Source organism: Melopsittacus undulatus (assembly GCF_012275295.1).
Source record: "Melopsittacus undulatus isolate bMelUnd1 chromosome W unlocalized genomic scaffold, bMelUnd1.mat.Z SUPER_W_unloc_1, whole genome shotgun sequence".
In the NCBI taxonomy this organism is placed as follows: domain Eukaryota; kingdom Metazoa; phylum Chordata; class Aves; order Psittaciformes; family Psittaculidae; genus Melopsittacus; species Melopsittacus undulatus.
The window spans coordinates 2,648,755-2,720,230 of record NW_022993942.1 but is presented as its reverse complement, the minus strand read 5'-3'; the positions used below and the strand labels follow the sequence as shown (position 1 = coordinate 2,720,230).

Below are 71,476 nucleotides of genomic sequence, written 5' to 3'. Positions count from 1 at the left end.
TGGGCTGTGAGTGCACACTGCTGGCTCATGGTCATTTTCTCATCGTCCAACACCCCCAAGTCCTTCTCCACAGGGCTGCTCTGAATCTCTTTGCCCAGACTGTAGCTTTATAGCAGCCTTTAACTTGCTTCAGTAAAGTTAGAAATCTCAAAAATTAAAAGTTTTAGATTATACACGTCAGACCGTATCTTGCCACCTGATTCATAGCAAAAGATGCCCCTTGAAAAAGAAAAATTTTTTCAAGTCTATCAGAAGTCAAGCAGTAAATAGAATCCTTCAAGGCACATATAAAGTTATTCTTCACTCACACCCCAACTTTTTATCTGGATCACGACTGCTCACTACACTGTTCCAAAATAACTTACCGTGGCTACTGCTCTCACTCCAGGACAGAACAAATAACTGGCCCCACAACAGTCGCAATTACATTGCATTAGCAACCGCCCCTCCCGTACCAATTACACCCTCATTAACGGCAACCTGTTTGTCACACATCGTGACTCAAACACGTGCCTCTTCTTTTTTTTTCCATCGCGTCGAGCAAACAACTTTGGGCGATAAAAACGTAAAATCAACCTCAGCCAAAGGAAAAAAAAAAAAAAAAGAAAAAGAGAAAGAGAAAAGGTTACCCCGAGTCCCGATGCGATTCACTTACCGGGCGAGATGGTGAAACCGGGGGGCAGCTGGATGGTGGTCTGCTGTGACGGCCTCACGATCAGCTGCGGGGCCATGATCCTGGAGGCAGCGCCCAGCGCCAGACGGGGTGATAGGGCCTGGGGGGCGGCTGAAGGGACAGCGCCCGCCTTGGCAGCGCTAACCGCTAGCTTGGGCGCGGCGGGGCCCGGCGGAGTGCAGTTGGCAGTCGAGCCCTGCCCCGGTGGGGTGACAGGCGCGGGGCTAAGGGAAGTACCGAGTGCGTTTACTGCGGGGAGCGGGCCGTGCGCGGACTTGGTCTGTGCCGTAGCGGCATCGGTTCTGCCGTGGCTGCTGGCTAATAGGACTGCCGCCTGCTGGCCCCAGGCGCCCTCCCCGTTGGGCGCCGCCTTGCCAGGGAGTGACGTGGTGGTGGCGGCGGTAGAAACACTCTCCGCCGCTCCCTCCGAGGTCCCGCTACCCTCTGCGGCCTTATTGCGCTGCAGCACCGCGCTGTCGGCGGCGGGCAGACTGCCGCTGGGGCTCCTCGCGCCCCGGGCAGCAGCGCTGGCAGTTACGTGGTTGTTCAAAGACTGGGCAGGGACGCCGGCAGGCGGGGGAGCAACGGGCTGGGGCGGTGCAAGGGCGGCGAGCGCGCCGGGGTTGTCGCCGCCGCTGAGAGCCGCTCCATGTGATTGCTGCACACTACTACTGTTTACACTCACTCCCCTCCCTGCCACCGCCACTGCCGGGGGGAACGGGAGCTGCCCCTGAACAGGAGCTCGGCTCTCCGCGACTCCAGGGCACCTCACCGCCGCCTCCTGTGCCCGGGGAGTAGAAGGAGACACGGGATGCCCTTGCTGCTGCCGAACGGGGCTGCTGCCCTCTACTAGGCTCCCCTGGTGCTGCTGCTGTTGGGACGGGGCAAAAGTCCTGAGCTGGAGCACCTCGACAGAATTTTTTCCGCCGGTCAGCTGCGATTCTAAAGAGCCCACCAGATCACTGACCACCTTCTCATCCACCTCCTCAGTGAAGAGCAGCATCTCTTCCAGGGGATCCGAGGAACCCGTCGCCATCTTGCGTAGAGCTGAAAACCAGCCACATAGCACGCAAGCGCACCAACTTCTACCACACGCGAAGCATACTGGGAAAAGCCAGCTTCCTCTTCTTCCTACTTTTCCTCTCCCCCTTCTTCGCAGCACGATTAGATCCGTAGCTTTTCTAAGGAGTGACTATGGCAGGAAAAGAGCTGATGGACGTCAGCGACAGTACAGTCGGCTGCGCCTTGGTCGCTGTGGGAAGTGACTGTGTCTGGGCAAATGCCCCAGCGACGCGGATGGGTGGTGTGTGTGAGAGTGACGTTATTGGCGTTTGTAGGAACTTCTGGCAGGGCGGTTTGAGGCTTGGAAGAGACCTGCCGCCCTGGAGGAGAGAGAGGGGTGTGAGTTTGCACGTTAGAGATTGAAATGTCACGCAGTCATATAATCTTTTGGTAGAGAAACTGCCATAATTATGCTCTTTGCCTTCACTTCATGCCTTGTGAGGATGGTTGCAGCAAGGATAATTTTCTTCACGCTTAGGAAGAACTGAAAGCATGCATGTAGTCAACTGTAGGGGCTCAAGTGCCTGAAACAAGCTCCTTCAAAGGAGGTAACTGCATGGGCTGTTGGAGCTGTTTGAAATCCTTAAAAGCACACAGAGTATGTTCAGTGCTAATTTCACCTAGACAATGTGATTAAACACATAAATGTATTGGCTTTCGCAATTATCATAGATGCGGTTATGTGGATATAACTATACAAGGTTATAGTAACAAAAACAAAGCTTGATAAAGACACAAGATGAGCAAAACGGAGTAGAAGAATCTGTAAAGGTAAAAAGAAGAAAGGGGGGGTGCATGCTTGATAGAAGAAAAGCTGATGCCTGTAAAATATAGAGTTAAAGTACTTTTTAGCTTAAATTAGGTTGTAGACAGAACAATGTTTATGTTGTTAGCCTGTGGAATTTAGTGGCCCCACTAAAGGTGAGTTAATTGTTTCACACTGGTCCTCTAAAGTGTCTTTAGTTTTAAAGAACAATGTTTGTGTTGTCTGTGGTGAGATAACAAGATTTAGTGACCCCACTAAACATGAAGGAGTTGTTTTACACCATCCTTGTACTTATCAGTTAGTTTAGAGACAGAGCCTCCCAACCATCTGCTAGCTTGGGATACTCCTTGTCTGCCCGTCCTGCTATAAATTTTGCAGGAAGGTCATTAAATCTTTGTTAGTTATTAGAATAATTACAGATATGGCTGGTTTTAGCAAGTTGTGTGATTACTGGAGCATCCAACTGTGCCAAAGGTGGAAAGTACACTGTGAGGAAGACTGCTTACTTCATCTTGAAGACCCCTACTCACATGAGGAAAACTGCTTACTTCATCCTCAAGACCCCTGCCCACAATTATTGAAGAGCAGTGTGCAGACACCGAGAGGAGGAGACTTATGATACTAAATTACTGGACTTAATGATAATGTTCCCTGCCTACATGCAGGGATTATGAATATGTCTGTGACTAATGGAATTGTGAAAGTATATAAACCTGTAACAAGCACTAATCATGTGCGCCTCTGGCTACGGTCACGCGCCCAGCGCTGTTTGCTTTTGCTTTATTCACTTTGTCTCTTAATAAAACGTTGTTATCTTGTTTAGAGAAGTGAATTCGTATTTCACAACAAGAACAGTTGCAATAATACAATTTCTAATGTGGATGCTCTTATCAGATGACTTGTAAACCAAAAATAAGATTCTTTACATCATCACAGCAGTTGTTCTGGTCTATTGTATTGCCTCAGCATCCCCACAAGAAATTTGAGATAGTTAATTTTGATACTAATGCTTTTGCCATTGTACTCCTATATACCATTTTCCCATCAGTTTGCCTCATGCATTCAGAAATACCATTTGAGAGAAAGATGGTGGTTCTAAATCATAATTACTTTGACTAATGACGAATCAATTTCTTTGTTAGGACAAAATGGTTGAGACAAATATCCATTTTACGTATCAATCCTGCTACAATAATATAAAACTATTACTGTCCTGGGTTCAGCAGTAGCAGTCACTTTTTCTTAGTACCTGATGCAGTGCTGTGTTTTTAACTTTAGTCTGATAACACACCAATGTTTTTAGTTGTTGCTAAGTAATGTTTACTCTGATCAAGGACTTTTTCAGTCTCATGCTCTGCCAGTGAGGAGGGGCACAGGAAGCTGGGAGGAAGCAGAGATGACACCTGACTTAAATTAGCCAAAGGGGTATTCCATACCACAGCATTTCATGCCCAGTATATAAACTGGGGGGAGTTACCCAGAAGGTGGAGAATGCTGCTTGGGTCAGGCTGGATATCAGTTGGTGGGTGGTGAAAAATTGTATTCTCTTCCCTTTATCATTATTCTTATTGGTGGTAGCAGTAGTGGTTTTGTATTATAACTTAGGTTCTTTTTTCAACCCATGGGAGTTACATTCCTTCAATTTTCCTCCCCATCCCTCTGGGAGTGGGGGGAGAAAGAAGGGGGTAGTGAGCAAGAGGCTGCATGGTTCCAAGTTACTGGCTGGGCTTAAACCATGACAAGTGCTGCTAAGGGAAATAACAAGGAAAGATAATATAAAACTAAAAAGGAAAGGGGATAAAACCCCAATAAACACAGGTGATTGTACTGGGTGAGAACCTAGCTAAGAGTTGATTCCCTCTCATGAGTGAGAGGCATAACAAAGTATCCTTTTTGTCACAGTGTATTCAGTATATATATATAGTTCTTGTGGAGACAGTGTTCTCACAGGAGAATGGATATTTGGTACATGATCTCTGAATAACTCCGAGGGATACAGCAAGGCCGTGGGAGGCCTGAGGAAGCTTAAGCAAGCAAGATAAGAAGAAGCTGTAATTCACTGAGTGATGAGAACTGTGGACTGTTGGCAAGCTTTCGAGGTCAAGTTCTCACACCTGTGCTTAACCAATTATATGTTAGTCACTAAGGGTCTTCAAGACAAGTATCCAATCATGATATGCCAAATTGCTGTAGGTGTGTGTAAGCAATAGTATATAAGGAGTTAATGCTTTCTAATAAATGGCTTTTTGTCTGATCACATTGATCTCTGACTGAGTCTGTTCCGCGGCAAATGGCGCCCGAACAGGGACCCTCTATAAGTTCACATTGAAACGGAAGAGGGTGTGAATCGCTGGGCCGTGAAGAAATCGGCTGGAATCGATCTGGCCGGACCAAGATCGGGAGGCAGAAGCCTCGGAGGAGGGAATCCTCGGATCGGAGCCTTGTGAGCCCGGAAGACACTGTGCAGTGCAAATAAGGTAAGCAGTCTGACGGTTGGAAGGGAGCTTAAGGATGGGAAACCAGTTAAGTAAAGAAGATGAAGTAATGCTGAAGCCCTTCCAACATATCCTTTCTGAGAGAGGGATAAAGTATGATGATGAAACTCTGAAGAGGCTTTTACTCTGGTGTAAAAAGAAAAAGCTAATTGTGGAGGTTGGTGAAGCTTTTAAGATGGAGACTTGGGAGAAAGTTGTTTTTGTGTTTGTTTGTGTTTGTTGTATTTGGGTTTTTTTGTTTGTTTTTGTTTGTTTTTTGTTGGTTTGTGTTTGTGTGTGTTGTGTTTGTTGTGTTTGTGGGACTATAATTCCCAAGGGTCAAAGGAGGCAAGGCCCCTTGCCACACTGTGGTGACTGTTAAAAGAGACATTAACTGCTATGAAAGTTGAGAAGGAAGTAGCCATGTCTGCCTTTCCGATGTTTTCAGACTCGCCTGAGCAACAGTCGGCTGCTGCTGGTGCACCGGTAGCAGCCGGAGTGTTGGTTTCGGGCGAGGCGGCTCCAGCTCGAAAGCCCGTGCGTCAGAAAGTATGGATGTTTGAGGACCCAGTGCCCCCCTCCTACCCCGCAACACGCGATGAGGGGGCTTGGGAGAGGGAGGGTACGCGACCACGACCACCTATGGTTAATCCTTTTCGTGATGCTACTGCCCCAGAGGCAGACAATATCTCTCCCCCGGCCCACCACCCCCTACGGACGGGGAGAGAGAACCTTTTGAGGAGGATAATAAAATTCCCACTTTACAACACCCCCCTTTGCCTTTGACACCAGCACTTGCATCGCTCCCGTCGGAGCCGCAAAATAGCCAGGAATGGCATCGCTGGTCAAAGCTGTTAGATCAAAAGCTACAAGATTTACGAGACCGCCTGGAGGAGCTGGGGCCTAAAGATAAGGAGCAAGGTCTCAAGCAATCCACAGAAGTTAACCCTTTTCAGGTGCCGCTACCACCAACTCCGGCACTCTCTCAGCAAGCTGCTCCCAGTGCCCTGAGATGGCGTGGTCTTATTCAAGATGCAATTATAGATGGCACTATTTTACCGATTGATGTCCCTTCTGCATTTCCAGTTATTGTGAATGCCCAAGGGCAACCTCTCTGGACTCCTATGGATTGGAAGGCTATGAAAGAACTAAAAGGAGCAATTGCTCAATATGGGTTGTCTTCCTCATATACTCAACAGATGCTAACTGCCTTATTTTCTAGTATGCTGTTAACTCCTAGTGATTGTTATCGAATAGCTGCAATTTTATTAACCCCCTCTCAGGTCTTACACTTTAAGAGTGGGTTTGAAGAGTTAGCTGCAAGAGCTGCTGATGACAACTTAGCTCGCAATCCCACTGACCCTTTACATGGTATCACATCTGACATGTTACTAGGGAGGGGCCAATTTCATCCTGATGCAGTACAGACTCATATGAGGGTTGAGGTTTTATGGCAAGCACAGCAATTGACATTAGCTGCCTTAAAAGCTGTGCCAGAGGCAGGAAAACCTAATCCCTCTTATACATCAGTAAAACAGGGAGCTACTGAGCCTTACATGCAATTTATCGATAGATTAACAGATGCTATTGGAAAGAATATTGATTTGGCATCTAATGCTAAAGAGTCTGTGCTTATGTCCTTAGCTATGGAAAATGCTAACCCGATTTGTAAGCGTATTTTACAGGCTTTGCCAAAATCTGCTGGATTACAAGAAATGATGGATGCATGCTCTAAGGTGGGCACAACAGAGGAAAAGGCGGAATATATGGCACATGCCTTTGCCGCTGCTGTCAGACCTCTTCTACAACAAGGTCAGGATGATCGAGGGGGCATGAAGGGTGTAAAATGTCATAATTGTGGACAGCTGGGACATGTTAAAAAACAATGCACTGCAAAGAAATGTCGCCCGCCCCAGGGCAGCAGCTCAAGCGTTTGTGCTAGATGTGACAGACATGGTCACACAGCAGCAGCATGTCATTCTAGTTTTAAGAAAGATGGAACCCTGTTGGGAAACTTGGTGGTGAGCGCAACACCACCCCGTGCGATGACACAAAATCAGGGTGTCTGGACTGCGTCCCCTCCGCCACAGCAGGGAGTGCCGGAGTGGACGTGGCAACAGCAATAGATTTTACCATTACTGATACTTCTGTCCATTGCATTCCATCTACATTAAGTGGGCCCCTTGGTCATGGGTTATGTGCTTTGCTATTAGGATGCTCATCAACATCCAGGACAGGAGTCTTTGTATTACCAGGCGTAGTTGATGCTGATTATACTGGAAACATTGGGATCATGGTGCAGACACATGCACCCCCAGTACACATCCCCAAGGATTCTAAAATAGCTCAATTAGTTCCATTTGAAGCAAAAGTTCCCCAGATGGGGCAAAAAATCAGAGGAAATCAGGCATGGGGTTCCACAGGAATCCCACACATTTTGTTTGCATTGGATATTGCAAAGCACAAACCCGAGGACCAGGTCTCTATACGGGGCCATAATAATCAAATAATTAAACTGCCTATGCTAATCGACACAGGGGCTGATGTTACTATCATACCATATCGTCAGCTTGGCCCCTACAAGCCGTTGCCACAGGAGTTATTGGAATCGGAGGAATGCAATCGACAAAAAATAGTACAGAATTGGTGGATGTCTTTCTATCTGATGGCAGTCATATGTTGAAGGGAAGGACAGCGGAGGGAAAAACTGCATCCCCATGTAAGGTCGGCAGAGTTCCGTTTATTCATAAGCATACACATGTTTTTATAATATAATTAATTAGCTCATGCATATTGCAAAAGCTGAGCTCACGATTGGTTAAGCACAGGTGTGAGAACTTGACCTTGTACGCTTGCCAACAATTCACAGTTCCCAGCACTCCGTGAATCCCCAAATTCTTTTTGTCCTGTTTACTGAACATTTCTCTCTCTGCTGATCTTGCTAGTAGCATTCTTCCAAGGTCACCATGTCCTTAATTCCGCGTTCTGCAAGCCACTGCTGAATATGTGGCTCCACATTTCCCCCGTTTTCTTGTGGTACAGCAACCCCTGCCATTTTCGTGATTTGCTTGGTAATACATGTCATAACAATTTTAAAGCCAACAATCATAACAATGATAACAAATAACAAACGTAACCCTTCTTTAAGCAGTCCTTGTAACCACCCTGAGATCCCCAAACCTCGTAAAAGAGCAGATAGATCCCATCCATTTTGCTCCTTCAAATCATTTAGATGGTTTCTCAATTCATTAATGCGAGCATATATAGATTGAGAGTGATTGCTTAATTCCATACAGCACATACCTTCAAATTCTTCACACCCATGGCCCTGTGCTAAAAGCAAAAAATCTATGGCAGCTCTATTCTGCAGTACAGCATGTTGTGTGCTAACTGAATCTTGAGATAATAAATCTAAAACTTTTGAAGTTCGATTGATTTCATTTTTTGTCCAACAAGCCATCTGTTTTGCTAAATACAATGCTTTTCGAGCTGCGGCTCCCAGAAGAAGTGCTGCAGTTGCAACACTTCGAAATTCTGACCAAAAGACAGGATCGCCTATGCCTTCACATTTCAGATCATGTAAATCACGTTTGTTTCTTTTGCGAGCCCAATTTTGTAGCATACTTATATTGGGGTGAAATAATACCAATTTCCCTAGACAACATGGTCCTCCCTGTAAATTGCTGGGCACTCCGTTCCAAGCTCTGTCTCCACAAATCAAAAATATTCCTGGTGGCAGAGCATGTGGTCGGGTAATGTTGGTGGCATTACAATTTGAGTATAAAGCTTGATTTACATCGTTCAAGGTTAGAAAAGAATTTAAGGTATGGGGTGTTTTCCATTGATTGTTATTTCTTGATATAAAACTGAACCATCCACCTCCTTGTGTACTATTGGTGGTGTTTAAGCTGCCAAAAAGCTCTAATTCCTGTGGTTCCTCATACAATGTTTTGTTCAGATTTAACACTATTTGACATTGCCAGCCACCATCTTGTTTTGCAGCCGTGTTAGCAGCTGGAGGTAAAAAGGCCTTCACTGTGGTGAAATCGAGGACAGATACATTACTTACAAACGCTTTAAACTCATTGGGCTCCCATGTAGGGGTCCCTATCAGACAAGTGCGGAATGGAGAGGTCACAGACCCTAAGGCTAAACAAATAGATGATTGTCTGGTTATTTTAGCTATCGTTACCCAGATGTTTTCCCTGGGGGGCTTCAGAAACAACGGATTTGACATCATTCCCGTCATGAGTGTCATCATCATTCCGATTTTGAACACTGTCACTTTTAGGCGTTGCGGCATGGCTAATCTTGACCCACTTGGCCGGAATCCACCTTGGTCCTGTGGGGATAGAGATAACAACATAACCTCGGCCCCAATATAATACTGGAACTGGTCCCTCCCACAGTCCTGTTTTGGGATTCTTATATTGAACTACAGGTTGTTCAACCTGCTTCTCTTTAGGTTCCTGATGAAAACGTGTAGCAGCTGGGCCTACCCTTTTCTCCTGGATAGCTCTCTGATAACAGTGGAGTTCTCCCACCCTCTTAATTTGTTCCATTACCTGCTTTATAACACTACCATTATTTTAGAATCTTTCTAGCTTTTACCTCAGCATTTTCTAGCAGCTACTGCAAATCTGTATACTCTAACATCTCTTTCACAAGTGACAATTCCATACAATACAAAGTATAGTTTCTTGTTAGCAAGTGGCTAGTAAATACAGGTGGTGTTATATGCAAAATCACAACCTCTAATAATAGCTACTTTACAAGCATGCATATTCAAGCTGTTAATTTTCAGGTTTTTTTTTTTTTTTGTTTGTTTTTTTTGTTTGATTACATATGCATGTTGTCTAGAAAAACAAACTTGAAGCAATATACATCAAAACTACAGTAATTAATAACAGCTAGAATGTTTGCACTTTTGCATTAACCTTTTCTTGCCCAAAAGGTTAAACTGCTACCTGTTAAAACTTTTACATGAACCTGACAACAAAAATTACACAGGACACTTTCTGCGTTCATTACAAACACACACAGACACACATATATGCACATGGGATCCCACATACACTCCAGACAACTACAATATTTAAAACACAAAATCCATACAACCATTATTCCCTTTATACAGTCCCACATAGAGAGCATAGCACAAGGACCTTGTGAAAAGTATCAGGAAAGTAGCTCCAAAAAGCATCATTGCAGTGCGAGGTGGCAGGCTCAACCTTAGCAGGCGTCCCCGCAGAGGCTCTGCCTCCCTCACATCGCATGAGGCTTGGGCTTTTATACTGACTAAAATGCACACTTGTTCCGACACAGGTGGCCAGCCTATGTTGGAAGAAGTTGCCAGCAATATCTATAAAAGTTTGCAAGGGTCAATAGAAACATGGACATACTTATATTTACCAACTTCTAGTACATGAGTATCACAGAGAGACTGTATCAACACACACACCATAGGAAACTGTAATACATCCACATCCCCCACCCATCTCACTTCTCCCTTTACAGCTACCCATTTATCATGAGGATATGGGGGATATAAATCAGGCTTCTTTTCCGGATGAATAGGCTCCAGGTCAAGAGCACCATCCAGGTCAGTATCGGAATTATCAGGCATCAGAATCTCAGGATCAGCAACAGCAAACTGATGAACGTGCACAGGCTCCTTCTCGGGGTCAATAGGGCTCAGGTCGAAAGGATCGTCTTCATCCTCATCTTCAGTCTTCACAGCCATGGCAGCAACCATTAGGGTGTTTTGTTTTGTTTTTTTTTTTTTTTTTTTTTTTTTTTTTTTTTTAATTTTTAACATCTCTAAAACAGTTCTCCAGCTGACTAACAAACTTTTCACAGCTTCATTGCCTTTCGTGGCTGCATTCCACAGCTTAACTCCTGCCCCATTCCACAAGGATATCTCAAATCCGGCAGACTCATAAATCTCTGGGTAACGTGTCTTCGACCATTTCAACATTAACTTTAGGTCTGTCTCTTTCGATTGTAAGATGGAATTAATAGCACGTAAATCCATTGACAGACGAGATTTTCCAGATTTCTTTTTAATTACAAAAATTGGTGAATTCCAGGGACTCACTGATAGCTTTAGATGACCCTGTTCAAACCGTTCAGTCACTAAGGCATGAGCTGCTTCCAGACTTTCCCGCTTGAGCGGCCACTGCTTAACCCAAATGGGTGTTGTCTGTGTCCATGTCATTTGGATCGGGAAAATCCATGCAATGGCCGCTGTTAAAAATGCTGTTCATCTGTCAGTTGAAGTCCTAATTGAGATAATACATCTCGTCCGACAAGCATGGAGATAGTCGATGGCAAATCCACAATGGCCAAAACTGTATGTATGATTGCCTTGCGAGTCTGCGGAAGTTGTATCTGAACCACGGGGCTTTTATGTGCCAGTGTTAGACCTCCAACCCCTGTAACTGTCGATGTTGATGGTTTGGAGGGCCAATGGGAGGGCCACACCTTTGTAGAGACGATACTTGCATCAGCACCTGTATCCAGCAAGCCATTGAAAGTAACATCTTCTCCGTTCCAAGTGATGACAACTTGACTTTGTGGTCGTTTAGACAAGTCCAGTGTTAAACACGCTAATGTATCTCCTGTAGAGCCAAAACCTCCAGTACGCTGATTTGCAACTGCAGGTTCATGTCCATTAGTTAACGCCGGAAATGGCAATAATTGTGCAATTCGTTGATGTTTTTTAATTTGAATAGGTGGTACGATGGCTGTAACCATTATTTGAATTTCCCCTTGATAATCAGCATCAATAACTCCCGGTAACACAAATAGTCCTTTCATGGTGGAGGAGGAGTGTCCTAAAAGCAATGCTCCCACTGGATTACCATTAATTTTGATCGGTCCATATACATTTGTCGGAATACGTTGTGGTAGATTTGTATGCAAAACACAGTCTACTGAGGCTGCCAGGTCCAACCCGAGGCTCCCACTGGTTGCTGGTCATAGGCAACTGGGTTGAACAACGGTGGGAATTGCTGTTGTACTGGGGCAGCTATTTTTGTCTCGGCGCAGCTCCCCTGTTTCGCGCTGTGTATTCCGTTTCCCTGCATCTTCTGTTCCATCTTTCTGCAGACACTGGTATTGTGGGTATTATTGTTGCAGTGGGTACACCAGAGATCTTTCATTCGGCAAAATTGTCGAGTATGTCCAATATTGCCACAGCGAAAACAGGCTAAATTAGGGTTTTTGATTTGTGCTTGATTCCTTTCTCGTGATCGCAAAGGAGTAAGTGCTGCTAATACAGTTTGATTATTTGTCTGAGTGGTTTTTATAACTTCACTAATCTGGCTACCCAGTTCCTTTCCTAATTGTGTTCCTAACTGGTTTATGGCTTGTACCACAAATGCAGTCGAGCCAGTGGGCATGCTATTTGCTCTTTCTAACAGTTCTTCAATCTCCCAGTCTCCTCCCAGACTAGCAATAATATTTCTGGTTCTTGCATTACCATTCTGCAAGATGCATTGCTTTAACATACCACCATGCATATACTCTTTAACTCCTGCATTCTTAATAGCCGTCAGGACTTTATCAACAAATGTTCCCAGTGGTTCATCAGAACCTTGTTTAATACTCATATAAAGTGGCATGCCTGCCTGATCTCTGATTCTTCTCAAAGCCTGACGAAACACTCTCATAGCTTCCTTTAATTTATCCGGTCCTAGCCCTGCCTGGGCTTCCCAGTTAAAATACATTCCAACACCTAAGAGCCCCTCAAGAGTAATACCAAAGAGAGGGTCTCCTGGTTGTCTCTGAACTGACGCAGATGCATACGCTGCACTTTGCCAATGTGCACCACAGAGTAATTGCTGTGATGGTGTACATATCAACTTCATAATACTCCGGCACTCAGAGGGCAACAAAATGTTGTTATTAAAAATGTAATCAAGCATTTGTTGCACAGGTTCACTTTGTAATCCATTCTCTATAACTGTCTGTCGTAATTGGGTAAGCAATTTCCAGTCCAATTGATTTAGGTTAACACGAACATTATTCGCATCAATTTGGGTAAATGTAACAGGAAACGCCTCTGCTTCCTCTAAAGCATCGGCTGCCTCTCGATCACCGGCTTGCAGTCTTTCTGCTGCAAACTGTGCCCATTGTCTCGCACGCTCTCGCACCACATTTTGCAGCGCCTCTTTATCCCGGGACTCACCAGAGGACGCCCGACTCCCTACAATAGATGGAGTAGTCACCGCCTCGGTGGTCGGCTCAGGGGAGTTAATCACCGGCACTGGTGTGGGGGCTGTGCTATCAGCTGGAGGGGCACTCGGCTCCGTCAGAGCGGGCTCATCGTTAGCAGCAGCCGTAGACAAGGTGAACGAGGTTAGGCTGGGTGGATTTATATTTTGATCTTGCAAATACATCTGATTTTTCTTATTAGCTTCATGAGCATCTTTTGCAGCTCTGAGTTCTATACTATGTTGCAACAATGCATTATGCACAATTCGCCACTGCTTGCCTAGCTTTTTAGCAGTTTTATCATCATTAAGCACACAATCCCAAATGATATCACCAAACTTTTTCCACTCACTAAGCTCATGAACAGAATTAGGATTAACAAAACAACCTTTTGCTATACCATATGTAATTAAGCCTGGCAAATCCTTTTTCAAATTAATTTCTGTAATGCCCTTTTGTTTTAAAAACTGAGTTAGCAGCGTCAGTGCCGCCTGTCGCTCCATTTCCCTCTGTACTAAAATAAATCTATATCTATACAAAAGAATCTTTCAAACCTTGACGCGGCTATCAAGTCTTCCGGCCACGGCGTAAATCGCTCGTGGGGTCCGGCACCCGATCAACAAGTGCTTTGACCGACCCCTAGCCTGATTCCAGCTTCAGGGACCCAGGGAACAATCATCCGGCCACGGCGTAAATCGCTCGTGGGGTCCGGCACCCGATCAACAAGTGCTTTGACCGACCCCTAGCCTGATACCAGCTTCAGGGACCCAGGGAACACATAAAACCGCAAACCTTGATTAGTGTTGTCGGAGGTTACTCCTCTGCGATCAACGGCTGATCAAGTCTTCCGGCCACGGCGTAAGGAGCTCGTGGGGTCCGGCACCCGATCAACAAGTGCTTTGACCGACCCCTAGCCTGATTCCAGCTTCAGGGACCCAGGGAACAAAAAAGTCTTTAAAACCTTAATTGTAGCAATCAAGTCTTCCGGCCACGGCAGAGTGCGCTCGTGGGGTCCGGCACTCGAAAGTGCTTTGACCGACCCCTAGCCTGATTCCAGCTTCAGGGACCCAGGGACCACAAAGAATTCCGCTTTCCTTCCTTGTAATTTGAAACCGTCCTGCGGATCACGTCGGGGTCACCATTTGTTGAAGGGAAGGACGGCGGAGGGAAAAACTGCATCCCCATGTAAGGTCGGCAGAGTTCCGTTTATTCATAAGCATACACATGTTTTTATAATATAATTAATTAGCTCATGCATATTGCAAAAGCTGAGCTCACGATTGGTTAAGCACAGGTGTGAGAACTTGACCTTGTACGCTTGCCAACAATTCACAGTTCCCAGCACTCCGTGAATCCCCAAATTCTTTTTGTCCTGTTTACTGAACATTTCTCTCTCTGCTGATCTTGCTAGTAGCATTCTTCCAAGGTCACCATGTCCTTAATTCCGCGTTCTGCAAGCCACTGCTGAATATGTGGCTCCACAGTCATACACGCATCAGACCATATGTCATGCACTCTCCAATTGCATTGCTCGGACGGGATGCTCTTAGTCAAATGGGAATGAGATTGACTACAAAAAGATTTTAATGGTGGCCATTGATGGACAGCCAACCTATAAATTACGATGGCTTACTGAAACACCTGTATGGGTTGATCAATGGCCGCTGACAAAAGAAAAGCTGTCCCATATTCATGAATTGGTTGCTGAACAATTAGAAGCAGGCCATATTGTGCCTTCCACCAGCCCATGGAATACTCCTATATTTACCATCCCCAAGAAAAGCGGGAAATGGCGATTGTTACATGACTTGCGGGCTATAAATGCCGTCATGCAAGACATGGGTGCCTTGCAAGCTGGTTTACCTAGTCCCACTATGATACCTGAAGGATGGGATTTAATAATAATTGATTTAAAAGACTGCTTTTTCACAATTCCCCTGCATCCGAGTGATCGGGAAAAATTTGCTTTCTCTGTCCCAGCAATTAACAAAGGAGAACCAGTAAAAAGATATGAATGGATTGTGCTGCCTCAAGGTATGAAAAATTCTCCTACTATTTGTCAGCTTTATGTTTCTTGGTCATTACAGCCGATTCATCAATACTTACAGCGCTGTTTAATTTACCACTATATGGATGATATTCTGATTGCAGGGCAGGATTTAAATAAGGACCACCTACTTGGACTATTACAATCAGAGTTGGCCACTCAGGCCTTTCCGGAAGCCTTTGCGATAAATTAGTTGCTCCGGCATGGGCAGGGCCACCAGTAGATATTTTTCAACAAGCCCGGACATCTCATGCCTTCTTCCACCAATCGGCAAACATGTTGGTTTGACAGTTCGGCCTGTCCTTGACAGATGCCCGAGGACAAGCTATCATTGAACGAACACATCAAACACTGAAACAGTTATTGGAAAAAAAAAAAGAAAAAAAAAAGGGGGGGGGGGAAGAAGGGCTTACACCGGTAGCAAGAATACAGAAAGCTGTATATGTTATGAATTTCTTGTGACTAACAGGAGATTTTAATGACCGTCCTGCTGTAATACATGGCCAGGCGTTAGGCTCAGGTTATATGAATAAGACTCAGGGTATCCTGGTCCAATACAAGGACATGGAAACTGGTGTTTGGAAGGGTCCTGTGGAAGTAAAATTAAGTGGTCGAGGATATATGTGTGTAATTACAGACTCTGGCCTGCGGTGGGTGCCAGCTCGGTGGGTGAAGCCCTGGAAAGAGCCAGCAGCACCAAAGGAGAACCAGGATATCCCCCTTGTCAACAGCTGAATGAGTTAACTGGATGAACTCTAAACTTCTTTACTGTAAGAGTGACAGAGCACTGGAACAGGTTGACCAGGGGGGTTGTGGAGTCTCCTACGTTGGAGATATTCAAGGTCCGCCTGGACAAGTTCCTGTGTGATGTACTCCAGTTTACCCTGCTCTTGCAGGGGGTTGGACTGAATCTTTCAAGGTCCCTTCCAACCCTTGGGATTCTGTGATTCTGTAATTTATCCAATACATGGGTCTTGTGAACTCTGGGTCTCTCATGAGTGTTTAAAATATAAATGACGATTATGGGATAGGTTACCCTTTTGCACGAAGTCGGTCTGTTATGCTTATGAGCTAGAAGTTAGTGAATATAAGTATATCCATGTTTCCAGTGACCTTTGGAGACCTTTATAGATACAGCTGACCACTTCTTCCAACATAGGCTGGCCACCTCTGTCGGAATGAGTGTGCTTTTTGGTCAATATAAAAGCCCAAGCCTCATGCGATGTGAGGGAGGCAGAGCCTCTGCGGGGACGCCCGCTAAGGTTGAGCCTGCCACCTCGCACTGCAATGATGCTTCTTGGAGCTGATTTCCTGATACTCTTCACAAGGTCCTTGTGCTATGCTCTCTATGTGGGACTGTGTAGAGGGAGTAATGATTGTATGGATTTTGTGTTTCGAATATTGTAGTTGGGTGAAGTGTGCTTGTGGGATCCCAAGCGTGTGTGTGTGTGTGATGAGGGCAGACAGTGTTTTGTTTTGTTGTTGGGTTCATGCAATAGTTTTTACAACTATTGGGTAAGAATTTTATGCATGCTAAATAATTAACTCACTCTAGCTGTTATTAATGACTGCAGTTTTGATGTATATTGCTTCAAGCTTGTTTTCCAAACAATATGCATGTCTGATAAAAAAAAAAAAAAGGGTAATGCTACGGAAAACTTGACTGTTAACACTGTACAGTTTACTTCTGCAGCTGTTTCACATCCCCTTTGCATTAGAATGCTTCTGCTTTAAGGAGTCACTTTAACCTGTCTACTTCTCAAGAACTGATAACCCAGAGGAAGGGGTATATTTCTGTCCTACTACCAACAGGTCCACGGTGGCTGCCTGCAAAGCTTGTCAAGCCTTGCCATGAGCTGGACAGATGAGTGGAAGAACTCGATGCATCATCTACAGAAGCTGACCGTGAAAACCCCAAGCAGAATGAGATAGAGAGAAACGAATGATTGTAAAACATCACTTGGGGGCAACTGAAAAGTAACAGCTTGAATATGTGTGCTTGTAAAGTAGCTATTATTAGAGGTTGAAATTTTGCATATAAAACCACCTGTATTTACTAGCCAGTTGCTAATAAGAAACTATACCTTGTATTGTATGGAATTGTCACTTGTAAAAGAGATGTTAGAACATGCAAATTTGCAGCAGCTGCTTGAAAATGCTAAGGTAAAAGCTAGAAAGATTCTATATGATGGTAGTGTTATAAAGCAAGTAATGGAACAAATTAAGAGGGTGGGAGAACTCCACTGGTAGGAAGTTTCTTTGGTTAGTCCCTCACTGCCTTTGGCATCTTCTGCATGCTGCTGCACTCTGTGATAGTTACTCTGCTTATGTAAATCTATGTGTGCTTTGCTGTAGTAGTGACTTTTTACTGGGTGAAGCAGGTGAAACTCTGCATTGACAACAAGGTTCAAGGACTGAGACTGACCAAATGCTTGCTACCACAGTCAAGGGCAAGGCTGGGTTGGCCTCTGTGTCTGCAACCAAGAAGAACCTTTAGCTCTGCTGCTGGCTGCAACCCAGCAGGTGTAGAGTGGTGGAGACACATGCCATGCCAGACCTTGATGTGAGGGATGGCCTCCGCTGTTATCAGAGAGCCATCCAGCGGAAAAAGGGCAGGCCCAGCTGTGTACAGCTATCAACAGGACCATACTGACTGCCAGCGAAATATACAAAGCCCCAGAACTCAACAACATAAAGAAACAGCAATGACAGAAATCTTTGTAATATCTGTTCTATTATGTGTGACCATGGGTAATGGACAAGTATACTGTTAAATCCCCATTAGTCCATCCTGTTACATGGTGTGTAGGATTCACTGGTATGTCACATGTTATAAAGGTTCAAGTGACTTCAAATCAGACCAGTCTTACTGAAATAATGCTGCCTAGAGCAGTGGGTTGTTATGTTACACAAGTCCAGCAGTGATAGAGCAGACATACCAAATTGTAAAAAACTTTTAGTAAAACTAAAAAGGGGGAGATGTGGAGACAGTGTTCTCACAGGAGAATGGATATTTGGTACATGAGCTCTGAATAACTCCGAGGGATACAGCAAGGCCGTGGGAGGCCTGAGGAAGCCTAAGCAAGCAAGATAAGAAGAAGCTGTAATTCACTGAGTTATGAGAACTGTGGACTGTTGGCAAGCGTTCGAGGTCAAGTTCTCACACCTGTGCTTAACCAATTATATGTTAGTCAGTAAGGGTCCTCAAGACAAGTATCCAATCATGATATGCCAAATTGCTGTATGTGTGTGTAAGCAATAGTATATAAGGAGTTAATGCTTTCTAATAAATGGCTTTTTGTCTGATCATATTGGTCTCTGACTGAGTCCGTTCCGCGGCAAGTTCTATTCCTTGTGACTGTTTGTTGGAAAGCTACAGGAAAACATAGGTGTGCAGCTGTTCTGTGACCTTCGTACTTGGCTCCACTGGGGTGTGTCCTGGTTTGAGCAGTAGCAGTCATTTTTCTCCTTCTTGGTAGCTGGTGTAGTGCTGTGTTTTGACTTCGGGGTGAGAACGGTTGCTGATAGCGAGCATGTTTTGAGTTAGTGCTCGGGTGTTTGGTTTGTCCAAGGATTTTTCTGAGCTCATGCTCTGCCAGGGAGGAGGGAGGTCAGGAGGAAGGAGAGACAGAATACCTGACTGAGGCTAGCCAAAGAGGTGTTCCATACCATAGCATGTCATACCCAGGATGTAACCGGGAGAGACCCGGAAGGGCTGGAGCTCTGGGGGGATGGAGGAGGTATCGGTCGGTGTTCAGTCGGGCAGGGTGGGGTGAGTTATGGGTCGGTGGCTGGTGAGATGTTGTATTCTCTTCACGTGTTATTGGCTTTATCATTATTATTTGTAGTAGTAGTAGCAGTAGTGATTTGTGTTATACCTTAGCTATTAAACTGTGCTTATCTCAACCCATGGGGGCTACATTCTTTGGATTCTCCTTCCTAACTCTCCGGTGGTTGGGGGAGCAAGGGGGGGGAGTAAGTAACGAGCTGTGTGGACTTGGTTTAAACCACGACAGTTCTTTTTGGCACCCAAGGTGGGGCCCGAGGGGTTGAGATAACAACAGCCTGGGAGGATTTATAGTCACTTGTTACAATGCTGATTTATTGGCCCTCAGAGTTTTTTCTCTGGATCTCACAGTTTCAGGATGTTGCCAGGTACTTTGAGTATGGATTAGCTGTCTTCGTGTTTATCAATCATGGGCTTTGGGCTAAAGGTTTTGTTTCACTGTACTTTACGGCAATGACTTGTAATATGGGGGGTTCCGGCAGCGGGGGGGATGGATGTGGCCATGGACTTGGACTTATACCGGGCCATCCCCCTGCTCTTCAACATCCTTGCCCTTGTCCTAGCCTCCGTCTGCGTGAGGCTGCGTGAAGCCGGGAAGGAGCGGCCCGGCGAGCTGCCGGCAGCTGAAGCTGCCAGGGAGAGTGGCCCCGGGAACCAAGCGGCAGTAGCAGAGCAGCGGAAACAGGCGGCGGAGGAGCAGAGGAAGCGGTAGCTGAGCAGCGGAAGCAGGCAGCAGAGAAGCTGAGTACAGCGGCCAAGCCCAACCCTGCAGCGGCCGAGAGTATCCCCCGGAAGTCACCCGCCAAGCCCCAGCAGGATGCAGGAGACCACGCAGCACTTCCCAGCAAGGCAGAGGAGGAAGATCCAGACTCGGGAGAAGAGAAGCTGGTGGTGGGAGAACTGGCAAGCAGGGCAGCTACATCAGCCCCAGTGACAAGTGCAGCAGCAGCAGCTGAGAGTTCTGACGGTTATGAATGGTTTTTGGGTGCCCTTGGGACCTGCCTTCTGATTGTGATAGGGATCAGCATGGTGGCACACACACAAAGTGTGTTCTACCCACAACCGTTTTGTCTGATCCCAAAAGTTAAGCAGAGTCAGGTTTGGGTCTTGTCTAGGGTTAGACAAGGATATAGGGGCACCAGGAGACTGTCCCCAAGGCTGGACAGTCATGAGTGGCAGGGCATGTGGGACAGTATGGGCAAGTATCTGGTCCACTGGGCCCCTCCAGTGCTTTGGAAGCATTGGAGGTGGAAGGCAGCTGTATGGAGTCCCCAGCAGCAAGCTGTAGAACTGCTGAATGGGGCGGTGAATGATTTTGAGCCTGGTGGACCCAGATACTTCAGGCCATCAGTCCAGAGATGCAACATAGAGGTTGACTCATGATCGAGGGGTGGACTTAAGTGATGGTATATTGAAAATGTGGGATCTGAGCATGACGTGAATGGTATGGAATAAGGGGTGGATAATGTCCTGGGTTCAGCAGTAGCAGTCATTTTTTCTCCTTCTTGGTAGCTGGTGCAGTGCTGTGTTTTGACTTTCGGGCTGAGAACGGTCGCTGATAGCGAGCATGTTTTGAGTTACTGCTCGGGTGTTTGGTTTGTCCAAGGCCTTTTTCTGAGCTCATGCTCTGCCAGGGAGGAGGGGAGGCTAGGAGGAAGGAGAGACAGGACACCTGACCGAGGCTAGCCAAAGAGGTATTCCATACCATAGCACATCATACTTAAGATGTAACTGGGAGAGACCCAGAAGGGCTGGAGCTCTGGGGGAATGGAGGAGGTATCGGTCGGTGCTCGGTCGGGCAGGGTGGGGTGAGTTATGGGTCGGTGGCTGGTGAGGTGTTGTATTCTCTTCACGTGTTATTGGCTTTATCATTATTATTTGTAGTAGTAGTAGCAGTAGTGATTTGTGTTATACCTTAGCTATTAAACTGTGCTTATCTCAACCCATGGGGGCTACATTCTTTGGATTTTCCTTCCTAACTCTCCGGTGGTTGGGGGAGCAAGGGGGGGGGGGTAGTGAGTAATGAGCTGTGCAGACTTGGTTTAAACCACGACAGGGTGCCTGGGCAATGCTCTCAGCAGGGACAACAGTGACATAATGAGAAACTGCCTGGTCCCATGAGTAGATAATTAGAGATCTCGCATAGAACCAGTTGTTTTTCTAAGGGTATAAAAGCTGGATTTTCTTGTGGCCAGTAGAGAACCCTTCACCTATGGGTAGATTCACCATATACTAATTTTCCTAATTACTTGTCACTCCTGGCATCGGCTGCAAAGGGACTTCCCAGCTGGATGTGTGGGCCTGGATGATGGTAATTGGTGATATATTTCTTCCTAATCTCTTCTCTCTATGCAGTAATGATTTGATGCATTGCTAACTTTCTACAGTACTTTACTTACATACCTTCATCTCTGATTTGCTTTATTGCACTTATTCACTATTGATAAATTTACCTAATTCACATTAGTGTGCTTTTTTAATAAACTCTGCATATTATATAGCTAGTGCATGGTCATTTTGTGGCATATCCTGCATGTCAGTAGAACAGTGATGCAAAATACAATTGCGTACCACCCACCGACCATTAGCCAGTCCAACTCAAGTAGGGATCTTCCCTTCTGAGTAACTACCCCCAATTTATATACTGGGCATGATGTGCTGTGGTATAGAATACCCCTTTGGCTAGTTTAAGTCAGGTGTGCTGTCTCTGCTTTCTCACAGCTTCTTGTGCCCCTCCTCACTGGCAGAGCATGAGACTAAAAAGTCCTTGATCTGAGTAACCATTACTTAGCAATAACTCAAACACTGGTGTGTTATCAGCATTGTTCACAGACTAAAGCCGAAACACAGTACTGCACCAGCTACTAGTAAGGAAAAAAATAGCTGTTACAGCTGAACTCAGGACAAGGGCTCACAGTGTATAAGTGTGCAACTCTTCTCCATTCCCAGACCCAATCTTTTAAGTCAGACATTGTATGACTTTTCAAGTCACTAAACTGCTAATAACTGATTTATTACTATCTATTTTCTCTCAATGTAGGTTACATTTTTATTTGGGGTAGTTTTTCCTGATTATCTGTTTATACCTTTAGAAGCAGGTTTATGATTAATCAAAATAAACTGCTTTTAAAATGCATTAAAAATAGGTTGCACCAGTTAATTTCATTTACAAGTCTCCTGAAATTAAACCAATACATATTTCTTAAATAAAGTGTCCAGTAAAAGTACTGAAAGCCCAAATGTGTGGTCAGCGTGTATAAGCAGGAGACAGTGCAGTAAATGACTGTGAAAGCACAGTAGTGCTTATAAAAAACAGTATTAAGTATACACAGGAGATCTATAAATCAAAAATTTGCTTAGCAAATGAGTATTTTTTTTTCTTTTATGGAACAATATAGCTGAATAAAATTTGGACTTTTAACAAATGTTTCTACCTTGAAAATTAATTAAAATGTAGTAGTAGACTATAACTGAATTTGCTATTGCACAAAAATAAAGAATATTTGTGTTGAAAAAATTTCAGAATCTATCCAATTATTTTAAGAGTCACACATTTTATTAACTTTGGAGAAGGCTCCATGCTTCCTTCACTTACTTGCCCTGATCCTGGTCTTGATTTGTATACCACCATCTCCAGAGTTTTTATAATGAAAAGCTAGACATGATTCTACAACTAGTCCTGTATCTGAAAAAGTTTTTATATACATTTTTCTAACACTATGGCATTAAACTGGGTGTCTCTATTTAAAAAACACAGAAACCCACACAAAAAAAAACAACAAAAAAACCCCAAACAAACAAAAAGACACACACACAGAAGGAAATTTTATTGCTTTGTGACTTTAGAAGATAAAAAGTAATTTTCCCACCAGAGGGAGAAAATGGGAAGTCATGATTTATACAACATATTGCAAAACTTAAAAAAATACCTAATTTTATTAGTTTTAAATTACACTTGTGGGTGGGTCATCTCTAAAACATGAATTCATATTTCTTCCCACTCACCTCCTCTTAATTGAGCCATTTTATTTATATAAACACACAGAATAAGGAAGTAGAATAGAATAATTTAATAAAACATGTATTCACATTGGACTCTAAGTCAAGAAATTATGACATACATGTTGCTGAAGCTGGCTTTGGGCTTGTGCTTCTATGTAGGGAATGAGACTTTTAGTATAGAATCTTGATGAATTCCTTTATTATAAAAATATTTTTCAAATATTTACATGCTTATAGTAATTCCTATAACATGCAACTCAAATCATGGCTTACAACAGTTTAAAGGTATGTCCATTACAGTCTCCACATGGTTTAACACTGCAATGAATTACTCCCCTTGCCCCTAGGGGTGCACCTCATGCATGACCTCATGCACAGCTACTGATGCTTCAAGGTGTACCTTCTCCAGCGTAGACTCATCCTTGAGCCACATCCCTTCAGAGGTATACCTGCTGTGGCTCAGACATAACGATGGCCATAGATGCTTTGAGATGTGTACTTGCTCTGGCATGGACTCACCTACAGCCACAGGTGTTTCAGGGTGTCCTGCTACCATGTGGACTCATCCATAGGTCACGCAGTCCCTTTGACTAGAGTTTACACTGGAGTTCCAGCCTGTCCAGTAGTACAGCAGCACAGAAACAGCAGCAATGTCCTGGCCATCTGCCAGCCCAGGGTATTGCCATTGCTGTTATCAAAATGCTCCCAGGCACAGCAGTCAGATGATAAGCAGGACAGGAAGCAGTGAAAGCAAAAACCAGTTGCTAATGAGCATGACACTAATATACAGTAAGGTAAGCAAGCCCCATGGCAAACACAGCACCCTGTTAGTTAAGAGCTAAACAGCAAACACAGCTATAAATTCCATCTAGCACATCCCAATCAGATCTGTCATTATCTCAAACCTTTCGTGTCTTATGTTGGGCACCAAAAAGGACTGTCATGGTGTAATCCCAGCTGGCAACTAAGGACCACATACGCACTCATTCACCCTCCCACCCCCCAGTAGGATGGGGGAGAGGACTGGTAAGGTAGAAGTGAGAAAACTGATGGGTTGAGATAAAGACAGTTTAATAGTTAAAGCAAAAGTTGAACATGTAAGCAAAGTGAAGCAAGGAATTCATTCAGCATTTCCCATCTGCAGGTTCATCCATCTCCAGGAAAGCAGGGCTCCATCACATGTTAATGGTTACTGAGGAAAACAAAATACCATCACTCCAAATGACTGACACTGACACCTTATTCTGATAACTAGCAAAGATTTAAAACAGTGTGACCTTCCTGCAAAATTTATAGCAGGACGGGCAGACAAGGAGTATCCAAAGCTATCAGATGGTTGGAAGGCTCTGTCTCTAAACTAACTGGTAAGTACAAGGATAGTGTGAAAGTGAAAGTGAAAAAGTGTAGTGGGGTCACTAAAACTTGTTATCTCACCACAGACTTACAACACAAACATTGTTCTTTAAAGCTAAAGATACTTTAGAGGACCAGTGTGAAACAACTAACTCACATTTAGTGGGGCCACTAAACTCCACCAGCTAACAACATAAACATTGTTCTCTTTCTACAACCTAAGTTAAGCTAAAAAGTACTTTATGTTTTCCAGGCACTAGCTTTTCTTATATCAAGTCCCTGCCCCTCTTTCTTTTACCTTTACAAATTCTTTTGCTATGTAACTCCATTTTGCTCGAGTTCTGGCCCTTTTAAACTTGTTGTCTAATCCTGTGTCTTTATCGAGGTTTGTTTCTGTTATTGTAAACTCGTACAGTTGTACCCACATAACCCCACTTATGATTTGCAAAAGCCAATACATTTACGTGTTTATCACACAGTCAAAGCCTCCAACAGGATGTCTCATTTTATTCAAGGTGCACATCCTAAAAACAATCTCAAAATCATTATTTTGTGCTTACTTGTACTAAAAGGGATTTTTTTCAGGATTAATTCCACACTTTAGTCAAGATTCCATCAACAGTTGGATTGCTTAGTGCTGCTTGGCAAGATCCCACTATCTCAAGACTGCCAGCCAAGTAAAATAGAATCCCCCTTGAAATACAAACTAAATAGTTACCAACATCAAAACTTTGGCATCTCTCCACATAACTGGATTCTAAATCGCTTATCGATGATCACAAGAATATAGCATTCAATGATAAGCGGCTTAGGCCTCTGTGGAAAAAAAAAAAAAAGCCAAAACAGAAAAACAAAACAAACGAAACGCCCAAGTCTCCCAACCTACTTCCGCATCCCCGAGTGCTCACGGGCTAAACCAGGGTGAGGTTTCCAAGCTGCGAGCTCTTAACTCCTAGCACACCGGCCCAGAGAAAAAGAGCCGCAGGCCCCGCACGACTGTAGTCCAATACATCATTCACTAACCAAGCATAGAAAACACGACAAAGCACAACCAAACACAACCACTGTGGAAACCATACCTTAAACACAGAAAGAGAACAAGCCAGATACTCATCACTGTGAAGCCCAGATGACCACGCCCTCCTCTCAATGCCGTAGTGTGGCCCCGCCCCGCAGCTCTCGCGAGATCTTTTCCGCTCCCGGCATCCATTTCACGGCCGGAGTGGAGGGGGTGGCTTTGGGAGAAGGTGAGTGTGGTTGCCATGTTGGGAGTTTTAGGGTACTTTTGTTGTGAGGTATGTTGAAGGAGTTTGCATAGGGAAAGCCGTCGCTGGGAGTTCGGCGGAAGTAAGTAAGTAAGTAAGTTTGGACTCGACGTAGGAAGAGTAGAACGTCTTCTACGATTCTGAGGCGGGCTTGTTTAGTTGTTTGTGCTAGGCTTCAAAAGGAAAAGGTCCTGTTCCTAACCGAGAAGCCAGTACCATGAGCGGCGGGGCGCCTTACATCGGGAGCAAGATAAGCCTTATTTCTAAGGCTGAGATCCGCTACGAGGGGATCTTGTATACTATCGACACCGAAAATTCCACTGTGGCGTTAGCCAAGGGTAAGTACCTGGCGGCCCAGCAATGTTTCGGGGAGGGGAGTGGGTCCTCTGGGGGCCCCTAGGGGATCGAGCAAGAATCTGAAAATGCGGCGAAGTAGTCCGTGGTGTTGTGTCCATGGAGAGGCTTGTAGGTTGCGGGAGCCTACCAGTAGCTGCGAGAGTCTTGGCAGAGCTTTAGTAAGAGCCCACGTACTTTCGACCGGAGGCCCGTCTTCCCGCCATCTTCCCTGAAGAAGTGTCTGCGGTGGGGGTGGGGCGACCCGCCACCCTTCCCGGCAGAGGTGGAAGTGAGCGAGGGGTTGGGAGGTGGCGAGACAGCGCTGCGGAGGTCCCCGCTCCCGCGGCGCGGGCTGTTCCTCTGGTTTCGGGGGTGGTGTGTGTATGTGGTATAAAAGGCTCAGAGTGGCCGCCGTGGGACAGTTGCAAAAGGGAGCTAAGGGCATTACCTAGTTAAGGGCTGCTCATAGGATCTTTGAGTAGAGTAGGAATGATGCTCTTCGTGGTGGAAGTGGTCCAGAGTTAATGTGTAAACGGAAGTAGGAGGGGGAAGCTGGAAATAAGATTTTTTTGTATCGTGAGAGTTTTAGACCTGCAGGGTACGGGGCTGCATACGACTGAACTCATGCATCTTGGGCTAGGAGATAACTGGGGTCTAAGGGGAATCTTTAAGTGCTAGCCTATCAACAAAGAAGTCTGATTGTGAGCTCTTAATTTTGGAGGTAGCTGTATGGCATTGTATCAATTCAAGTTGAGTACAGATGCTGGCATAAGAATGCGTTGTTCAGAGAATGTGTGTGTAAGCACTGTGGTTTAAGCCCAACCAGTAACTTGGAACCATGCAGCTGCTCGCTCACTCCCTCCTTTCTTTCTCCCTCCACTCCTGGAGGGATGGGGAGGAGAAAGATTCTTAAATCCCACAGGCTGAGATGAGAACAGCTCAGTAACTAAGGTATAATACAAAAGTACTCCTACTCTCACCACCAATAATAATAATAATGGTAAGGGAAACAACAAGGGGAGAGAACATAAAACTAAAAGGGGAAAAGAAATAAACACAAGTAATGCCCAATAAAATTGCTCACCACCTGCTAACTGATACTCAGCCCTACCCGAGCAGCAATCTGGGCCTTCTGGGTGGCTCCCTTTAGTTTATGTATTGGACATGATGTGTTATGGTATGGAATACTGCTTTGGCTATTTTGGATCAGGTGTCCTGTCTACTTCCTCTCAGCTTCCCTTTCTCCCTGGCAGAGCATGAGACTGAAAGAGTCCTTGATCAGAGTAAACATTACTTAACACACTGATGTTTTTAGTTGTTGCTATCAGCACTGTTCCCAGACTGAAGTAAAAAATGCAGCACTGCACCAGCTACTAGGAAGGAGGAAAATAACTGCTACAGTTGGACCCAGGACAGTATGTATAAGAAAGTAAGGAAGATATGTCTACAGAAAAAAAGATTCAGACTGGGAAGTAAGAAAAGGGGATCTTTGAAACTGAATACTGAAGGACTTTGCTGTTTCTTGTGCATGATAATGTGCACTCAATGCAAGTGTATTAGCCATGGCAGTGGTTGTGTAATATTAAGGTAAAAAAATAAGTCAGAATTTTTAATAACTTTTATAATAGTGTTTGTTTTTTTTTTACTTTACACTTGACTCTGTAAAGTCTCTAAATAATCTAAATGCATATATGTAAGCAGAGAGTTTATCCAGCCATTAGGAAAAGGGGGAAATTGCTCATTGTGTGCACGAAATATTTGGGACTGAGAGTATACTGAACCTCAGTTCCTGTTTGGTATGATAAGTTTAGCAGTTCAACATAATGATAAGCTTATATTTTACATAGTAGGTGTTTATAATCTGTGGAGTTGATACTGTAAGGCAGTTTGTTAGTTTTCATCTGATTTGGCCTTTGTGGTAATTCTTGTTTGTGTGCCTTGTCACTGTAAGGCCCTCTTTTTCCCTTTCTCCCCACTGACAAGTATTATTTAAGAAATTGATTACTTTGGTCTGTAAATTCTTACATTCAAAATGCTCTGAAACACCTTATAGTTGGCTTGGTCCCAGGCTTGCATAGTTAATTTGTGGGGCGTTTAGCTTTCATTGTGTATTTTTTACTTCTAAAGTTGCCTTTAGGTTAAATTAATCTTGCTGGTATTATCTGTTTAAAAACCACACCTAGTATTTATATGAGAAAAAACAGCACTGTTAGAAATTCCAGTTGCATGCTGTGATTGTGAAGCTTTTTTACAAAAGCACTTGGAAGAATCTCATCCTCGAGGAACTTGCAATAGCCTTGTGTTGCCTTCGAAAGGCGTGACGCCCTGGTTCAGGAACAGCGCGACAGCCCCCCTTTGGGCCGCTCGGTCCAAATGCTCACAGACACCAATGTGGTGGATGGCAAATGGCGTTTATTGAGAGAGAACACGGCGTTATATAGCCTAGGTTTACGATGTCATTTCCATCAGCTTGCATCGTAAAACTGGTATCATCACCTAAATGCTATTGGCTACCTGGAGAGGGGTCTTATCTTTCCGTACAGCATGATATCTTCCGGCCACCAGGCCCTATCTGCCTACATTTCCCCCCTCCCTATGCTTAATTAAATTGGCTAAAATGTAACAATCTTAAAGAATATATATATCGTAAAAATATACTAAATGCATTCTACTCCTATTCTCTGCTCTACAACAGAATTAGGATATATATCAGAAACTTGGATAGAAAACATAAGGCACAGTAAGCAAGAGGTAACAGGAGGATAACTGGGAATAACGGGGTATAACTGGGGATAAGTAAAGGAAGTTTTGAACAAGAACATTCTTAAAGCAGTTGTTGGCTGCGTTTTTAAAGCAGTTGCCGGCGTTCTACTAACATGATGTTAACTCTCTCTAACCGGCTCTTTACAAACGACATGAGCTTATTCAGTATATAAAGGCACTGCGTTGGCTGTCGTTTGGATCTAATCGGTGCAGAACTTTCAGGTGCGGGCTGGATGCTTGTTGGCTTATCGTCCTCTCTTGTCACCGGGGTATACGGGTTACAGGGACGTCCGATAATCCAGTCCTGTGGATAGAAACTCATGGCAGAGTTAAGCCCTTTATCTGCAATTGCCTTAACAATCACTTGTATGTCCTTGGGGTTTATTGGTGAATAGTACCTCTGTCCCCCAGGTGCCACCCGGACCGGGAATGCTAATGTGGCTGCTGAGCTCCGGTCGGCGCACGTAGTTTGTATTTTCTTCCAATCTGTGAGAGGGATTTCTTCCCCTCGTGGTCCCTCTGTAGTTTGGGTGGGAATCCTTTGGCTCCTGATTTTGTTTATCTCTGTTTCCTCCTCCTCTAAACTTGAATCGGTTGCGGACCGCTCGTCCCATCCCGTGTCTGGTTCAGGGCCGGAACTCGACTGACGGCTATTTCCGGTTTTTGGTGCCTTTTTGTTGGGCTCCGCCCCCGCCCGCTTTTGTGGGTTGGCCGTTCCCTCTCTCTGGGTTCGCCCCTCCCTCTGCTCGGGTTCCAACCCCGCCCGCTTCTCCGGTGGGCGGGGCCGTTCCGCTCCTTTTGCTCGCCCCTCCCTCTGCTCGGGGGTGTGTGTCCAGCATGGGCACTGTTCCCGATGCCCGCTCGGATCGGTGTCCGCCCTGCACCCCCCCCCCCCCCCCCTTCTGGTGCTCCCTCTCTCTTCCCGCCAGGAGCATTCTCGCCCCGCCCTTCGCCTTTGTGCTCGGCGCCATCTTGGGGCGCATAGGGCAGCGGTCTGGCCCTGACATCCGCGGGCTCTGCTCTCTCCCCCCCGGCTCCCTCGGGCAGCGCTCCCCAGAGGGATCCAGCCTGGTTCTGTCCCTCCGCGAGCTGTCAGCGCCCGAGGATGGAGGGGTCGTGCCGCCCTCTTGCCGATCTTCCGGGCTCATGAAGTCGGCACAGTCTAGGGGGGGCAAAGTCTGTGTGGCTGCCCCGACTCCTCACTTCGGGGTCCATCAAACACTCCCTTGCCACCTTCCAGGTTTCCTGCTCTTGCAGGGCCTTCCGCAGAGCCTGGACGACTCTCCCCCATGACTGAAGATGTTTCCCACTACCTGAGGACATTGTCTCCTCAGCTAATGCATGAGTACATTTATCCCATGATTCTGGGTGGAGAATATCCACCGGTTGGGCAATAGCCCCAGTCTGCACAAGCCTCGCAACAACGAGAGTAAAATCTTTAGGTTTGCAATCAATATCCCACTGCTTACGTAATTCTGATACGACCTTCACAAGAGCTTCCATCCTCCTTGCAGGTCCGGGAGCGTCTTCCCTCTGTCAGGCTGGTCCAGCCGCTCCGGCCACCGTTCACCCATCCGGGCGATTCCCGACCCCCTGGGTTCCTGACTATCAGGCTTCCCGGGTTCACTTGGGTTCCCTGCTGTCGGGCCTCCCAAGTGTCTACCGGGTACCCGCCTTCCAGCTTCCCGGGTTTCAGCACCAGTTGTTGCCTTCGAGAGGCGTGAGGACCTGGTTCAGGAACAGCGCCACGGCCCCTTGGGCCGCTCGGTCCAAATCCTCACAGACACCAATGTGGTGAACGGCAAATGGCGTTTATTGAGAGAGAACACGGCGTTATATAGCCTAGGTTTACGATGTCATTTCTGTCAGTTTGCATCGTAAAACTGGTATCATCACCTAAATGCTATTGGCTACCTGGAGAGGGGTCTTATCTTTCCGTACAGCATGATATCTTCCGGCTGCCAGGCCCTATCTGCCTACAGCCTTGCTCTAAATTCGACAGTTGTACTGCTGACCAAGCCAATTTTTCATGATCTCTCAAGAGTGGTTAAGTCATATTATGGCGTATCTACTGAAGTATACATATGTAAGGTAGATCAAACTGCAGTTCCAAATACGATCATCTCTCTTCCTATAGCTCTCATCAGAAATGCAAGTCTTAACCATTAATTCTGCTTTAATAAAACTTGGCTGAGTTAGCTGTGTTTTGTAATGTAGTGTCATGATCCAGAAGAGAATAAACCAGTATTTTTAGGTGACCTGGAACCAAAAATATTGAGACTAATCTAGAAGCTGATAACAATCAGATCAGACTATAAAACAGTTCACTATGCTCATGAACAAAATGCTTAACACTAGAGTATTGAAGGTTCTGAATAAATGAGGGTTTAGATCACATGAATGTAGTATGATAGCTTATATGTAAGATGGCAAGTGTTGTTCATTATGGCCAGGTCCTTATGTAAAAAAAAAAAAAAAGGCAGATTTTCCTTTTGAACTGTCTGTATCTGTGAATATATTGATCAGGTAATAGTTATCTCTTCCTATGGTGAGTCCAGAAGTCATACCAGAACTGTTTACCATGGATCTTTACCACAAATGTCAAACTGTCTGCCAGAAAGAGACAAGAAAAGCACCAAAAAATGACTCGGCATTTTCAGTTGCTCTGCTAGGTAGCTGGCTTGAGTGCAGGGTGTTTTATCATTATTTCCTAACTTAAATTTTGTGACAAAGTTCAAAAGTAGAGGTAGAATCTATTCTTGAATAACTATGTTTGCCTAACAGTAGGACTTGTGTGGGCTAAACTCATATCTGAATTTAATCTCAAAGTTGTACGTATGGAATTGTTTCATTTAGCTTAAATCTTCTGAGGTTTTAGACAAAAATAATATTTTTGGATTGCTAACAGGGTACTGATTGTAGTCTTTGCCTACTGAGTGGCCATCTCCTATAGTTCTCTAATCAGCATTTTATTTACAAAGCTGTAATCCTTTTACTAGCAAAAGTTATGGCCTCTCTTGCAAATTAGAGGAAGATTGCAACTGTTTAAATAACAGCATTTTTGTCCTAAGCTGGAGTCTGATAAGGGAAAGCTGCACAGTCTTAAATGAAGTTATAAAGTGCCTTACTTAAATAACAGGGGAGAACTCCTATCTCTATCAGTTTACAAATGTTAAGTAAGTTAAACAAGTATTTGAGATTTTTATATATTATTGGTGTATTGGGTCAGAAAAGGCTTTGTTCTCTGACAGCAGCAGGGAATCTGTATGCATGTGGGTATAAGAAACAAAATTATTTCCCGTCTCTTTGGTATAATGCATCAGTTTTAACTTACCACCATTGAGACTTGCATTTGGAACCATTGTTGTTAATAATAGTTATTAATGAAATAGCTTTCAGTATTTTTAGAAGTTAAATTTCTGGCATTGTTAACCATCTGTTATAGTGTTTTCCATAGTTTTAATGACACATGAAAGAAAACTTCCCTTTTAGACTTTTATGCAAAATTAATTGGGTAAAAGGCTTGGAAATGTAGGCAGAGAAAGCTGAATTCTTGTGGAGACTTGAGTGTTTCTTATAGTTTGGGGGTGGGAGCAGGAAGGGGAAGGGTTAAATTTGTATCACTTTTATGAAGTTATTTTTCACTTTAGTCAGTTAAATAACATGATCCATCTGTGTCTTGAGGTTTAAGGCACATGTACCAAACCAGCCCTGTGCATACTGTATCACAGCAGAAAAATTCACCTTGTCAAAACCCACTTCTGGCTGCTTTGCTTTGATCTGTCTCCTTAACTCACCACCCTTATGAGTAAGGCAGTGCAAACTGAATTGTTCTGAAGATACTAGCCTGCCACAAGCTGGCTCCTTTGCATTAATGCTTTTCCTGTAATACGGTGTGCAGGCATCTAAGCATACTTAAAGAAAAAGGGTTGTGAGGTTTTGAAGAGAGGTGGCAATTAAAATTATTCTCATAGAAACAGTAAAATTTTAGTCATCAGGCTTCTTGTTGGTGCATTAGTGGGGAAAAACTTTCTGTGTGTGTATGCTACGTACAAAGTAAGGCTGGTAAGATTGTGTCAGTGCTGAATACAGAGACTGAGCTATATATTTACAATAATTCATGTTGTATGGGAAGAGAGTCTTGCTAGTAGGATGTATAGCTTGGTTTCTGATTAATGCTATTTTTCTGTGTTACTCATCAGGTAATTCTGTTAATTGGTAGTTGTAATGTTTTTCTTGGATGCTATAGTAGTATAATATAGTAATATCCATTAAAATATAGTATAGTAGTAACATTGAAGTCAGTAAAAATCTGATCAGAAATTTGCTTGTAGCACTTTAATATGAAATTGGTGGAGATACTGCTTGAACATGGGGGGGGGGGGGAACTTATCACCTCGGGAAGAAGGGACAGTTAACAGGTTTAGATAGGAAAAATTTCTTCACAGGAGGGATGATCAGGTATTGGAATAGGCTGCTCAGGGCAGTGATGGAATCACTGTACCTGGAAGTGTTCATAAGCTGTGTAGATGACGTCCTAGATAATATGGTTCAGTGGTGGTCTTGGCTGTCCTGGGACTGGACTTGATGATCTTAAAGGTCTTTTCCAACCTACTTGATTCTGTGATTCTACTTGGGCATAATGTCACATATATGAATCCTGTTAGGCTCATAGGTGTTAGTTTCTTTCTAGGTAGCTACTCAATTGTGTATATCTAAACTGACAAAAAAATAAGTTGATGAGTTTACTTTTAACAAGTGCTTTGTTTGTAAGTCCCTAAGCCGGTTTAGCTCATTTAAAACCAAGCAACCTATCCCACAAGCAAACCCCACCCTCAAAACACACAAAGAAAATGTAAATACAGGAAAAAAATGCCAACCAACAAAAAACCCCACCACACCTAAGTTGACAAGGTAAGATTAAATGTGTTTATCATAGTTTTGATAAGTGTTACAAGACTATATCTTTCACATGCTTATTTTAATTTCCTCTCACTCTTCACTGTTTTACTATATATGAACCAATGTACCTTATTCTGGAAGAAGGATGTAGTCTGAGGAAATATCCCAAGAGACAGCTGAATAAAGCTCTAAGACTGTTGCTGCTCCAATACATTGTGTTTTCATATTCTGACAAGTTAACATTTCTGTGTCTTGGGTTCAGCTATAGCAGTCAATTTTCATCTTCCTAGCAGCTGGTGCAGTGCTGTGTTTGTGACTTTCAGCCTGGGAACAACACTGATAACAGCGATGGTTTTAGGTGTTGCTAAGTAATATTTTCTCTGACCAAGGACTTTGAGTCTCATGCCCTGCCAGAGAGGAAGCAGAGACAGAACACCTGACCCAAACTAGCCAAAGAGGTATTCCATACCAAATCATTTCATGTTAAGTATATAAATTGAGGGGAGTTACCTGGGAGGTCCAGATTGCTGCTCTGGTTGGGCTGGGTATTGGTTGGAGGGTGGTGAGAGGTTGTATTTTCTTCCCTTGTTATTTCCCTTATTGTTATTATTATTGGTAGCAGTAGTAGTTTTGTATTATATCTTAGTTACTGGACTGTTCTTATCTTAACCCATGGGAGGTACATTCTTTTAATTGTCCTCCCCATCCCTTCAGGAGTGGGGGAGGCGGAAGGGGGGAGTGAGTGAGAGGCTGTGTGTTTTTTTGTTATTGGCTGGGCTTAAACTATGACAGTTCTTCGTAGGGCATGAAGGGTTCAGATAATGACAAGTCTGAGCAGAGTGTGTCTAATCGTGTTTGTGATAAGCATCAATTGTTTCGGATTAATAGTCACTCATTGCAGTGCTGATTTATTTGCTCTCAAAGTTGCTACCCTTGATCTCAGAGTTTCAACATGTCAAACCTTACTTAAAGCCAGTATTTACTGCCTTAGTGTTTATCGGCCGGGGGGCTTGGGCCAAGGTTCTTGGTTCGCTGTACTTCATGGTAATGACTTGTAATACAATAGACTCAATTGATCATGGAACTGATCTGGCTTGCATTCCCAGTGTGGTCATCACCTCTATACTTTGGGAGGTATATAATGGAAGTGTTTAGTAATTACACTTTTTTTTTTTCTTTGGGGGTCAACCTATGAAAGAGGCATTCCCTTACCTTCCCAGCTCCCCAAACCAAACCATTTATAGTATCACTTGAGAGTTTTGAAGGTTTTGGATGGCCTTAGAATACCCTTGAGACCTGCCTGCTCATTGCGATGGGTATTGCCATGTTGGCACACGTACAGAATGTGTGTTTTACCCATGACCATCTCATCTGATCTTGAAAGTTAAGTCGGTGTTGAATTCGGGTTTTGTCTAGGATTAGATGATGATACAGAAGGACCAAGAGATTTTCCCTGAGGCTGGAGAGTCATGAGTGGCAGGGTGTGTGGGATAGTATGGGCAAGTATCTAGGCCAGTGGGCCCTTCCAGTGCTTTTGAACTCATTCCTGAATAATTGCGAAATCCAGAAGAACTAGTAAAACACTTAAACAAGGTGTTTCAGTAACAGACATAGTAGCAACCCCAGCCATAGTGATACTGCAGCTAAGCCAGAGGACCAATTTGTGCCAGTATTGGTTGCCCCTGTAAGCAAGGGGTAAAACAAACAAGAGGCAAAAAGAGCAACATACACAGTGAAGGAAGCTGAAGATCCAATGCACTTAGTACTGGAGACAGCATCTGAACAGTTATTACTGCATAGGTCCAGAGGAAGAAATGACTTCTAGACCCTGGACCTTGACCAGGCTACTGAATATGCAAAAAGATTTCACCTGTTATCCAGGTGAACACATAGTCATCTGGTTGCTCTGATGCTGGGACAATGGGGCTGATGGTCACGAACTAGAAGGTAGGGAAGCCAAGCAGCTGGGATCCTTCATTAGGGAAGGAGGAATTGACAAAGCCATTGCAAAAGAGAAATGGTCCCTCAACCTTTGGAGACAGCTCTTGGCAACTGTGAAGAAAAGGTTTCCCTGCAAGAACAATGTAATGAGTTGTTCCTCCAAGTCAACCATGACAGACAAAAGTAACCAATCTCTGAGGGAATCAACCATTCTAGAGGTGGTCTATTGTAGGAATGCATCTGTAGATCGAGATGAAGTCAAATATACACAACGCATGTCCCAAAGTCTAACGGAGAGGTAAGGCTAACAGACTGTTGTGGCCTGAATGAAGTCCAGTCCTATGGACAATGGGATTGAGTGTGCCCTCAGCAAGTTTGCCGATGACCCCAAGCTGTGTGGTTCCGTTGATACACTGGAGGGAAGGAATGCCGTTCAGAGGAACCTTGACACACTTGTGAGGTGGGCTGATGCCAGTCTCATGAAGTTTAATCATGACAAGTGTAAGGTCCTACACCTGGGTGGGAGCAATCCCTGTCACAGCTACAGATTGGGCAAAAAAGAAATTCAGAGCAGCCCTGCGGAGAAGGACTTGTGTGCTTACAGTCCAGAAAGCCAACCGTATTTTGGGCTGCATCAAAAGGAGCGTGACCAGCAGGTCAAAGGAGGTGATCCTGCCCCTCTACTCTGCTCTTGTGAGACCTCACTTGGGGTACTGTGTGCAGTTCTGGTGTCCTCAACATAAAAAGGACATGGTACTGTTAGAACAAGTCCAGAGGAGGGTCATGAGGATGGTCAGGCGACTGGAGCACCTCCCGTATGAAGGTAGGCTGAGAAAGTTGGGGCTGTTCAGCCTGGAGAAGAGAAGACTGCGTGGAGACCTCATAGCAGCCTTCCAGTATCTGAAGGGGGTCTACAGGGATGCTGGGGAGGGACTATTCATTAGGGACTGTAGTGATAGGACATGGGGTAATGGGTTGAAACTTAAACAGCAGAGGTTTAGATTGGATATAAAGAAGAAATTCTTTACTGTTAGGGTGGTGAGATACTGGAATGTGTTGCCCAGGGAGGTAGTGAATGCTCCATCCCTGGCAGTGTTTAAGACCAGGTTGGATGAAGCCTTGGGTGATATGGTTTAGTGTGAGGTGTCCCTACCCATGGCAGGGGGCTTGGAACTAGATGATCTTAAGGTCCTTTCCAACCCTAACTATTCTGTGTTTCTAAGTCACACCACTATTGAGTGCTGCTGTATTGTTGTGTTAGAAATTCAATATGAACAGGAGTCAAAGGCAGCCAAGTGTTATACCACAATTGATATTCCCAATGCGTTTTTCTCAATTCCTTTGGCAACAAAGTCCAGGCCACAGTTGGCTTTTATTGGGAGGGGTGTCCAGTACAATTGAAACCAAATGCCCCAGGGGTGGAAAGAAGCCTACCATTTGCCATGGAGTGATCCAGACTGCACTGGAACAGGGACAAGATCCAGAACATCTGCAGTACATTGCTGACAGTATTGTGTGGGGCAATACAGAGGGAGAGCTTTCTGAGAAAGGGAGGAAAATAATCCATATCCTGCTGAAAGCCGGTTTTGCAACAAAACGGAGTAAGGTCAGGGGACCTGCACAGGAGATTCAATTTTTCGGAATAAAATGGCAAGATGTATTTTTCCAGATCCCCACAGATGTGATCAGCAAGGTAACAGCAATGTCTCTACTAATTAATAAGAATGAAACACAAGCTGTCTTATGTGCTGTGAGGTTCTGGAGAATGCACATCCCAAATGAGTGTGATTGTAAGCCGTCTTTGTCATGTGACCCTGAAGAAGGATTTCAAATGGGACCCTGAGCAACAACAAGCTTTTGAACAAATTAAATGTGAGGTAGTTCATGTAGTAGCCCTTGGACCAGTCCAGACTGTTCCAGATGTGAAAAATGTATTCTACACTGCAGCTGGGGAGAATGGTCCTACCTGGAGCTTCTGGCAGAAAGCTGCAGGGGACACTCGAGGTCAACCGCTCCTGTTTAGGAGTCAGGGATACAGAGTATCTGAGGCCAGCTATACCCCAACAGAAGAAGAGATACTGATAGCCTGTGAAGGGGTTTGACCTGCTTCAGAAGTGATTGGTATTGAAGCACATCTCCTCCTGGCACCCCAGTGGCCTGTGCTGGGCTGGTTGTTCAAAGGCAGGGTCTTTTCTACACATCATGCAACCAGTGCTACATGGAGTAAGTGGGCTGCACTAATTACACAAGAAGCTGGAGTAGGAAATCTCAGTCATCCAGGAGTTCTGGAATTCATCATAGTCTGGCCACAAGGCAAAGATTTTGGAATGTCACCAGAGGAGGAGGTGATGCGTGCTGAAGAGGCCCCACCATATAATAAACTGTCAGAAAGGGAAAAGCAATATGCCTTGTTTACTGATGAGTCCTGCCGTATTGTGGGAAAGCATCGGAGATGGAAGGCAGCTGTATGGAGTCCCCGAAGGCAAGTTGCTGAAACTGCTGAAGGAGAGGGTGAATCGAGTCAGTTTGCCAAGGTGAAAGCCATCCAGCTGGCCTTGGACATTGCTGAATGATAAAAGTGGCCCCTGCTTTACCTGTACAGTGACTCATGGATAGTGGCAAATGCCCTGTAGGATTGGTTAAACCAGAGGGAACAGTGGCTGGCAGTGCAGAGATAAACCCATCTGGGCTGCTGTACTGTAACAAGATGTTTCTACCCAGTTGCGGAAATGGGTGGTGAAGGTAAGCTGTGTAGATGCTCATGTACTCAAGAGTCCAACCTCTGAGGAGTATCAGAACAGTCAATAGGTGTATCAAGCTGCTAAGTCTGAAGTGGCTCAGATAGACTTAGTTTGGAAGCATAAGGGTGAATTATTTTTGGCCCGGTGGGCCCATGACACTCCAGGTCATCAGGGCGCAGATACAACATAGAGACAGGCTCGTGATTGAGGGGTGGACTTAATAATGGACACTATTGCCCAGGTTGTTAATGAGTGTGAGACATGTGCTGCAATTAAGCTAAACAGTTAAAACCTCTTTGGTGTTGAGGATGATGGCTGAAGAACAGATATGGCAAGGCCTGGCAGACTGACTGTATCACATTCCTACCAACCCACCAAGGCAAGCGCCATGTGCTTACCATGATGGAAGCAGTCACCAGATGGATGGAGGTATATGCTGTACCCCATGCTACTGCCCATAACACTATCCTGGGCTTTGAGAAACAGATTTTGTGGAGACAAGGCACCACAGAAAGAAGTAAGTCAGACAATGGGACTCATTTCCGTAACAACCTTATAGACACTTGGGCCAAAGAACATGGCATTGAGTGGGTATGTCACATCCCCTACCATGCACCAGCCTCTGGGAAAATTAAATGGTACAATGGGCTGTTACAAATTACATGGAGAGTGTGGTGGGACTTTCAAATACTGGGGTACACATTTACCAAAAGCCTCCTGATTGGTCAACTCCAGAGGATCTGCCAACAGGGCTGGCCCAGCCCAGTCAGAACTTTTACATACTGTAGAAGGGGATAAATTTCCTGTGATACACATAAAGAATTTGCTGGGGAAGACAGTCTGGGTTATTCCTGCTTCAGGTAAAGGCAAACCCACTTGTGGGATTGCTTTTCATTAGGGACCTGGATATACGTGGTGGGTAATGCAGGAAGATTGGGAAGTCTGATGTGTACTTCAAGGGGATTTGGTTTTAGGGAAAAACAGCCAATGAACTCAGTTATATGCTGTTGCCTGTTATGTAACACTTTTATAGCCCACCAACTAGCTGTCTTCATTTCATGACTGACTGCCCCTGACTTCCCTTGGATCATAATTTTTTGTTGGGATGTATTTTGACAAAATCAGATATGCTCAGCAGTGACCAGATGAATTCTGTGGTATCATCAGCAGGCCACAGTGGACACTGTTTCTCCTTCTCTGAACGACTTTTTAGAAGAGATGGAGCCTGACAGTATGGATTGTATGAATTCAGCAGCTTTATAGGGGTTGGTCCACGGACTAAAATATCATCTCTGTCATGGTTTGAGCATGTTTTAAGGGTGTTTTTTTTTGTTCAAGGTTTTTTTTTCCAGCCAGGTGGAGGAGGGGAGTCCGGGAGGAAGGAGAGACAGGACACCTGACCCAGGCTAGCCGATGAGGTATTCCATACTATAGCACGTGATGCCCAGGATGCATACTGGGAAAGGGAAGCTGGAGAGGAAAATGGAGGAGGGAGCACATGGTGCTTGGCCAGGCAGGGTGGAGTGAGTTATGGGTCGGTGGCTGGTGGGGTGTTGTATTCTTTTCACTTGCTGTTTGCTGTATCATTATTATTTGTAGTAGTAAATGGCCGTAGGGGTTTTGTGTTATGCCTTAGCAATTAAACCGTTCTTATCTCAATCCGTGGGGGCTACATTCTTTGGATTCTCCTTCCTAACTCTCCGGGAGTTGGGGGACTTGGTTTAAACCACGACATCTCTCACTTGGGTGGTGTGTATATAGACACACGCATGAGACAAAAGCAGTGGTATATTGAAAAATGTGAGATCTGACCATGATGTGGATGGTGTGGTATAACAGGTGGTTGCTGGCCTATGTTCAGCTGTTGCAGTCATTTTTCTCCTTCTTAGTAGCTGATGTAGTGCTGGGTTTCTGATATTCAGCCTGGGAACAACAGTCATAACCAATGTTTTTAGTAATTGCTAAGTAATGTTTACTCTGACTGTGGACTTTGAGTCTCATGGTCTGCCAGGGAGGAGGGGAAGCTGGGAGGAAGCAGAGACAGGACACCTGATCAAAACTAACCATAGGGGTATTTCATACCACAGCATGTCATGTCCAGTATATGAACTGGAGGGAGTTACCCAGAAGGCCCAGGTTGCTGCTCGAGTCTGGCTCGGTATTGATCTGTGGGTGGTGAGCGATAATATTGCCTTACTTTATTTTCTTTATCATTACTATTATTCGTGGTTGTTGTAGTAGTTTTGTGTTATGCATCTCTCATGAAGTTCAACCAAGCCAAGTGCAAGGTCTTACACCCGAGTTGCAACAATCCCAGGCACACCTCCAGGTTGGGTACAGAAGAGATTCAGAGCAGCACTGCAGAGAAGGAATTGTGTGTGTTGGTTGATGAGAAAATTAACATCAGCTGGCAGGGTGCACTTGCATCCCAGAAAGCCAACTGCATCCTGGGCTGCATCAAAAGGAGCCTTAACAGCAGGTCAGAGGAGGTGATCCTGCCCTTCTACTCTGCTCTTGTGAGACCTCACATAGAGTGTAGTATACAGTTCTGGTGTTCTCAACATAAAAAGGACATGGAACTGTTGGAACAAGTCCAGAGAAGGGCCATGAGGATGATCACGGGCCTGGAGCACCTCCCATATGAAGAGAGGCTGAGAAAGTTGGGGCTGTTCAGCCTGGAGAAGAGAAGGCTGCATGGAGATCACATAGCAGACTTCCAGTGCCTGAAGGGGGCCTACAGGGGTGCTGATGAGGGACTGTTTATTAGGGTCTGTAGTGATATGTCAAGGGGTAATGGGCTAAAACTTAAGCAGGTGAAGATTAGATTGGATATAAGGAGGAAGTTTTTTACTGTAGGGATGGTGAGGCACTGGAATGGGTTACCCAGGGAGGTTGTGAATGCTCCATCCCTGGCAGCGTTCAAGGTGAGGTTGCACAGAGCTTTGGGTGACAAGATTTATTGTGATATGTTTCTTCCCATGGCTGGGGGTTGGAACTTGATGATCTTAAGGTCCTTTCCAACCCTAAGTATTTTATTCTTCTGTGCTCCTCTCAATTTGGAAAATATCAGAAGTAACATTTAAGTCTCTATGTTATACTGCTACTTAAGGGGACCTAGTTGGGTTATACACTGCTGATACATCGAGTAGCTATTGTCCTAAGTTGGTTTCTTAGATCTCTGCATTTGCAGTTCTGGTTCCTTGTTTTAGGAAGTAATTAGACTTGGAGGTGATTGGTTTTGTTCCTTTGGGTGAGATGGGAAAACTCAACCTCAAATCACAGGAGTTTGCTTACTTCTCTCAACCAGAGCGAATCTGTATTGGATGAAATTGTCTTATATTTTTGTGGAAAGTTGTATTTTAACCAGTCTGGTTTTGGGTAGGGCAAGAGTGATGGGGGGGGAACTCATATAATTTTATTAGCAACTCTTGATGTGTTTCAGCAGAAAACCATTGATGACCAGTGTCTTGATCTAGTTGCTTAGAGAGGTGAATTATAATTTTATGTTGAAAATACTTCATTTTGATGTTTTCATAATTTTCTGATAGGGAGAAAGACCGTTTCTTTTAGCACACAGTACAGTCCCTTTGTTTCTTAAGCTGTCATTAGATGAAAGTTAGGTGGTTCATCTTAGGGAAGAAAAATGTTTAGAATGGAGAAAGGTAATTGCCAGGTCTTAAAACTGTTCCTTGTGTTATGTGATGTTAGTGTTAATATCAAAATAGAACAGAACAGTTAGGTTTGGAAAGGACCTTAAGATCATCTAGTTCTAAGCCCACTGCCATGGGCAGGGACACCTCACACAAAACCATATCACCCAAGACTCCATTCACAGAATCACAGAATCCCGAGGGTTGGAAGGGACCTCAAAAGATTATGTAGTCCAACCCCCCTGCAAGAGCAGGGAAACCTAGAGTACATCACACAGGAACTTGTCCAGGCGGGCCTTGAATGCCTCCAACGTAGGAGATTCCACAACCTCCCTGGGCAACCTGTTCCAGTGCTCTGTCACTCTTACAGTAAAGAAGTTCTTCCTGATGTTAACATGGAACCTCCTATGCTCCAGTTTAACACCCATTGCCCCTTGTCCTATCACTACATGTCACTGAAACAAAACTAGCTCCATCATCCTGACACCCACCCTTTGCATATTTGTAAACACTGATGAGGTCACCCCTCAGTCTCCTCTTCTCCAAGCTAAGGAAACCCAGCTCCCTCAGCTTCTCCTCATAAGGGAGGTGTTCCACTCCCTTGATCATCTTTGTGGCTCTGTGCTGGACTTTTTCAAGCAATTCCCTGTCCTTCTTGAACTGAGGGGCCCAGAACTGGACTCAGTATTCCAGATGTGGCCTCACCAAGGCAGAGTAGAGGGGGAGGAGAACCTCTCTTGCCCTACTAACCACCCCCTTTCTAATGCACCCTAGGATGCCATTTGCCTTCTTGGCCACAAGGGTACATTGCTGGCTCATGGTCATCCTCCTATCCACCAGGATCCCCAGGTCCCTTTCCCCTTCACTCCTTTCCAGCAGGTCAACCCCCAACCTGTACTGGTACATGGGGTTGTTCTTCCCCAGATGCAAGACTCTACACTTGCCCTTGTTGAATTTCATCAACTTTCTCCCTGCCCAACTCTCCAGCCTGTCCAGGTCTCGCTGAATAGCAACACAGCCTTCTGGTGTGTCAGCCACTCCTCCCAATTTAGTGTCATCAGCGAACTTGCTGAGGGTACACTCGGTTCCCTCATCCAGGTCGTTGATGAAAATATTAAACAGCACTGGTCCCAGCACCGACCCCTGAGGGACTCCACTAGTCACAGACCTCCAGCTAGATTCCGCCCCATTGACCACAACTCTCTACCGTCTTCCTTTCAACCAGTTCTTGATCTACCTCACTACCTGATAGTCAAGCCCACACTTCCTTAGCTTGTCTATGAGAATGCTGTGGGAGACAGTATCAAATGCCTTACTGAAATCAAGAAAAACCACATCTACCACTCTACCATCATCCCTCCACCTAGTCACTTCCTTGTAGAAGACTATAAGCTTCGTCAGACATGTCTTCCCCCTGGTAAAACCATGTTGGCTGCTCTTAATGACCCCCTCATCCTTGATCTGTCTAGAGATGGCATCAAGAATAAGTTGTTCCGTCACTTTTCCAGGGATGGAGGTAAGGCTGACAGGTTTATAATTACCCGGGTCCTCCTTCTTGCCCTTCTTATAGAGTGGCGTGACATTTGCCATCCTCCAATCCTCAGGCACCTCTCCCATTTCCCAGGACTTACCAAAGATGATGGAGAGTGGCCTAGCAATGACCTCTGCCAGCTCCCTCAGCACCCGTGGGTCTATTCCATCCGAACCCATTGATTTATAGATGTCCAGACTGCTTAACTGTTCCCTAACACAATCCTCATCTACCAAAGCAAACTCCTCCTTTGTCCTGACTCCTTCTGGGGCTACAGGAATCTGGGGCCCCTGGGGAGAGTCTGCAGGAGTAAAGACAGAGGCAAAGAAAGCATTCAGCACCTCTGCCTTCCTTATATCCGCTGCATCCAGGGCACCCACGTTGTTCAGCAGTGGGCCTATATTGCCTCTTGTGTTAGTTTTATTTGCTATGTATTTGAAGAAGCCCTTTCTATTGTCCTTAATCCGACTTGCAAGATTAATTTCCAAGGAGGCCTTAGCTGTCCTGATTGCCTCCCTACATCCTCTAACAACTGTTCTATATTCCTCCCAGGTGGCCAGCCCCTCCTTCCATAATCCATAGATTCTCTTTTTCCACATGAATTTGCCCAGGAGTTCCTTGTTTAACCATGCCGGTCTCCTAGATCTCTTACTTGATTTCTTGCCCATTGTGACACTCTGATCCTGAGCTTGGAAGAAGTGGTCCTTGAATGCTGACCAACTATCTTGAGCCCCTTTACCACCTAGTACCCTTTCCCATGAGACTTCCCTTAGCAGTTGATTGAAGAGGCCAAAGTTGGCCCTTCGGAAATCCAGAACTGTGGCCTTGCTAGGTATTCTGTTCCTCCCACTCAGGATCCTAAACTCCACCATCTCATGGTCACTGCAGCCAAGGCTGCCATTGACCATCACCACTTCAACCCAGACCCTCCTTGTTGGCGAGTACTAAATTTAGCAGCGCTCCTCTCCTAGTTGGTTTGTCCACCATTTGCATTAAGAAGTTATCATCAATGCACTGGAGGAACCTCCTGGACTGTGAATGACTGGCTATGTGAGTCTCCCAGCAAATATCAGGGTAGTTAAAATCCCCCATGAGGACCAAGGTATGTAGTTGTGAGGCTGCTTCTAGTTGCCTGGAGAAAGCCTCATCAACTCCTTCATCCTGATCAGGAGGTCTTTAATAGACCCTCACAGCTGTATCACCCATACGAGTCTGCCCCTTATTTTGTACCCACAGGCTTTCCACTTGCTCCTCATCTGCCCCTGGACAGAACTCAATACATTCTAGTCGCTCTCTCACATAAAGAGCAACTCCACCACCTCGCTTTGCTGACCTATCTTTCCTAAAAAGCACATAGCCATCCATGACCACATTCCAGTCATGTGAGCTGTCCCACCATGTCTCAGTAATTGCCACCAGATCATAACCTTTGGACCGCACACAGACTTCTAACTCCTGTTTATTCCCCATGCTGCGTGCATTGGTGTACAGGCATTTCAGGGAGCGAGCAGAGCACACTGATGGCACTCTCAGGAGGCGGGAGGCCTTCTGTTCTTCATTAATACTAGAACAATGCCCCACTAGTTCAGCTACAACCCCCTCACACTCTGAATCTAACCTGAAGCTCTGTGAGTGAGCTCTGCTAACTCTTGCCCTAGTACCCTTTTTCCTCTGCAGGAGAGGGTCTAAACAACTCTCCTTTCCCACAAATGAAACAGTAGATTGATAGTCCTCCCTAGTCCACCATCCTTCAAACCCTAGCATGTTTCTCTTGGGCTTGTCTCTAACAGGCCCAGTTAAATCCCCTCCCCCCTTCATATCTAGTTTAAAGCCCTGTCAATAAGCCCTGCTAAATCCTGCCCCAAAAACTATTTCCCTCTCTGGGACTGGTGTATCCCACCTGCCACCAGCAAACCAGGTGTCTCATACAGCAGCCGATGACTGAAAAACCCAAAACCCTGCCTTTGGCACCAGTCACGTAGCCATACATCAATCTGCAGACTCTTACTATTTATCTCTTCACCCTTGCTTGTAACAGGTATGGAGGCAAACACCACTTGCGCTCCAGACCCTTTAACCAGCCGTCCCAGGGCCCTGAAGTCTCTCTTTACTGCCCTTGCCCTCCTTGTAATAATTTCATCACTGCACTTTGAATCCTGTGTTCAGTTCTGGGCCCTTCACTAGAGACATTGAGTTGCTGGAGTGGGTCCAGAGAAGGTCATCAAAGCTGGTGAAGGGTCTGGAGCACAAGTCGGATAAGGCATGGCTGAGGGAAATGGGGGTGTTGAGTCTGGAGAAGAGAAGTCCCAGGGGATATATTATTGTTCTTTCCAGCTACCTCAAAGGAGGTTGTAATGAGGTTGGGCTTGGTTTCTTCTCCCAGGTAACAGGTGATAGAACGAGAGGTAACGGTCTCAAGCTGTGTCAGGGGATGTTTAGCTTGGATATTAGGAACAATTTCTTCATAGAGAGGGTTATAAGGCATTGAAACAGGCTGCCCAGGGAAGTAGTAGAGTCACTGTACCTGGAAGTGTTCAGAAATGATGTAGATGAGGCACTCAGTTTAGTGGTGGTCTTGGTAGTCCTGGGGTAATGTTTGGACTTGATTTCCTTAAAGGTCTATTCCAACCTAATTGATTCTATGATTCTATGAAATGCATGTAGTCCTTGATTCACAGGAATTATGGACCAGATTTTGTTGGTATTCATGTTGCTGCAATCTCTAAAAAGTGTTTACTTTGCAAAAAATCTGCTTTGTTGCTTCCCCTTATCCCAAAACAGTCAAAATAATCAATATGAGTGATAGTGTAAGTGATATCTTGTGGGAATTCTTAAAGAGCCAAGGCCACGTAGTGAGTGATCCCGATACCCTGAGTCTTATTACTGTAAAGTGAGAAGTTTCTTGGCAGGCATAAGCAAGGTCAATTGTCTTGTTAGGCCTCTGTAATTTTCCACTGAAAATGTGCAGAGAATGATCCCAGCCAAGGTTGTAGTTTCCCACTGTATTTTTAAAGTAAGGTATTTAATTGCAATTATAACAAGTTATAAATATTAGCTTTGTCAACAGTAGTAACCTCTAGACTAACCAATTAGAGCTCAGTATCCAAGGCTGTTACATAAGAAACCTAAGGGTGTAAGGGTATAAAAGGAGCACTGTATTTGAATAAACTTTGGCAATCGTTTGATCACGTTGATCGTCTCTGTGTTGTCCGTGACTACTGCGTCGATAAGTGGCGCCCGAACAGGGACCCTCTATAAATTCACATTGGAACGGAAGAGGGTGTGAATCGCTGGGCTGTGAAGAAATTGGCTGGAATCGATCTGGCTGGACCAAGATCGGGAGGCAGAAGACTCGTAGGTGAAATCCTTGGATCGGAGCCTTGTGAGCCTGGAAGACACTGCACAGTGCAAATAAGGTGAGCAGCCGGATGGTTGGAAGGGAGCTTAAGGTTGGGAAACCTGTTAAGTAAAGAAGAAGAAGCAATGCTTAAGCTCTTCCAACATACCCTCTCTGTGAGAGGGACAGACTATGATGAAGCTATGCTAAAAGAGATTGTTGCTGTGGAGTAAGGAGGAGTTAATTGTGGGAGTCGGCAAAGCCTTTTATCTTGAAACTTGGGAAAAAATTATTAAGGAAGAAGCCTCTGATTTATGGGTGTTTTCAGTCCTTCTTAAGGTGAAGGAAGCAACCATTAGAGACAGACTTAATGCTGAAATGGTTGAAGACGCATTACCCAGAGATTGAGTCTACCGTATTTGAGATCTCTTTGTGGAATGAGGCAGGAGTTAAACTGTGGAATGCAGCCATGAAAGGCAATGATACTGTGAAAAATTTGTTAGTCATTTAGAGAAATGTTTTAGGGACGTTAAAGTCAAAAAATGAGACCATGGAGACCAGCATGCCCCCCCTCCTCAAACCTCTGCCGGTTGCCACTGCGACTGTGAAGACTAAGGATGGGGATGAAGATGATCCTTTCGACCCGGGTCCTATTGACCGTGATAAGGATCCTGTGCACATTCATCAGTTTGCTGTTGCTGCTTCTGAGATTCTGACACCTGAAAATTCCAATGCTGACCTGGATAGTCCTTTTGACCTGGAGCCTATTCATCTGGAAAAGAAGCCTGTTTTATATTTCCCCAGATCCTCATGATAAATGAGCAGCTGTAAATGGAGAAGCGAGTCGGGTGGGCGATGCAGATGTATTGCACGGTTTCCTGTGGTGTGTGTGATGGTGTCTGTGCTTCCCACCCAAGATGGGAAGGTCTCTTGCATGCTGTTATCAGGGTTATTGGGCAGAATGTGTCAGACCATGGACTTGGGACCCCATATACAACTTCTTTTGATACAGTCTCTCTGTGATACTCATGTACTAAAAGTTGGTAAATACAAGTATGTCCATGTTTGTATCAACCCTTGGAAACCTTTATAGATATTGCTGTCACCTCTTTCGATGTAGGCTGGCCACCTGTGTCAGAATGAGTGTGCATTTTGGTCAGTATAAAAGCCCAAGCCTCATGCGATGTGAGGGAGGCAGAGCCTCTGCGGGGACGCCCGCTAATGTTGAGCCAGCCACCTCGCACTGCAATGATGCTTCTCGGAGCTGGTTTCCTGATAGTCTCTACAGGGTCCTTGTGCCACATTCTGTATGTGGAACCATGTAGAGGGAGTAATGATTGTCTGGATTTTGTGTTTCAAATACTGTAGTTGTGTGGAGTGTGCTTGTGGAATCCCGTGTGTGTGTGTGTGTGTGTGTGTTGAGGGCAGACGGTGTTCTGTATATTTATTGTTGTCAGGTTCATGTAAAAGTTTTACCCGTGTTCAGATGAAGCTGCCCTCCAGTTTGGCTCCTAGTGCCCCCCCCCGGTGGAGTGGCGGGATGGACACTGAAGCTGAGGAGTGGGAAAAAGTATTGGGGCAGTTTGTAGCCTGGGGGTAAATCCAAGACTTGTAGGAGCAGTTCAGTTGAAACTAGAACTGCTAGCAGAAAAAGCGAGATGGGTAGTGCAACCACAAGCTTTATTAGCCATCACTTAGGCAGTTAAGTTCTGCAGCTGTTTCATATTCTGTTTGCATCAGAATGCTTCTGCTTTAAGGAATCATGGGTTGGATTAAAGGTATTATCAAAGGTGTTTTAATGTTACTAACATTTTTAATCCTATTTTTAATGATTATTTCTTGTATCTTACAATGTATGCAACGTATTATAGAAAAAGCTGTAAAGGGTATCTGGATTGCTCAAAAGCAAGAAGGGGGATTTGTGGGAATTCTTAAAGAGCCAAGGCCATGTAGTGAGAGATTCCGATATCCTAAGCCTTATTACTGTAAAGTAAGAAGATTTTTGGCAGGCATAAGCAAGATCAGTTGTCTTATTAGGCCTCTGTAATTTTCCACTGAAAATGTGCAGAGAATGATCTCTGCCAAGGTTGTAGTTTCCCACTGTATTTTTAGAGTAAGGTATTTAATCGCAATTGTAACAAGTTATAAACATTAGCTTTGTAAACGGTAGTAGCCTCTAGACTAACCAATTAGAGCTCAGTATCCAAGGCTGTTACATAAGAGACCTAAGGGTTTAAGGGTATAAAAGGAGCACTGTATCTGAATAAACTTTGGCAATCGCTTGATCACATTGATCGTCTCTGTGTTGTCCAGGACTTCTGTGTCGACAATATCTCAGTGAGAAATAGGTGTCTTTCTGCTTGATTTTTTTTTTTTTTTCAACTGACATTTCTAAGATGAAATGACTTGTTTATGTTTGAGCAGTTGATAATAACAGAGGATATGCTGCCTATTTGTGTCTGGTTTTTTGTTTCGGTTTTTTTTCCTTTTCTTTGTGTGGGGTTTTGGTTTTTTTTTTTGGTTGCACAAAATTTTATTTTTTAAAACTGTTGGTCTCTAAAGTCTATTTGAAGCCTTTTTTGTTGAATGTAGGATGTTTTTATTTTTTTTTCCTGCCTTTCCATTTTTGCAGTTCGTTCCTTTGGTACGGAAGATAGACCAACTGATAGACCTATACCGCCTCGTGATGAAGTCTTTGAGTATATTATATTCCGTGGCAGTGACATTAAAGATCTGACTGTCTGTGAGCCACCAAAGCCTCAGTGTTCTTTGCCACAAGACCCTGCTATTGTTCAGGTAAGTGAAAGCATATTTTTAGCTGTTTGTTGCTGTTATAACCTGATAGCTTTAAGTGTTCTCTGAGTGTTTAAAAAACGTTTGTTGCTGTAAAGTTCACAACCCAATGTAAAGAACTGTGGAGAGACTGTTCTTTTGAATCATGTCTTTTAACTGTGAAAATTAAAGTTGAAGTCTAATTATATCACAAAGCACTCGATACCAAAGCTGTCTGTTTTTCTAAAACAGCTAATGACTTTTGGTAGATCCTGATGCCATTTCTAAAAGATACTGGGCTTAGGAAGACGTGTGTGAGACTTGGTGGAAGGATCATACTTGGTATAAGTCAAATGGAAAGAAGCTGATACCTCTCCATATTATTAGTGATTTTTTTGTTTGTTTTTTTCATGTTCATCTTTTTTTGATGACTGTGACTCTAAAAAGTGTTTTGTCTAGCTATGTGTTTTTAGAAAGGCTTCATACTAAAGGGCAGTTACCTGAAAAAGGACTACTTGGTTGTTTGAAGAGAGAGTAACTTACAACTTAAAGCCTTCAAGATTAATCTGGTACTTTGTGGTAAATGGACTGACAGGGCTACTTGTTTTTGATTACTGACATTTGTTGGCTTATTGATTGTTTGGGGGGGTCTCTTAAAAATCACCCCTGAGAGCAAGATGGAAGTTCTTGGTTTAAAAGAAACATGGTAATTCTGATTAAGTGCTTACATTTCTAATGTTCAGCTATTCCTTAAGATAAAATTCTTGATACTTCCTTACAGAGTCTCTTTGCAGTCCTCCAAGGTCTTTTGCTAAATGTGGTGCACCTTCTGTCAGTTGGGGTTAAGAGCTGTGAAATAGCATTACTGCCAACCCCAATAATAGTAATAAACCTGACTTTCCCCAGTATGCTTGGGTCTTTTGTTATTCATGTGATACTTGAAAATTCAGGGAAAAAGGTAAGACATTTTCCAAATTTGCTGATAAAAGCTTGCTGAGGGGGGTGTCTTGAAAAAGGACGCCTGTGGCACCGGAGCAGAGCCGGGGGAGATCAGCGTCCAGAAACCTCACCACAGAGCGACAAAAGCCACTGAGGAGGGAGCCTCAAGTCCTTGACAGGACTTGCAAAGAGCTCAGCTACTTCGAGGAGGTGACTCACCAGGGGCGGAGACAGGAGGAGGGGCACCAACTGTGAGTGGTTAAAAATCTACCCAGGGAGCACGGCCACCAGAGCAGGCAAACAGAGCAGGTCGAGGCAGTTTGTGCAGGCAGGCGAGCGGCATGGTGAGCACTCGCCATATGACAAGGGTCCGGTCTGGGAGCTCTGCCCTGGCCGCCCCAGTGGTGGCCAGCGTAGGCACCCAGACAGAGCCGGTAAGTGGGGAGGTTGCGGTGCAGAGCTTGGAGTGTAGAGAGTGCCTGCACTGGTCTTGTGAGGGAAAGGTGCAGAATGGGCAGGGCTGCGCTCGCTGCTCCCTGATGGAGGTCCTTCTCTAGCAGGTGGCTGAGCTGCAGGATGCTGTCAGTAAGCTGCAAGATGTCAGGGAAGCTGAGAGGAAGCAGGACTGCTTGCTCCAGGCTCAAACAGTGCAGGGGCCTCAAGCTTCCCCTCTAACTCATGGAGGAAAGAAGGAGGCTGTTAACCTGGGAAGCTGGGAATTAGTAACAAACAAAAACAACAAAAGGAGGAAGAGAGCAATTAAAAGCAAGGGGCTTCCTCCTAAATCTGCTGTCCCCACCCAGAACCGCTTTGCTGTCCTGCAGGGGGCTGATGAGGAAATGCACTTGCATCAGAAACAGTCAGCTGGTGCACTGGTACAGAAGATCTCTACTGGTGCCGCCAGGAAAAAGCGGCAGGTTGTAGTAGTAGGGGACTCTGCCTTGAAAGGGACAGAAGCGCTCATCTGTCGCCCTGACCCGGTCGCAAGGGAGGTGTGTTGCCTACCTGGGGCACGGATCAGGGATGTTGCAGAGAGGCTGCCTGCTCTAGTAAGTCCCACGGACTATTACCCGCTTCTAGTGATACATGTGAGTGCTAGGGATATAGATAGTAGTAGCCTGAGGAGTATAAAGAAGAGCTACAGAGCTCTGGGAGAGGTGGTTAGGGGCTCTGAAGCTCGGATAGTCTTTTCGACAATTCTCCAAGACACAGGGGAGGCCCTTCCAAAGGCAAGGAGAATTGGACACGTTAATAAATGGTTAAAAGGGTGGTGTCATAGTCAAGGGTTTGGGTGTCTTGGACATGGGGCCCACATTTGTAGGCCAGGCCTACTGGGGGCTGGTGGAACTGCTCTGATAAAGAAAGGGAAGAGTGGCTTTGCTAGGAGGCTTGCCAGACTTGTCAAGGATGCTTTAATCTAGTTGTGTTGGGGGAGGGGAGCATCATTACATCCCAACACACCCAGTCAGTTGCCAGCACCTATAATAAATACTCTGAGCAATGTAGTAATATTCTAGCCGCTCCAGCCACTGAGCCGGCTTCATTTGGAGCTCGGATCAGATGCCTCTATACAAATGCCCATAGCATGGGGAATAAACAAGAGGAATTAGAGATGTGGGCACATCTATGGGGCTATGATATAATAGGCATCACCGAAACATGGTGGGATGGCTCCTTTGACTGGAGTGTTGGAATGGAGGGTTATAGGCTTTTTAGAAAAGACAGGCCCAGTAGGAGGGGCGGGGGAGTTGCCCTTCATGTTAGGGATAGGCTGGAGAGTATGGAACTCTGTCTGGGGACAGGTGATCAGTTAACAGAAAGTTTATGGGTCAGGGTTAAGGGGAAATCGGTGACGGGACACATTACTGTGGGGATATGTTACAGACCGCCTGATCAAGAGGAACCTGTGGATGAAGGACTCTACAGACAAATAGGAAAAGCCTCACGCTCACAGGCCCTTGTTCTCATGGGGGACTTCAACCACCCCGACATCTGTTGGGGCAACGGTACGGCCTGGCACAAGCAATCCAGGAAGTTTCTCGATTGTGTGGAACACAACTTCCTTCTGCAAGTAATAGAGGAGCTAACAAGGAGAGGTGCCCTGCTTGACCTCGCACTCACCAACAGGGAAGGGCTCGTTGGAAATGTGACTCTCCAGGGAAGTCTTGGACGCAGTGATCATGAGATGGTCGAATTTGAGGTCCTCAGGACAGTGAGAAGAGCATGCAGTAAGCTCACTGCCCTGGACTTCAAGAGAGCAGACTTTGGGCTCTTCAGGAACCTGCTTAGCAAGGTTCCATGGGATATAGCCCTAGAGGGCAGGAGGGCCCAAGACTCTTGGTTAATATTCAAGGATCACCTGCTACAGGCTCAGGAGTGTTGCGTCCCGACCAGAAGGAAGTGCAGCAGGAGGGCCAGGAGACCTCCTTGGATGGATAAGGAGCTGCTGAGAAAAATTCACAGCAAAAAGAGGCTTATAAAAGGTGGAAACAAGGACAGGTGGCCTGGGATGAATACAGGGTTGTTGTCAGGGTAGTTAGGGACCAAGTTAGGAAAGCTAAGGCCCAATTGGAGCTAAACTTGGCAAGGGATGTTAAAGATAATAGGAAGGGATGCTATAGGTATGTAGCGGCTAAAAAACAGACTAAGGACAATGTAGTCCCCCTCCGCAAACTTTCGGGAGAACTGGCTCCACAGGACTTGGAGAAGGCTGAGGTTCCGATTGGCTTCTTTGCCTCGGTCTTCACCGGCAAAGGCTCTGAGCGCAGCACCCGAGTCTTGGAAGGTGGACGCAGAGACTGCGAAAACCTAGACCTTGGGCCCACTGTACATGAGGATCTGGTTTGAGACTATCTTAAGAACCTGCATGTAAACAAGTCCATGGGACCTGATGAAATCCATCCGTGGGTCCTGAAGGAGCTGGCGAATGAAGTTGCAAAGCCACTGGCCATCATATTTGAAAAATCATGGCAGTCAGGTGAAGTTCCTGACGACTGGAGAAAGGGAAATATAACCCCCATTTTCAAGAAGGGGAAAATGGATGACCCGGGGAATTACAGACCACTCAGTCTCACCTCTGTGCTTGGCAAAATCTGGGAGCAGATTCTTCTGGAAGTCATGCTAGGGCACATGAAAAACAACAAGGTGCTTGGTGACAGCCAGCATGGCTTTACTAGGGGGAAATCCTGCCTGACCGATTTGGTGGCCTTCTATGATGGGGCTACAAAAGTGATGGACAGGGGTGGAGCAGTTGACGTCATCTACCTGGACTTGTGCAAAGCCTTCGACGCAGTCCCACATGACATCCTTGTCTCTAAATTGGAGTATCATCAATTTGATAGGTGGACCACTCGGTGGATAAAGAACTGGCTGGATGGTCACACTCAAAGAGTTGGGGTCAACGGTTCAGTGTCCGGCTGGAGACCAGTAACGAGTGGTGTCCCTCAGGGATCAGTGTTGGGACCGGTCTTGTTTAATATTTTTGTCGCTGACATGGACAGCAGGGTTGAGCGTGCCCTCAGCAAGTTTGCCGATGACACCAAGCTGTGTGGTTCAGTTGATATTGTGGAGGGAAGGAATGCCATTCAGAGGGACCTTGATGCACTTGTGAGGTGGGCTGATGCCAGTGTCATGAAGTTTAACCATGATAAGTGTAAGGTCCTACACCTGGGTCAGAGCACTTGGGAGGTGGGCTGATGTCATGGTTAAACTTCATGAGGTTGGCAAGTGCAAGGTCCTACACCTGCGTGGGAGCAATCCCAGGAACAGCTACAGGTTGGATAAAAAGGAAATTCAGAGCAGCCTTGTGGAGAAGGACTTGGGGGTGTTGGTCAATGAGAAAATGACCATGAGCCAGCAGTGTGCGCTTACAGCCCAGAAAGCCAACCGTATTTTGGTCTGCATCAAAAGGAGCGTGACCAGCAGGTCAAAGGAGGTGATCCTGCCCCTCTACTCTGCTCCTGTGAGACCTCACTTGGAGTACTGTGTGCAGTTCTGGTGTCCTCAATATAAAAAGGATCTGGAACTGTTGGAACAAGTTCAGAGGAGGGCCATGAGGATGATCAGGGGACTGGAGCGCCTCCCGTATGAAGACAGGCTGAGAAAGTTGGGGCTGTTCAGCCTGAAGAAGAGAAGGCTGCGTGGAGACCTTCAGAGCAGCCTTCCAGTATCTGAAGGGGGCCTACAGGGATGCTGGGGAGGGCCTATTCATTAGGGACTGTAGTGATAGGACAAGGGGTAATGGGTTGAAACTTAAACAGCAGAGGTTTAGAGTTGATATAAGGAAGAAATTATTTACTGTTAGGGTGGTGAGGTACTGGAATGGGTTGCCCAGGGAGGTTGTGAATGCTCCATCCCTGGCAGTGTTCAAGACCAGCTTGGATGAAGCCTTGGGTGGCATGGTTTAGTGTGAGGTGTCCCTGCCCATGGCAGGGGGGTTGGAACTAGATGCTCTTGAGGTCCTTTCCAATCCTAACTATTCTATGATTGTATATGTGTGTTTGACAAATGAGTTAGTATCTGAGGTTTTAGGGAAAAAATTGCAGAATTTTATGGTACTGTTTTCACAATTTTGTGATCTTGGAAAGGTAAAAGGACTTTCTGAACTGTGTAATATTTGTGAAAATGCTTTCTGCTAACTATTGTCTGTTACAAGTTTTCATACAGAGTAATGTGTGTAATTCAAGGGGTTTTTTGTTATGTTTTCCCTTGTGTCAAAGTGGTTACATTCTTGATATTTAAAGAAGCAACTTTATGAATGCTGAGGTCTTGTACACATATTAGCCACAGTGTAAATTTAAAAAAGTGTTAATTACTGCATTTCTTGCCCTGCAGAATCATTTCTTACTTTTTTTGTAAACATTAATTTCTGCAAGTGTTTTGTCTTTAGTCTTCATTAGGATCTTCGACTACATCTTCGTTCCAGAATGTGGGGTCCTATGGTCCTTTTGGGAGAATGCCTGCTTACAGTCAATTTAGTCCAAGCCCTCTGGTGGGGCAGCAGTTTGGTGCTGTTGGAGTTGGTATGTTGCTTTTTATTATTTGGTTTTTTCCTGTAAGTCAAGTTGCATGTGTGTGTATAGACAGTAATCAGTGTTACAATTTCATCTGTCTTGCCGTAAAGGTAGATCGAAAGTCTTCAATCTGTATCGGTCCCACAATTTAGCTCAAAAGTAGAGTGTCTTTCATAGAAACTTACATTCCTGTAACTTTTGTGATGTCAGTATTACTCCTAGTACTGAAAATGTTAGCCAGGTGAAAGGAAGACTATAGAACTGGCCATAACTTGATATCAGTTAATAAGATGTGACAGTCTTATTTCTGTTTAAAAAATGTTAAATGGAAATATATACCAGTACTGCTTGTTTATTATTCTGTAAGATGCTATCATGACTATGCTATGTTAATACTTGTGACATAAAAGTTAGCAGTGTTGGTTTTTTTTGGGTGTTTTTTTTGTGTTTGGTTGATTTTTTTTTTTTGTGGGTTTTTTGTGTGTGTGGTGGGATTTTTTGGGGGGGTTTCTTTTTTTTTTTTTAAGATTCAAAATATTGGTCTTACCAACTTTCTATGAATACCTATATCATGTTATTCTTAAATTGTATGGGAAGGACACATTTTATGTGTATTCTAGAATAACTGCCTAATATGACTTCACTGATCATTTAGTGCTTATTAAAAGGAAAAGCAAACAAAACCCCAGGAAAAAAAACATTTAAACTAAGTTTTACAACTATATTATTTCTTTCAAAGCAGGAGATTCTTTAACATCTTTTGGAACAGGTTCTTCAGCCAGCACTAGCATGTCTGAAAGCACTGCAGTTGGTTCTTCATTTACAACAGATGCAAGATCACTAAAACCACAAATGTCTCAAGGTAAATCTTTTTTAATAACTCTTTGATCATTTTTGACCAATTGTGTTCTTGTGACTTAGGTGGTTGCCAGAAATGCTAACTAAACATTTGAAGCCTGTTATGAAACACTTGATATTGAAACCAGAAAGCACTGAGAGGCTTTGCACTTCCTCTTTAAAAGTGTTTTCCTATCTTGGTGTGCTGTATAGGTAACTTGGCAACACATTTGGTTTTCTCAAAGCATCTGTATTGAAGAGTAGGACTTACTTCCATTGGATACTGTTAGGAAATAAGTGCATACGGAAATTCAATATCTAGTTTTATTGCTGACATGACAAAAGTCAAGATACTTCATGCTGACTTAATTGTGAAGTCCTTCAGCCTACAATTTTAAAATCTTTATTAATGTATATTTATATAAATATTAACAACAGACCTGATTGTAGAGAAAGTGACATGCCAGTTAAGTCAGCTTAATAGTAATAGTATGTATGGGTAGTTTGTGTAATACTGGAAAAAGGAAGTCGAAACAAAAAAGAAATACTTTATGCTTTCTAAGTGGTAAAGAAAAAGAAACTAAATATTGAGCAGCACCTTCACCCTCCCTTTTCATGCAGATGTTTTGCTTGCTCCTCAAAATCCAAAAGACATTTCTTGCTCTTCCACTCTTCATTGCTGCTCGTAAAAGTGTGTTAAGTTATATTTCTAATGCTATTTTAAGGTTTATGCAGTTGTGTTAAAAGGCAAAGCACTTACAGCAAACAGGGTTTTTCCTGACTTCTACTTGAGATTTGTTATGCCAGTTAGGACTACTTTCTAGGGTTAGTTAAGGGGATTGCTAAAAATAGGTTCTACCTTGTTGCATTAATTGAGGGGGGGTGGGGGGAGTATGCTGAGCATTTGTTGTTTCTCTGTTGAAGAGAGTAGCTTGGGTTTCTGTAGGTGAAATTAAAACCTGTATGATCCTTGGAATTAATGTATGCTACATGTTTCAGATGAACATAGGTTCTGCCACTGAATCTCCTGTGGGGCACCAATAAGTTTTTACCTCTGTGTTCGTTGCTTTTAAAAATGTCATCTTCATAGATTATGTGATCTGTTTGTTGGGTGTAGTGGATTTTTGTTTGGTTGATTTTGTTGTGGTTGTTTTATTTAGTTGTTTGGGTTTTGGTTTTTTTTGGTTTTTTTTTTTTTTTTAGACTAGGGGGAGGGGAAATTGCTAAATGCCCTTCATTCTGGATTAGTGGATCTGAGGGTACAGAGGTACAGAAATATTTATTTCTTCTTTGGGCACAGCTGTCTTGACTGGTAAGGCAGATAAACCTGTCAGTTTAGATTAGTTGAGACCAGTATCTCAAATTTGTAGATGAGAAATACCACTTTTGGTTTTATTTTGTCTTTGTCCCAGGTCGTTCAAGCCCTCAGATAGATCATTTGAGAAGGAGCCCCACCATGGAACAAGCAGTACAAACAGCTTCAGCCCACTTGCCTACTCCAGCACCACTTGGGAGGAGTCCTGTACCAGCCAGGCCTTTGTCTGCTAGCCAAAAATCATTAGAGAATCGGGAGCACAGACGAGGTAGCTTTGAATAATTTGGCTTATTTTTTAACATACACATATGAAGTGCTCTTTTTAAGGGTAACATGTAGGAATTTTCTTGTTGTCCATTACTGGTTGACTGGCAGGCAGAGACTTGAATTACATATTTTTCTTTTTGAAGTCAAGCACATATTTTAAATCTTTCTTTTTCCTTACGTGTTAAGCTTGTGGGTTTACTTTCTATAGGTTCAGATTTTTTTATAATCTGAACTATATAACGATATACAAAAGTATGATCAAAAATACCTAATTGGATAAGCAAATAATATTTTAATTTCCAACTTTAGCTGAAGTACACAAGGTTTCAATATCAGAAAGTGAACTCAGAAATGAAAAAAATGACAAATTGTTATTTCTCAAAACAAGATTTACCAATCATTGTCTTCAGACTTCATTAAGTTTTGTAAAAGTCTGCTAACATACATCACTGTGTAGTTTGCCAAGTGTTAGGACATTGTTTCTGACAGCTAGATAACTTGCTGTTCAGATTACAGTAGTAAAGAATTCATGTATTTAGAATTATTTCACATAATTGTTTCTAGCAGGTAACAGTAACTTTGCATTGAGTCAGAATCATACAAGCACAAAAAATCAACATTAAAGAGAAAAATCTCTTCTGATTGCTCCATATTAAGCAATTTGAATAAAAATGCAAAACCAAGCAGTATCCATGGATTCATAAACACAATAGCATGAAATAAAACCTTTCTACAAGAATCCCAGACAGAAAAGCCACTGACATTTTAACTCTTCTTCAAAAGCTTTATGATTTCTAAAAAGTCTTTTAGTACCCAACTTTAGTGCCATTATTCTTTTTGTGTTATTGCCATAATTACTGTAAGTGAATTTGCAAATTACAAGCTGTTTCAACAAGACTTTTAAAAACAGAAGTGCAGGAAGAGGATGCATGAAGTCCCAGCCTTCTTACCCCAGGAATTTAAAAAGCAAACAAAAAAAAAAACGAGAACACCCACCACCCTCAAAGAAAAACCAATCCACAAACAAAAACTAAACAGAATATCCCTCTTTTCAGTTCCAGGTGGACTTGCAGCACGGAGAGGCCGTGGAAGTCACAGAGGGGGTCGAGGAAGATTTGGTATTCGGAGGGATGATCTAATGAAGTTTGAGAAGGACTTTGACTTCGAAAGTGCAAATGCACAATTCAACAAGGAGGAAATTGATAGAGAATTTCATAATAAACTTAAACTAAAAGGTAAACCAATTTTTGCTTTACATTTGACCATGGAAAAACTGTATCTTACTGTTTTAATCCTATCTTGAAGAAAAACTTGTAAAAGACATATCCTATTAAGTAGTTTTTACAGTTCTTAACAACAACAAAAAAAGTAAACTGGGATCATCTGTTTAATTAAATATTTGCATCAATATTTGAGTTTTGAGGGAATTTTAACTAGCAAATATACATCATATTCTAACAAGTCTGTTGATTAAAAGTTACGATTACTTAAGCAGAAGTCCCAACAGTATTTACTTTTGAGTTCTGTAAAAGATGCTATAAAAGAAAACTTGTTTTGTTTTCAATTATTAATGGACCCAAAGCAGTCAAAAAAACATCAGCTTGGGATCAAAACTTTGCTTGAGGATGCACAAGAGTTTCAATGTAAGGAACTTTCTACCATTTATTTTGGTTTTACCCTTTTCCAAGGAGAAACAGGTATAGTTTGAGAAACATACTTGCCAGTATGTTAGTCCTTATTTTTCCTAGCAGGCTTCTATTCTAATTACTTCATTCTCTTCTGACCAGCCACCTGTTTGTTACACTGCTGTTACTATTTCTGGACAAAATTCTTATAGGTTAAAATAAGTAGTTCCCTGTTCCACTAAGTGACTTCTAAAAAACAGTAAATAAAAGGTAGGAAAAAATTTTCAGATTTCAGTATAAAGAAAAACCACCAGTGGAGTCCCTAGGATTTCTTCTCTGGTGCTTGCTTCTTTCTGGATCATTTTTTAACTGAGGCTTCATTCTTGAAAAAATCCTGTCTTATACAACATTTTTCTGATGTAGTTAGAATCATAGAATAGTTCTGATTGGAAAGGACCTCAGGATCATCTAGTTCCAACCCCCCTGCCATGGGCAGGGACACCTCACACTAAACCATGCCACCCAAGGCTTCATCCAAGCTGGTCTTGAACACTGCCAGGGATGGAGCATTCACAACCTCCCTGGGCAACCCATTCCAGTACCTCACCACCCTAACAGTAAATAATTTCTTCCTTATATCAACTCTAAACCTCTGCTGTTTAAGTTTCAACCCATTACCCCTTGTCCTATCACTACAGTCCCTAATGAATAGTCCCTCCCCAGCATCCCTGTAGGCCCCCTTCAGATACTGGAAGGCTGCTAAGAGGTCTCCACGCAGCCTTCTCTTCTCCAGGCTGAACAGCCCCAACTTTCTCAGCCTGTCTTCATATGGGAGGTGCTCCAGTCCCCTGATCATCCTCATGGCCCTCCTCTGAACTTGTTCCAACAGTTCCAGATCCTTTTTATATTGAGGACACCAGAACTGCACACAGTACTCCAAGTGAGGTCTCACAGGAGCAGAGTAGAGGGGCAGGATCACCTCCTTTGACCTGCTGGTCACGCTCCTTTTGATGCAGACCAAAATACGGTTGGCTTTCTGGGCTGTAAGCGCACACTGCTGGCTCATGTTCATTTTCTCATCGACCAACACCCCCAAGTCCTTCTCCACAAGGCTGCTCTGAATTTCCTTTTTATCCAACCTGTAGCTGTTCCTGGGATTGCTCCCACGCAGGTGTAGGACCTTGCACTTGCCAACCTCATGAAGTTTAACCATGACATCAGCCCACCTCCCAAGTGCTCTGACCCAGGTGTAGGACCTTACACTTATCATGGTTAAACTTCATGACACTGGCATCAGCCCACCTCACAAGTGCATCAAGGTCCCTCTGAATGGCATTCCTTCCCTCCACAATATCAACTGAACCACACAGCTTGGTGTCATCGGCAAACTTGCTGAGGGCACGCTCAACCCTGCTGTCCATGTCAGCGACAAAAATATTAAACAAGACCGGTCCCAACACCGATCCCTGAGGGACACCACTCGTTACTGGTCTCCAGCCGGACACTGAACCGTTGACCACAACTCTTTGAGTGTGACCATCCAGCCAGTTCTTTATCCACCGAGTGGTCCACCTATCAAATTGATGATACTCCAATTTAGAGACAAGGATGTCATGTGGGACTGCGTCGAAGGCTTTGCACAAGTCCAGGTAGATGACGTCAACTGCTCCACCCCTGTCCATCACTTTTGTAGCCCCATCATAGAAGGCCACCAAACTGGTCAGGCAGGATTTCCCCCTAGTAAAGCCATGCTGGCTGTCACCAAGCACCTTGTTGTTTTTCATGTGCCCTAGCATGACTTCCAGAAGAATCTGCTCCCAGATTTTGCCAAGCACAGAGGTGAGACTGAGTGGTCTGTAATTCCCCGGGTCATCCATTTTCCCCTTCTTGAAAATGGGGGTTATATTTCCCTTTCTCCAGTCGTCAGGAACTTCACCTGACTGCCATGATTTTTCAAATATGATGGCCAGTGGCTTTGCAACTTCATTCGCCAGCTCCTTCAGGACCCACGGATGGATTTCATCAGGTCCCATGGACTTGTTTACATGCAGGTTCTTAAGATAGTCTCAAACCAGATCCTCATGTACAGTGGGCCCAAGGTCTAGGTTTTCGCAGTCTCTGCGTCCACCTTCCAAGACTCGGGTGCTGCGCTCAGAGCCTTTGCCGGTGAAGACCGAGGCAAAGAAGCCAATCGGAACCTCAGCCTTCTCCAAGTCCTGTGGAGCCAGTTCTCCCGAAAGTTTGCGGAGGGGGACTACATTGTCCTTAGTCTGTTTTTTAGCCGCTACATACCTATAGCATCCCTTCCTATTATCTTTAACATCCCTTGCCAAGTTTAGCTCCAATTGGGCCTTAGCTTTCCTAACTTGGTCCCTAACTACCCTGACAACAACCCTGTATTCATCCCAGGCCACCTGTCCTTGTTTCCACCTTTTATAAGCCTCTTTTTGCTGTGAATTTTTCTCAGCAGCTCCTTATCCATCCAAGGAGGTCTCCTGGCCCTCCTGCTGCACTTCCTTCTGGTCGGGACGCAACACTCCTGAGCCTGTAGCAGGTGATCCTTGAATATTAACCAAGAGTCTTGGGCCCTCCTGCCCTCTAGGGCTATATCCCATGGAACCTTGCTAAGCAGGTTCCTGAAGAGCCCAAAGTCTGCTCTCTTGAAGTCCAGGGCAGTGAGCTTACTGCATGCTCTTCTCACTGTCCTGAGGACCTCAAATTTGACCATCTCATGATCACTGCGTCCAAGACTTCCCTGGAGAGTCACATTTCCAACGAGCCCTTCCCTGTTGGTGAGTGCGAGGTCAAGCAGGGCACCTCTCCTTGTTAGCTCCTCTATTACTTGCAGAAGGAAGTTGTGTTCCACACAATTGAGAAACTTCCTGGATTGCTTGTGCCAGGCCGTACCGTTGCCCCAACAGATGTCGGGGTGGTTGAAGTCCCCCATGAGAACAAGGGCCTGTGAGCGTGAGGCTTTTCCTATTTGTCTGTAGAGTCCTTCATCCACAGGTTCCTCTTGATCAGGCGGTCTGTAACATATCCCCACAGTAATGTGTCCCGTCACCGATTTCCCCTTAACCCTGACCCATAAACTTTCTGTTAACTGATCACCTGTCCCCAGACAGAGTTCCATACTCTCCAGCCTATCCCTAACATGAAGGGCAACTCCCCCGCCTCTCCTACTGGGCCTGTCTTTTCTAAAAAGCCTATAACCCTCCATTCCAACACTCCAGTCAAAGGAGCCATCCCACCATGTTTCGGTGATGCCTATTATATCATAGCCCCATAGATGTGCCCACATCTCTAATTCCTCTTGTTTATTCCCCATGCTATGGGCATTTGTATAGAGGCATCTGATCCGAGCTCCAAATGAAGCCGGCTCAGTGGCTGGAGCGGCTAGAATATTACTACATTGCTCAGAGTATTTATTATAGGTGCTGGCAACTGACTGGGTGTGTTGGGATGTAATGATGCTCCCCTCCCCCAACACAACTAGATTAAAGCATCCTTGACAAGTCTGGCAAGCCTCCTAGCAAAGCCACTCTTCCCTTTCTTTATCAGAGCAGTTCCACCAGCCCCCAGTAGGCCTGGCCTACAAATGTGGGCCCCATGTCCAAGACACCCAAACCCTTGACTATGACACCACCCTTTTAACCATTTATTAACGTGTCCAATTCTCCTTGCCTTTGGAAGGGCCTCCCCTGTGTCTTGGAGAATTGTCGAAAAGACTATCCGAGCTTCAGAGCCCCTAACCACCTCTCCCAGAGCTCTGTAGCTCTTCTTTATACTCCTCAGGCTACTACTATCTATATCCCTAGCACTCACATGTATCACTAGAAGCGGGTAATAGTCCGTGGGACTTACTAGAGCAGGCAGCCTCTCTGCAACATCCCTGATCCGTGCCCCAGGTAGGCAACACACCTCCCTTGCGACCGGGTCAGGGCGACAGATGAGCGCTTCTGTCCCTTTCAAGGCAGAGTCCCCTACTACTACAACCTGCCGCTTTTTCCTGGCGGCACCAGTAGAGATCTTCTGTACCAGTGCACCAGCTGACTGTTTCTGATGCAAGTGCATTTCCTCATCAGCCCCCTGCAGGACAGCAAAGCGGTTCTGGGTGGGGACAGCAGATTTAGGAGGAAGCCCCTTGCTTTTAATTGCTCTCTTCCTCCTTTTGTTGTTTTTGTTTGTTACTAATTCCCAGCTTCCCAGGTTAACAGCCTCCTTCTTTCCTCCATGAGTTAGAGGGGAAGCTTGAGGCCCCTGCACTGTTTGAGCCTGGAGCAAGCAGTCCTGCTTCCTCTCAGCTTCCCTGACATCTTGCAGCTTACTGACAGCATCCTGCAGCTCAGCCACCTGCTAGAGGAGGACCTCCATCAGGGAGCAGCGAGCGCAGCCCTGCCCATTCTGCACCTTTCCCTCACAGGACCAGTGTAGGCACTTTCTACACTCCGAGCTCTGCACCGTAGCCTCGCTTCTTACCGGCTTTGTCTGGGTGCCTACGCTGGCCACCACCGGGGCAGCCAAGGCAGAGCTCCCAGACCGGGCCCTGGTCACACGGCGAGTGCTCACCATCCCGCTCGCCTGCCCGTGTGAACTGCCTCGACCCCCTCTGTTTGCCCCCTCTGTTGGCTGCTCTCCCTGGGTAGGTTTTTAACTACTCACAGCTGGTGCCACTCCTCCTGGCTCCGTCCCCTGTGAGTCAGCCCCTTGCGGGAGCTGAGCTGCTGGCTCCTGGGCAAGTCCTGTTGAGGACTTGAGGCTCCTTCCTCAGTGGCTCTTGTCGCTCTGTGGTGAGGCTCCTGGACGCTGATCTCCTCCCGCTCCGCTCTGGTGTTACAGGCATCCTCTCTCAAGCTTCTCCCCTCAGCAAATCTGATTTAATGAATTTTTATTACAATTGATTAATATGGAGAGGCAATAAGCAAGCAGCGCTGGGTGCACCAGGGAGTCTCAACTCCACCAAAGATGCGCACCGGGATCTTTGGGGTATAGTCTCTTATACTTCTCGGTCTTAGGTTTCAGCCAATCCAGTCGTCTTCTTTGCCCAGGTGTCGATGTGGCTCCTTTCCATTGTTCTTTTCTTGTTGCTGGGGTCTTTCTTTGGTGAAGAAGTCGCTGAACTTCTTGGTAATGTATTAATGGGAAAACACAAGCTTAACTGCAGCCTTATCATTTGTTCTATACCATATATGGTTATTTGCCTACTACCCAAGTTTTACAACATCCTGTAACAAGATGTATCTCTTGGTTACCTAACCCCCTTAAAGCATTCAAGTAGTTAAACAAAGCACCCTTTGATCAACAACGCGGTTGAGTAAGAGAGATTATTCTCTTCTTTCTTCTCTGTCATCACTGTATTGACAGGACCATTTATCATAATCATGATCATTCCTATACATCCCACAGCTGGTACAAAAGTCACAAGGGGTGCTGATTCCACCCAAAGTGCAATGGTGACAAGGACTCCTGAGTTCCTGACACAAATCATTCCTGTATACTTCACAAGATAAACAGCTGATCTGGTGCATCATGGAGTACCAGAGCAAGGGCTGAGCCACCGAATGCGTGCAGTGAGCCAAGACCCCGCGGACGCCGAGCAGGCGCTGATCCCCCCACACCCGGCCTCCTGCCTCCTTCGGGCCAGCCCGAGCCCTGAGAGCTTCCTAGGCCCCACATTCCTGATGAGAGTGAAACGCGATTCCTGCTCTCTAGAGCTTCCCTGCGTTAAAAAGAAAGTTGTGCTGCTTAAAAGGCTTCCCAAAAATTACTTTTACAAATTTGCAAAATGAAAATACCACTGCATAGACTGAATCTGATGCCCGCACCTTTCTGCTAAGGTTTCTGTTCTGTGTTAGCATGAAAACCAACGCTGTTGGTCAGTCTTCTCCCCGCCCCCGGTATGTGTGTAAAACGATGGTATTTGCAGAGAGCGAGCGTCATCAACTTGTGTCTCTGCGGCAGCTCAGCTCTTGCTGAACTTGCAAGGGACCTGCATGACAGGCAGTTTGGCAGCAGTCCCCGATCCTGCATTCGTGCTGGCTGCCCCCGGGGGGGTCCAATTAATGCACAAGGGGCTTGATATAAGAAAAACTAGTGCCCGAAAAACATAGTTATGTTGTGAATCTGTGGAAATTGGTGGACCCACTAATTGTTTCACACTAACCTTCGAAAGTATCTTTAGCTTTAAAGAACTATGTCTGTGTTGTAAGTCTGTGTTGAGATAACAGGACTTAGTGACTCCAATAAGCATGAATTATTTCACACAATCCTTGAATTTATCAGTTAGTTTGATACTTTAGAAACAGAGCCTCCCGAACATCTGCTAGCTTGGGATACTCCTTGTTTGCCAGTCCCACAATAAATTTTGCAGGAAGATCACACTATCTTAAATCCTTGCTAGTTAATCAAAAGAAATACAGACATAGCTGGTTTCAGCTAATTGTGTGATTACTGGGGCATCCAGCTGTGCCAAAGGTGAAAAGTACACCGTGAGGAAGACTGTTTACTTCATCTTGAAGACCCCTGGCCACAAGAGGAAGACTCATTTACTTCATCCTGGATGCTGATCTCCCCCTGCTCCACTCTGGTGTTGCAGGCGTCCTCTCTCAAGCTGTTCACTTCAGTTGACAGTTTGCTGTTGATACTATATGTATTGTTAATTTTTTTTTTCTCTTTAGAATAATAAAGAGGAAAGGGAAAGCAAACCATAAAGAGTTGTAGATATATTTTATGAGGCAGAGTGGTAATTGTGTGTGCATGTTGTGGAAAGGTTAAGATGGCTAACTGAATTTTATGCATAGCATTATGGGGTGTAAATTTGTAAGTGTTTAGGAATGAGACTTTAAGATTGCGATCGCTAGTTCTGCTGAATCACCAGCTTCCTTTTCAGTGCCAGTCAAAACAGTAAGCTGAACTTCAGGCCTTATTAGGAAACAAGTATAAAGTCACATTATGGTATAGCTTGATTGCTGGTTTGGCCTTGTGTGTCAAAGGAGGTAATGACAAATGCAGAAGACAGAAGAGAAGGGGCAACAGGGATGAGCAAAAGCATTAATGGCTTTTATGAGGAGTGACTGAGGCTTTTGAATCTGGAAAGGAGGTAGCTGGAATGATAGAAACCAAATGGCTATCAAATCCATTCTACCACAGGGTATTTTTTTGTTGTTGGTTTTGGCGGAGGTGTGTGTGTTTTGTGCCTGGTTTTTGTTTGGGTTTTTTTGTGTTTTCTGTTTTTTTGGTTTGTTTTGTTTTTGTGGTTGTGCTTATTTGTTTTGTTTGTTTGTTTGTTTATTTTAACCTGCATCAAATATAGAGGATATCAAACCTCCAGACAACAGAAGCAAAGCATCCTAATTTGTGTCAAATTATTTGACTTTCCCATTAAATTTTGGAGGGGGGTTTGTAGTTTTGAGCTTTCAGTATAGTTTCTGTCTGTCTGAGAATAAGTTAATAGTCTTGTGTTTTTTAGTATGATGATCTGGAAAGCTTCTGTTTACTTTTATTTTCCAGAAGATAAACTTGAGAAACCAGAGAAGCCTGTAAATGGAGAAGACAAAGGTGACTCAGGTGTTAATAATCAAAATAGTGAAGGTAATGCAGATGAGGAAGATCCACTTGGCCCCAACTGCTACTATGACAAAACCAAATCCTTTTTTGATAACATCTCCTGTGATGACAATAGGTAATGGCCTATTAATAGGTAAGGGGAAACTTGTTAGTCTACTTAATGCATGTTTATGTCTCGAGGTAGTGTCAGCATTACTTGTTACAATCAACTCTGATTCGAAAGTGAGTAAAACCTATTTCCACATGCAGTGGGCAAAAAATGAAATAGGAATACCAAGCACAAAAGTTCTTTGTGGGCAAGTGCAGTGTAATAATAGGAATATAATTTAAAATATAGGAAAAAAATATTTTTAAAATAGGAAAATATTTGTTTTGGTTTAAGCCCAGGCACACAGCTCCTCCCCTTCCTCCCCTCGCTCTCAGAGGGATGGGGAGGAGAATCAAAAGAATGTAACTCCCACAGGTTGAGATAAAAGCAATCCCATAACGAAGGTATAACACAAACCACTGCTGCTACCACCATTAATAATAATGATAAAGGAAATAACAATGGAAGAGAATACAACCGCTCACCGCCTGCTGACCAATACTCAGCCCAATCGAGCAGTGATCTATCCCTTCTCTGTAACTGCCCCCAGTTTTGCATCCTGGGCATGACATGCTGTGGTATGGAATACCTCTTTGGCTAGTTTGGGTCAGGTGTCCTGTTGCTGCTTCCTCCCAGCTTCCCCTCCTCCCTGGCAGAGCATGAAACTCAGAAAGTCCTTGGTCAGAGTAAACATTACTGCGCAACAACTGAAAGCATCAGTGTTATCATTGCTATTCCCAGGCTTAAAGTGAAAAACACAGTGCTACACCAGCTGTGAGAAAAATGATTGCTACCACCAAACCCAGGGCATGTTGTTTTAGAGCCATGCTTCTGGAACTTAGTGCCCATACTCTAGAATCTCCTTTATAGATTTGCTGAAGTAGGTGTTGTGTTTTATTTTGCTAATAATTACCACTTTAGTTAAATCAGTTATGACTCTGCTTTGGTGTAATGATTTTTAAGTAGGTGTCCTCAATTCAGCAGTTGCAGTCATTTTTCTCCTTCTTAGTAGCTGATGCAGCACTGTGTTTTGACTTTCGGCCTGGGAACGGTGCTGATAGCACCTATGTTTTTAGTTACTGCTCAAATGTTTACTCTGGCCGAGGACTTTCTGAGCCTCGTGGTCTGCCAGGGAGAAGGGAAAGCCAGGAGGAAGCAGAGACAGGACACCTGACCCAAACTGACCAAAGAGGTATTCCATACCACAGCATGTCATGCCCAGGATGTAACTGAGAGTTACCCAGAAGGGCTAGTTCACTGCGGGTTTGTCAGATGGGGTAGGGTGAGTTATCGGTTGGTGGTTGGTGAGGTGTTGTATTTTCTTCCCTTGTTATTTCCTTTATCATTATTATTATTGGTGGTAGCAGTAGTGATTTGTGTTATACCTTAGTTACTAAACTGTTCTTATCTCAGTCTGTGGGAGTTGCATTCTTTTGATTCTCATCCCCATCCCTCTGGGGGGGGGGGGGGGGGTGTTGTTTGGGTGAGAGAGACACTACCTGGCTGACTGTGTTTTAAACCACAAAAGTATATCACACAGCTATCTTGGCCAGTTGTGGTTTTTGAATGGGAAGATACCATTTCAGGAAAATTAAAGCTTATCTTTTGCTGTTGTCTTTCTTATTATTAGACAATGTGATGTGGATTGTTGACCTGTTATGAATTATGGGGTGAGGAGTGTTCTGCTAACATTTAGATAAAATAATATCTGTAACTCCAAACTCTTATTTTCTGTTTCTTCTTTTAAATTGCAGACAGACTTTTAAAATTTAATTATATGATGATGTATGCAGAGGATACAGATTGTGTTCTTCTATATGGGAAACTTACAGCATGATTAATATATAAATAGTGGTACTGTATCATCCCTTCTCATTGAATGAAATTAATTATGGCAGATACCTAGATTCTTGCAGAAGGGATAATGAAGATTTACAGTGGGATCGATGTATCCTTTTTTATGTCATGGGCTTTCTGGTGATTCAAAGCCAAGCATTCCTCCTTCAAAAGTGTGTTTTAAAATGATCCTTGTTCCTTTTGTGTGGCAGAGAACGGCAACCCACCTGGGTTGAGGAAAGAAGGCTAAATGCAGAGACCTTTGGGATACCACTACGTCCCAGTCGTGGCCGTGGAGGGTACAGAGGCAGAGGGGGGATTGGCTTCAGAGGTGGAAGAGGACGAGGAGGTGGAAGAGGTGTCTTCACTGCCCCTCGAGGATTCCGTGGTGGATTCAGAGGAGGTCGTGGAGGCAGGGAGTTTGCTGACTTTGAATATAGGGTAAAATATATTTAATGTAACTATGACCTCTAGTCCGCTGTTCTTGGAAACTAGTAGTGAAAAAAAAACCCAACAAAAACAAAAAAAAACCCAAAACCCAAAGAGATGCCTGCTCTTAAATTTTATATTGAACTAGAATTTCTTGAATAGTATCTTGCAAGTAAATTTTCCAATTTACATTGGAAACAATGTAAATTTTCCTGTGTACAAAAACTCATGGATCATACATATGATCTCAGTCAGCAGAGCTCAGTTGCTTGCAAAGTCGAAATCATTTAACAATTTCAGTGCAAGACATTTTTTTGGCATCAAGTGTGCATATTCAACTGGAACATTGGCTTGTGAGGCAACAGTAGTAATGCTGGCACCCTGTTCAGAATTTGTAGCAAATGTAATTAACCATACTGGTGCAAGGAAATGTAGGCTTTTACAGTTCTGACTGGGGCAGAAGAAATTTCTCTGGTAGTTTACTGCATGAGCAGTTAATTTTTATCTGAGGATTTAAATCTTTTTAACATAAACAGAAAAGGGGGAGCCTTTTTTTGTGGCTGAAGATTTCTGACTCTCTCTCAGTTATTCCTTTGTTTGCAACAATTAGTCCTGTGATTCAAAGATATTTGTGGTAGCTGAGCATGAATTGAAATGAAGGGTTGGAAGATCACAGATCTGAATTTCTGCATGAAAGGATTTCACAGCCTTCCAGACAAGTGGGTGGTGGTGTAAAGACCAAGGGTTTGTGCCATGTGGTCCAGTCTGAGTCACAAGCTACTTCAGAATATGCCAGGCGAGGGAGCATTGACCAGACATGAGCCTGGTTGCACAGGGAGGTCTCCTTTTCCATTGCAGAAGATGGGAAGGAGCCATCACAGTTGCATCTTGGCCTAATGCTGTTGTCCAGATTAATTTGTGGTTTTCACCCCCTCCACCCCCCAAACTTAAAATTAACCTTCTACTGTTGTTCCCTTTAGAAAGACAACAAGGTTGCTGCATAATCTGCACAAAGTTGAAACTGGTTGAACGTCTAGATCTACTTGATCCAGAGAATTAACTTCAGTCTCCACAAAGAATGAAGTTAACTTGCTGTATACTTGTCACCAGCACTGGGATTTAACTATTTAATTTCAAAGGGTATAATGCTTTGAAAACTTTTGAAAAATGGCCATCTTTGAAAACAGTGAGCATTAACTATATTTGAGACAAAAGGATGAGTAATTTCTTATGTATAGTTAATTATAAAGCAGTACTTTGATGGGGTTTATTTTTTCATCCTTAAAAAGATTTTTCTTATGACTAAACTGTATCTGAAGCAATTATCAACTTGTAAGGACAGTTGTATGCAGAAGGCCGTTGATACTGTGAGTGTTTCGACCCACTGAAGGTTTGTTGGTTTGTTTTGTTTGTTTTTTTTTTTTTTGGAAATCCTGTAATATCCCTTTTGAGATGGTTGTACTTTTATGAACTAGGGGGCTGAAAGGTAGAAAACTTGCTTTGTCAGTCAAATATGTACACAAAGTAAATACTGTTTCTTAGGTAAAGGAACATTTTTATATAGTTGTAAAATTCCATTATATCCCACTGCCATCACAACCTTTGTATAGCTGCATAAAAAGCAACTAATTTTTAAATAATAAACATTAAGTTGGCAAACAACCTACTGTGTTATTGCAAAAGTTGATATGCTGAAGAACATTGCATCTGTTGGTTGATTTTTGTGGGTGGGTTTTTTGTTGTGTGGCTTTTTTTTTGCTTGGTTTGTTAGCTTTTCAGGCTTCAATGTTTGATTTTTATGTTTGGACTCTAATAAAGATACGAAAACATTCTATCACATGAAGGGAAGAGTGGATCGAGTTTCTCTTGTGTCGTGGTTTAAATCAAGTCCACACACAGCTCGTTCACTAACTCCCCCCCTTTGCTCCCCCGACTCCCGGAGA

General features: G+C 44.4%; 2 protein-coding genes and 1 long non-coding RNA gene across 5 annotated transcripts in view; 1 reads left to right on the top strand and 2 right to left on the bottom strand.

Moving 5' to 3' along the window:
• The window catches only part of LOC117438186 (transcription initiation factor TFIID subunit 4-like), a 274,292-nt gene extending 272,583 nt beyond the window's left edge, over positions 1-1,709 (bottom strand). The window contains exon 1 of the mRNA XM_034073658.1: positions 656-1,709. Coding sequence (XP_033929549.1) covers positions 656-1,709 — 1,054 coding nt within the window. The remainder of the gene's footprint in view (positions 1-655) is intronic.
• Positions 1,710-24,078: 22,369 nt separating this feature from the next.
• LOC117438179 (uncharacterized) lies at positions 24,079-25,527 on the bottom strand. The gene is made up of 3 exons (XR_004550659.1): positions 25,461-25,527; positions 25,100-25,197; positions 24,079-24,220 (listed from the first exon to the last, which is right to left on the bottom strand). It is a non-coding gene; the product is annotated as an uncharacterized lncRNA (long non-coding RNA).
• A 70-nt stretch (positions 25,528-25,597) lies between these two features.
• On the top strand, positions 25,598-70,959 carry LOC117438176 (protein LSM14 homolog A-like). Of its 3 annotated transcripts, none has more exons than XM_034073642.1 (9): positions 25,598-25,984; positions 49,480-49,643; positions 55,447-55,579; positions 56,340-56,432; positions 57,820-57,990; positions 59,045-59,224; positions 67,124-67,295; positions 69,317-69,545; positions 70,514-70,959. In XM_034073642.1, exons 1-9 carry the CDS (start codon positions 25,864-25,866, stop codon positions 70,535-70,537), a joined length of 1,287 nt encoding a protein of 428 aa, XP_033929533.1. In that variant the 5' UTR covers positions 25,598-25,863; the 3' UTR covers positions 70,538-70,959. The 3 variants fall into 3 exon arrangements, with proteins under 3 accessions (XP_033929533.1, XP_033929532.1, XP_033929531.1); XM_034073641.1 differs by having other exon boundaries at positions 56,313-56,432; XM_034073640.1 differs by having other exon boundaries at positions 56,310-56,432.
• Positions 70,960-71,476: the final 517 nt, after the last annotated feature.

Excerpts from the sequence above, each read along its gene's own strand:
- LOC117438176 (XM_034073640.1), top strand. The coding sequence starts at position 25,864 with ATGAGCGGCGGGGCGCCTTACATCGGGAGCAAGATAAGCCTTATTTCT. Across the intron at positions 49,644-55,446 it reads AAGACCCTGCTATTGTTCAG|TCTTCATTAGGATCTTCGAC; the intron begins GTAAGTGAAAGC and ends TTTTGTCTTTAG. Across the intron at positions 59,225-67,123 it reads TAATAAACTTAAACTAAAAG|AAGATAAACTTGAGAAACCA; the intron begins GTAAACCAATTT and ends TTTATTTTCCAG.